We start from the raw sequence: 72,089 nt of genomic DNA, 5'->3' as shown, positions 1-72,089 counted from the left end.
TTGGGAGTAAACCACTAAGCCTTTTATATTGGATGGTTATTCTTACCGAATTCCTAACATATCATGAGGGTAACGATGGCAATGTTAATATCGAGGAAGGGGTGGCGCTCCTTTATTGTATGCGCAGAAACATAGCTTTCGGGGAGAACTTGCCTACCTTAGGAAAACGAATGGTAAAGGCAAAGGGGCTAAGCAAAAGGCCTCCGAATTCTGGGGGAGCACCAATACTTGATGGGATACTCTTCCTGGATTGCCAAGGTGTTGGTGTTGCACATAAGCACTCTTGAACGTGCTTCTCTATTAGCAGTGGTCCAGTGTTTGACCAACTACTATGATCGGTGCTCCAATACTGTGAAAGTGCTTCTTGAGACATGGAGTCATGTTAGTAATACCTGGTTTCTTGGCCATGGGAAGTAGGAATCTCTTTGCTAGATCTTCATTTTATTGGGGGCCTTCTAATGATCGGGACCATGTATGACGAGTTCGTGCCCCAGAACTCTGTCATCTTTAGTGGTGCTAGCTTGAGGGACGAAGAATTGTCTGCCAGTCTTTAAAAGATTTTCGAGGCTTACAAATTGATCCATGCCAAGGCTAGCAATGGTCGAGTCACCTTCATTGAATGGGTGAAATTCTTTTGTGGGGACTATCCTAAAGGCGGTCGGGGTACTCTGAGAGTAAAAGGGAGGGTACCTCCTGTGTATCAATCTGAGACCGGCGATGACTGTCTTTTTGGCCGCATATTTCGCCCTATTTTTATGCAAGTTCATGTTTCCCGGATGGGCAAACGACATTCGTCTAGGCGTGTTATATGTAGCCTGTGACATGGCCAAAGGGAGTGAGTATGCCCTTGCTCAGCCAGTCTTGTGTAATGTTTACCATTGCTTGGGGGCCATCTCCCGTGGAAAGGCTTACAAAGGTAAAGAGGGAAGGAATGGCATTGTAGGAGGAGAGGCATTTTCTAGGGATTTTAAGACTCCATTCCTTGTGCATTACGGGTAAGGGTGGCTAGGGGCCTATTTCCCTGACACCTATGTCAGGAACCAAAGCCCGGGGGGTAAACTGTGGCCCTTCTTGATGAGGATTGCTAACCAAAAGGCTATCTTCCATACCCCAAGGGGAGCACAAAGTTTATTTGGGAATGACTCCTTAAACATGCGGTGCATCCCATTCCCGATCGGGAGCTTCACCGATCGTGCTTTCATTGATGAATTGGGGAAGGAGCTAGACGACGCCCCAACAACCATTAGGGAGCTCATGTTCATCCTGAGCATTAGAGGAGGAGTTCTTCCTTATGGAACTTCGCACAATGCCAGACTAGAGGGGTATTTCCCCACCGCTTCGCCCGTCAGCATAGGCTTGATCAAAGCTGCCCCTTCTCCATGTTTTCCAAAAAGTGTTGAGGCAAGGTGAACAAGGGGAAAACGAAAGAGCTCGGGACTCTCTGTGAGTGCTAGTTGCCAGAGCACATACGGACTGCTTGGTCCACATGTCTAAAAATGACTGAGAACAGCAAGTATGCGTTACCTCACTTCGGCAGGAGGGTTCGAATGACTGCGGCTTATGCGAATTAGTGGAAGATCACTAGCAAGGGATATTGGGATGAGGATCATCCTTGGAAAGGAAAGAATGGCAACTGGCACTAAGAGACTAAGCAGAGGAGAGTGGCGGATCCTCCTGCTCTTGACGAAGTCTTTGTCTTGGAATATCCCTCAAACTGGCAAGCTCTAGGGATCCCTCAAGAGATAGCAACCGATGACGTCTCATCAAAATTTCTAGCGTTGAAACAAAGAACTGGGAGCGTCTTTGATAAATTCAGTTCCATATTTGAATAGTATGAGGGCCGACATGTCCCTGGTTATGAGAAACGTCTCACAAGGGACTTGAACGCGTTGATTGAGAGTGGTCCCCATAGTAGATTGGCTGAGGGCCCCTCTCAACGGGGGAATTCTAAAGCGGTCGCTCCTTCTCTGGCAGGGGGAAAGAAAAGAAAACACTCCACCGCTACTTACATTCGTGTGTTGTCTCTAGTTAGTGGGCATACTTGGAGGCTTAGGGGTGCCAATCTTCCTGTGATCTCAAAACCAGGAGGTGGCTCTTCCTGTGGTGATCATTTAGCAACTCCACCTGTGTCACCTTCTGCACTTTCTCCGCCATCTTCTGTCTCTCCTGAATTATCTTCTTCTTCTTCAGAGAGTGAAGCAAACGACACCGGCCCTTCTGAGCCCATTGTTATCCCTTTTGACCGGGAAGTAACTCCGGACCTTGAGGAGGCTCCTCTGAGTCCAAGGGTCGTTCCTGAGTCAGAGCTAGCTCCGATGGAGACTGATGAGGATGGAGGTCCCGAAGCAACTGCTCCAGGAAAGGAATCTGGTGCTGATGTGGCCTATGTGCCTCAGGGGTTTAATGCCCCGACTGAGGCAGAGGCGATGATTTGAGAGGAAGTGCATGTAGTTAATGATGCTCCTCAGTACCAAGAGGTCGCTGCCCTCGGGCACAGATCATGGAGATGAAGGGGTTGAAATTGAAATTTTTGTGGTTGAGGTTCTGGCTTCTGAGGGTGCAGGCCAAATGGAAGAAACCATGGCTGGGGCTAAATCGGCGATTGGCGAAGGCCCAAGGGAAGAGGCAACTTCTGAACATGCCAATGTTGACATGGCAATTCAGGAGGGTGAGAAGCATAGGGAACATGTTTCTTTGGAGGCTGCTGAGACAGAAGTGGAGGCCTCCATAAGCGAGGGTCAAGGCAGCGTGGCTGGTATTGAAGAACTTAAGCAGGTTGAGGCTGGGGCTGCCCTGAGTCTGAGGGGCAAGAAGCTCTGGACCTTGCCATTGTTCTAGAGGAGCCAGTGGCTCGGATGACTATCACTTCGATAAGCCCAATCCTTGAAGCTGAAGCCTCGTCAGTAGTCGTAATCCCAGCAGCACCATCCAAGCCCATTTTTAGTGGGGTTTCTAATATGATTGCAGGCATGCTTCGTGCAAGCCTTCATGGTCTACGGGAGCTACCTTTCAGTGAGTTGGGTGAGGCTTTGGCCAAGCTTAGAGAATTTATTGCCATGACTACTGTGGTTGGGAGTGCACCAGAAGCCCTTTCCCATTTTGATGCAACGCTAAATGAGCTGGAGAGCTGATGATTGGGAATACTGCATCACGAAGTGGAGACCAGTAGGTTAGCCTCCTTAGAGGAGTTCATCTTGCATCATCGTGAGGAAATAGATTCTCGCAGTGAGAAGAAGGCCACGATAACTGGCCGTCAGCAGGATCTCAAGAGGGACGCGAAAGGCAGCTATAAGAGAATGATCGAAATAAGAGAGGAGACGCGAATATTGAGGCAGGAATTCGCTGGGCTGGAGACAAAGATGATTAAGAGAAGAGGCCTAGAGGCTTCTTTGGTTGCAGATTTATTTGAACTCAATCGCACCATCGAGTCTGAAACTGTGGCAATGAAGGAGGAGACTCAAATGGTGGCCGAACTGAAGGAGCGTGTCTAGGGCACCAAGACTTCTCCTGCAGCGTGCAGCGCAGAGATCAATAAGATGATTGATCATTTTTGAGAATGTCTTTTCTTTTACTAGTACTTGTAAAAATTTTTAACTCATAAATAAAGTGCGTCTTTTCCCTTCTGGCTAACTTCACTACATGATTTCATTCTCTTCTTACTTTGCTACACCTCATGTGCCCCCTTTTTTTTGAATGCCTCTCAACATTTTTATTGTCTCAAGAGGCTAATACACTAGGGCTTGTTTAGTTCCATGACGGGCTGCCGCATCTTGGATAGCTTTGAAATGGGGAGTCGTTGCTTTTTCTCGTCTTAATGTTTGATTGGCCAAGGGCTCATAATTCATTTTCCTCGTCATTTGATGAGCCTGTTCACTGTAAATAGTCAAATCATGAGGGGCTTTGGCTTCCATCAGTGGTCCATTTACTTCAAACCCATTGTAGCTTTTGGTCTCCGGCACGAAATCCTCGAGATGTTTCAAAGCAACACACATAACCTCCAATTGGCTCTGGAGACTGCGAACTTCGCTTCTTAACTCTGTTCGGGGATTCTGCTCTTGAGGGGAAGAAGATTGTCCTTTGTCAAACCGTTCTCCTCCTGCCAGATTAGGGAAAGGTAGAACTTTTGGTTGGTCACTGGATTTTGAAAAACTTTTCTCCACGGTTGATGTGCCACTTCTGCTTTCAAGAGTGCAATGGGGATATTAAGGACTTTCTGATGGTCCGATGTATAGGTGATGTTTGGAGCAGGGAATTCTATCCTCATGACTTGTTCAATCTCAAGAATGACCTCTGGTTCATCTTCCGGTCGAGGTGGCTCAGAACTGGTGGTAGGGGGCAAAGACTCCTTTTCAAGTGAAGAAGGAGTTTCTCTAGGGATGATGGTCGGGACGTTAGAATGAATAGGGGTTAGAGGTAAAATTATGCCTTACCTTTCTTTCTCTTTGAACATGTTCATCAATGTTCTCCCAGCACCCTCAACATCTTCATGAGACGAAGATGCTGTCATGATTGTAGACTTGTGACCTCCATCATTCAGCTTCTAAGGCGACACCAGATCTATGAAGTAATATTTAGCATCAGCGTAGTGAGTTTCAGCTACAGGGAATGGTCTTTTGCCAGCGTAGACCGTATGCTGTCTGCCATCGTGGCTATACTTGCAGCATTGGTGGAACGTCGATGGAACCACCCCTGGCCATGGAGCCATGGTCGATCGAAGAGAATGTTGTAGGAAGTGTCAGTGTCGATTACATGGAACTGGGTGTAATTGTTCCTCTCACTAATCTTAAAACGAAGGCGAACTGTGCCAGTTGGCTTCTCTCCTGACTGGTTGAACCCTTGAACCGTGACGTGGGTCAGATCCTCGAAATAAGGTTGACCGCCAACCCTCCATCTAACATAATTCGGTTGATGGGGCATGCATGTATTTCTCCAGTGACAAAGAGAGGGCGATTATGAAACGTTTCTCTCAGCTGCAGATCATCCTCTGAAAAGGTGATATGCATACATCCTTAAAAAATCGTCGGGTCCACTTCAATAGGTTCTACTTCAGTCTCATACACTTCTGGGTTAGAGAGAGACTGAACCAAAGCCATCCGGTAATCCTTCGAGAGTATGAGGGCATTGTAGATACTGAGGAGAGCTGGAAGCTTTCGTAGATGCCCTATCACATCATATTCCACCTTTTCTTGATCAAGGCCTTGTGCTCCTAGTCCTGCGATTGGTTTGGGTGGTATGTTGGGTTGAGGAGCAGGTTTGGGTGGAGGAGGTTTATTTTGGCCTGCTGGCTGACTCGATTGCACAACAAGCTTAGTTCAGGTGATGGAGGTTTGAGGTTTTGGAAGTGATTGAATATATGGGATCAGAGGTGTCTCAGGGAATTGGAGAATAGGTTGATTTTTTGAGGTATTAGGATTGAGAAGGAGCCCATGGAGCTGTAAGATAGACATATTAGTCTTTGGATTAGGGGGCAGTGGTAGACTGGGGAGCTTCAAGGTACCCGACTTTTGCGGTGGAGGTTGCAGCTTCCTCCCCGATTTGAGATTTATCTGCCCTGTGATGGGGTGTTGCTCTTGAGATTTGTACCATGTGACAAGCTTCCTGAGAGTAGAAAATTTTCCCTCTAGACCCTCTCAGTCTCTACTCAAAGTCGGGCTCACGGGGCCACTAGGGTTTCTTTGGCCTCGACTTTTTGTACTTCTTTAAAGAAGGTGGCTCTGCCTTGGCTTTAGCTTCCTAGGCATTAGCAACTGTTAGGAATCCTACTTCCTGTGCCAGGGTCTTTCTCAATCGTTTTCGTTGCATCCTACTTATGTTGATCCCTTCGAATTCTCTGTCGAGAGCCTCGAAGTCCGGGCATATCGAGGTTGTACATGCAGGAGACATAGAAGAGGACGGATGAGAAGCAGAAGAATAAGATGGAGAAGGGTTAGAAGGTGCGGGACTTTTAAGGTCATTCCCCTCATCAAACTGATTTGGGCATCTTTTCGTGTCATCACCAAGGTCGGACGTATGCAAGGGGTCTTTTAGGTCTTTCCCATACTTAGACCATTGGGGAGCCCTCATTAGACGTGCTCTGAGTGGAAGATGACTATGGGATTTCCTCACGATGAGAAGGCAGGAGGATAGTGCCAAGGATGAAATCCAGTAAAGTTGGCAATGAGGGAAGGGGCCTGAGAAATTCTTGCTCAAGTGACGGTTGAACCATCTTGTTTTTCCAGCGAGTAGCCCTTGGTGCCCGTCTCCTTCTGGTTTTCTGAAGTGGTGTTTGATTCATCTTTCTAGGCTTGTGAACGGCCTTAGTTTGGCGAACTGCTTCTCGTCTTAAGGACTTGAGTCTGCTTCGCCCTTGGTGGACTATCCATGGATGGGAAGTCAAGGGTTCAAAATATTCTGAATCGTTATTAAAAAGGTCCTGTGTTGGTAGGTCCTCTTGCATTGGCTGAATAGTGGCTTGACTTATTGGGACGTTGTAAAACTCCTGACATTCCCGCATTTTCTTTGTGAATATATCATGGAAACTAGTGCATTCCCACAGGTAGTGACCCCATATCTAGTGATACGGGCACCAACGGTCCTCGGTCCCGTTGGCAAGGCGTCGGGGTTGCCTTGTCTGCTTCAATGTGATTATGCCTTCCAGAAGAATCATAACAAAGAAGGTGTGAAGGATGTCAGGGGCTTTGTCTTCTTCTTGGACGGTTATTGCATGAGAGGCTTGAGCTGTCCTGAAGGCCTTCTTTAAGTCTTCAAGATTTATCTGACCCTTCTGAATTAGGGCCTCGATAATATCTTTCATCGTGTAGCAGCCATCTGTGGGATGATTGATCCTTTGATGGCAAGCACAATAATTCGCCTGAGTTTTAAGGCCATCTTGCTCAGGGAACTTGGCTTCTGGAAGCTGAATCATATTCTGTTCCAATAATAACCGGAACAACACAGGGACCCATTCCTTCTCAAAGGGGTAGACCTTGTTCTTATGCCTGGTGAAATAATCACCCCGATCAAGGTTGGCCAGTGGGGTTACTCGGTTTTACGATTGTTGTTGCCTGCCTGCCTGGGGAGCTGTCTTCGCCATGCCCACCCCTTTGGAGAGGTCTAAAGTTTGGGAGGGATTCTTCTTTGGATCAGTGACCGTAACGGCTACACTGATTACTCTTTTCTATTAGCTACTCTGTGTGTTGGTCCTAGAGCTACCATTGCCCTGGTTGTTCGCTGAGCTTACAGACGGTTGTCGTGACCCGACGTGGTGGCGTGATAAACTTTCTATGAGGACTGATTTAGAGATCAATTTTGACATGGAGGTCGGATTAGAGGCCTCGACATGGAGGTCGAAATAGAGGCCTCGACATGTAGAGCGATCTCGGGTCACATGTTCCGCTCGCAACTGCTTCCTTCTCGGCATAGGATTAGGATTGCGAGCAGCCAAATTTCTCCATCTTGATATGAACTGGTCCACGGGCTCATCAGGGTCTTGAGTCAAGGTGAGAATTTCGATGGTTTGAACCTCCCTCTCGACCTCATAGAAGCATTGATAGAACAATTTTTCCATTTCCTCCCATGTATGTACCGAGTTCGGGGGAAGTCGAGCATACCATTGAAAAGTTGGGCCGTCAAGGGTTTCAACAAACTGACAGAGAAGGAGTCTCCCATCAGCCTCTGTTTCTCGACATGCTGCCTGAAAGTGGGTGATATGCTGATTCGGGGATGTGGTCCCGTTGAATAGGGGAAACTTCCCTTTCTTGTAATCTGAGGGAAATGGCACCTGGTCAATATATGAAGTGTACGGCCTTTGAAAAGGCGTTGTGCCCTGTATCCACGGAATTTGCTTGTTCTTTAAGTTACGGGTCACCATAGCATCGATGTCTACCTGTGAGACGGGGTGAGGGACAAAATTGTCCTGTGAGGCAGAGGGAAGGTGCTGCCTTGGAGGTGCACCATCAGAGTGATGGGAATTGACCTCATAGTCAGCTGATTGGCTTGCGGCGTCTATATGATCGATTTTTTCATCATCGAGCGCACCATATCCTCAAACTTCTTCATGTGATCTTCCTGAGAGGCAGATTCATTTATAACCATCACGCAAACTGTTTCTTCAAGGGGGTCAACCTTAGCTGTGGTTGAGGGCCTAGCTTGACAGGTCGCACACGGCAGATCAGTCAGTAGGGGGTCAGTGTGCCCTGACTAAACTCGACTTTTTTATGTCGATCGCGTGAGGACCAGTTCTCAATGGTCTTGGGACCGTGGTTGATGAGGGGCGGGGTCGCTTTCCACAACATTAACCACAGTGTAAGGCTCATGGAGCTTTTCTTCAGGCTTCATCATCTGAAGAGGGTAGAAGGGGTTCAGGCGAAGAGGGTCATCAGAGCTGGTTGTCCCTATCGCCTCGATGACTTGCTTTGTGAGAATTTGCAGACCCCTATCACGTTTAGCCTTGAGGTTTTAATGGACCTCACATCAAAGCTGCGATCGGGACTGTGGCTGGTCGGCTTATCTTGCACAAAAGAGAGCTGTGTCCATCTGGTGCGGCAAAGGATGAGAACCAAGGACTGGAGTCATCTTGGGCTGGGGAGGATGAATGACTCGATCTTCCATTAGTTCTTTGCCCCAAGCTCTCTTGTGGGCTCTAAAGACATGAGCCAAATGACAAGGCTAGTTCAAGATGGTACTCTTGGGGAAGGTCTTTGAGTACCAAGGCTAATGGTGCTTGCTCAAAGAAAAAGCAGCATGCAAAAGCATGGTTGACTCATGAGGACGCCTGAGTCGGGGCTAGGGGCTGTCAGAAATGGTGACGCATGTGCGCCCCTTGAAGAAGGATGACGGGTGACCTAAAGGTCAGTCCGGGCTCGAGCAAGTGGTCTGGCCTTAGGAGGCCGAGAACTGCGAGCGGGTGTTTGTAAGGGAATAGGTGGAGGCCTGCCCCTTACACGGTGCGCTGGTGTGTGTTGAGTTGGAGGACGAGGAGGTCGTCTCCTGTGTACTCGAGTTGGCGCAAGGACTGCATTGCCCTGAGCAGTGAGGTGACCTGGCCTTGAGAGGTCTGATCCTGGATGCAGACTCGAGGTAGCACAAGGGTTGCCCTGAGGTGTGACTCGAGTGGGTGACCCACGAGCCTTATGGTGTGTGTGAGGGGTGGAGGCCGCAGGGTCTCTGCCTCTATATGTTGAATCTCTAAAGATAGAGACTCGTTGTGGTGCAGGAATGTGGGGGGTAGCCTTGCGGCGACCCACAGACGCAATGACAACTTGCTTGCCTTTTACAGAGAGGGACTGGGCAGCCTTCCGATGTACCTTGGCAACACGATCGACAAAAGACTTGTTAGTGGCTGGGTGCATGCTGTGAGCGATGGTGTGTGTGCCACCTATGCAGGGTGCCTTGGTGGAGGTTCCACCAGAGCAAGGAGATGGGGAGTTAGGGATTTTAAGGTCCCTCCTCATGCCAATCCAGGTTAAGACTTGGTAGCTAGACCCGAGGTCTTTCCTCAAATGAAGGGTTGAGAATGAAGTTCAAAAAAATTATTCCCCGAGGACACTCGCGAATGCGGGGATGAGAAAATCCCAATCCGAATGAATGGGTTACAGAACCCAGCAGCCATAAGTGATGTGTGAAAACAGAAAATAAAAGGAGAAACTTAGCCAAACAAGTACGATCCGACTAAGGGGTAGTAAGTCCCCAGTGGAGTTGCCAAGCTGCTTAGGTGCCTCGATCTCGCCCTCTGGATCTGGATGATCGAGCGGCATGTGTCTTGGGTTTCGAGAGACCTGGGACTTTTGAGATCACTCTCTCAGGAACCTCATTCGAAAACAAGGGCAGTTTTACCAACCGATGAGAGAGGAATTTAAGGTGGGTTCAAGACTTACTCGGGCTGGCTTGCGTGGCCGCCCTCTTAGATCACGAAGAAAGTCCCCCCAATAATAAAACTGGTTCAGAATCGCCTCCCTTGGCTTGTATTCTCTTATTTTCTACATTCACACACCTATGGCAAATATTATAAGGCAGGTGGGTCAACAAACCTCACCTTCCCTCTTTGATGAACATACACAAGCATGCACATTCAAAAGAAGAAGAGAAGAATGACAGAAGAAAGATTGGGGTGAGAAGAATTTGACCAGGCGGGGAGATCAACACAGTGACTAAGCTTATGAGTAATTGGCCTGATGTGGTAGTAAAACGACTTCTGTAACTCAAACCAGCTCAACATGATTACTACTAGACTTCAATACCGATACTGACTAGCTAGACATGATGGTTAGTCTGTCATGGCAATAAAGCGAACACAATAATTCTAGCACAATGAAATTACGGCTAGACGACATGACTACCACAATAGGCTAATCTCGATCCCTCTTTAATCAAATGAAAGAATAATAGAAATAACAGATGTCACAAAGAAAAAACGTAAGAAGAGTAGGATAAGAGAAGAAGAGAAAAGAAAGAAGGAGTGGGAAGAGAAAGAAAGAAAAACACAGACGTCGCTAAGAAAAACACAGACGACGCTAAGCACCGCTGACAGTATTAGCCAAAGACAAGGAAGAGGACTCAGTCAGCACTGAGCATCGCCAGCTGGGTTAGAGAGAGAAGTAACACAATTGGCATTGAGCGTCGCCAACTGTGCTGACAGAGAAGATACAATCGACGCTAGGCTTCACCGACTGTGTTAGAAGAGAAGAGAGAGAGTATATAATCAACTATAGGCTTCACCGACTATGTTAGACGAGAAAAGAGAGAATATACAATCAACTATAGGCTTCACCGACTGTGTTAGACGAGAAGAGAGAGAGGATGCAGTGGGCGTTAGGCTTCGCCGACTGTGTTAGACGATAAGAGAGAGAGAGGATGCAATCGGGGCTTGGCTTCACCGATTGTGTTAAACGAGAAGAGAGAGAAGATGCAATTGACGTTAGGCTTCACCGACTGTATTAGGTAAAGAGAAGAAAGAGAAATATAGATTAGAAGAAGAGAGAGAGAGATAAAGATGAGAAGAATGGAGAGAAAGAGAGATAGAGAAGAGAGAGAAAGGGACGAGAAGAAGAGAGAGAAAGAGTGATAGGGATGAGAAGAAGAGAGAGACAGAGATATAAAGATGAGAAGAAGAGAGAGGGATAGGGATGAGAAGAAGAGAGAAGGAAGGATAAAGATGAGGAGAGAGAAAGAGAGGAGGAGAGATAGAGATGAGGAGAGATAAAGAGAGGAGGAGAGAGAAAGAGGCGAGGAGTGAGAGGAGGAGAGAAAGAGAGGAGGAAAGAGGGAAGGAGAGAGAAAGTTACCTTCTCCCCTCTCTCTCTCTCTCCAAGACGCACCCACGAGTTCAAGAGGAAATTGCAATTATATCGATTGTTGTGTGAAATGAACCGAATGTCCTTTACAATTGGCTTTGCATGCTTATATAGAATTGGGTTAAAACATGGGTGTACGCCCAAAACTACCTAAAATTGAAGATAATTACAATTTAATTGAATTAAAATAAATTCTAAAAATGGGTACAAAATGAATGTTTTCCCAATGTGTGGAATTTCAGAACCATCCCTGTTGCTGCCCGAGAACTTACGTGATCTTCCATGACTGATCCGGGGTTATTCTAATGCCCATTTAATCGAAAGATGATTATTTTCTTGGGGGGATCGGCATGGAGATCAATTTGATACCACCTTCGAGTCATGAATCATGTTTTTAAGCCTATATCATGAAACTTGAATTTGAATAAATTTTGAAAACTTTGGATCGATTGTGTGCTCGTTCCTTGATTTTTCTTCATAATTTCTTCACTGAATCAAATTGAGCATGACGTCACAATCACGTTGCAACAAACGCAGCTTGATTTTGTGTTAGGGTGAAGATTTGGTCGTCTTGAGTTTTTGGCCGAAATCTTAAAATCTGGTGGCTGGAATTTATACAGCTTTGACGCCTCTATGTATGAAATCCAACCGTTCATCGTATGTGAAGTTCAGACCAGAGATGGTCATGGACCTTACGCTCATAATGCAATTAGTTTCGTGCCAATCGGGGTGCGGGTGTCGTGATTTAGCCGTCGGAGTGGGGCGTGCTGCTGCTGAATTTTCTACAACCTTCTTCATGTATCAACAACTTCTGTCTAGTTTTCTCCCTACTCGAGCATTGTCTTGGAGTGTTCCACATATCGAATCGCTTGTTTTGATGAGATGAACACACTCACAAAATTTGAGCTCGATCCGACTTGGATCGCGTGAGATATGAGCTCCGAAAGTGACTATAAAAACAATCACTTTTAATGGTTTTTTTATACATGGTGGCCACACGAGAATAGTGTGCGGCCTACCCCTTTTTGGTATTTTACCTCTAACTTTGTCCTGAAGTGCTCGATTAAGTCGAAACTTGACCCATAGGGGTTTTTGACTGTGCTGAATCCAATTTTACCGCTTTTCTAAGGCATTGAGCACACTCCCACTTGAGCGGCATTCACTACGTTGGTTCACGATCCCATACTCTAGTGCCCTTTGGCTAGTACGGTAGGGGTCAAGGGGTGGGGCTGTGACCCGAAGTTGTTGGAAGACATTTTTCATCATCATGAGTCCCCTGGTCAATAAAGCCTAACAAACAGTGAAAATTTCAACAGTCTCAAAAAAGATTCCTAAGGTCTCTCAAAAGTCTCATGCCACCTTTTGTCGCATTCTGACATGTCTAAGGCAGCGCAGACTGGGAGACAGTTTCGATAGAATCAGCCTCTAGCACCCTAAAATAGACCCTATAACTAGAGCTATATTTTTGGTGTCTCAATTTTCTGTGGGACCACCGCCATTGGATCCGACACGGTTGAAAACCATCAAGGGTCAAATTTCGGCTTGAACAAACATCCCAGGAAGAAGTTATAGGTGAAAGAGAGAAACAGAAGGAGTCACACGCTATTCCCTTGCGGCCACCCTACAACTCAACTCCATTAAAGGGGCAGTCACGACCAGTGATTTTTTATGCTTCTATCTCGCTCGTCCGAGATAGGATCGCGCTCGAACTTGATGGAATGTGTTTGTCTCTTCGAGACGAGCCTTTCAATATGGGGCATGCCCCAAGACGACGCCCGAGCGCGAAGAAAAGCTAGAGAAGTTGTTGATCGGTGAAGAAAGTGCAGGAAAATCAACAGCATCATGCCTCGCTCGAGTAGCCAAATCACGTTGCTCGCTAGCCCGATCAATGTGAAACTAATTCCATCATGTGCGTAAGGTCTAGGGTCATCTCTAGTCCGAATCCCATACATGATGAACGGGCGGATTCCGCAGACAAAGCCGATGAAGTGACTGTAAATTTCGTCTCCAAAATTTCAGATTTCGACAAAAACTCCAAAGTTGCAAAATCTTTGTCCGGCCACGGAATCGAGTTGCGTTTATTACCCCACAATCGTGACGGTAAGCTCAGTGTGTTTCAGCAAAGAAATCACAGAAAAACATCAAGGAACGAGCATACAATCTATCCAAATTCTCAAGATTCATTCAAATTTTAAGTCACATGGTCGTGCTCTAAAAACATGATCCAAGGCTCGAAGTTGGTGTCAAATCGATCGCCATGCCTAGCCCTATAAGAAAACAATCATCTTTCAATCAAACGAGCATCAAAACGACCTCAGATCATTCATGAAAAATCATGCACATTCTAGGGCTACGCAGGGATTGTCTTGAAATTCCACAACTTGTTAGGAAGGGGCAAATCTATCATTTTGTACCCTATTTTATATTTTTCTAATTCAATTAAATGTTAATTTTTAGCAATTAGGTTTAATTTTGATCAATCCACCTATGTTTGGGCACAATTCTATTGAATGGAATTCCCTTTCCTTCTCGTTGTTGGGTTACGTTTGGAGAGAGAGAGTACGGAGAGATAAACTTTTGGATGGGTACCCCTAGGCTCAAGGTAAATCTTCTCTCTCTTCTTTTCTTTCTTTCTTTCTGTTTCTTCTTTGTCTAAGCCTCCCTCAGAGGCCATGCACGGCAGTGGCAGTTCCGAGCATACCACTTTTTTATCTTTTTTCCCCTTCCTGTGGTTTCACAGGTCGCGCATGGTGATGGCAGTGCCATGCACGAGCTCCTTTCCCCCTTCTGTTAATTCATCTTTATTTCTCAGCGAGGCTTGTAGACGGCACTACTTATCGCCATCCCCAGATGTATCCTTGACGCCTCAGTGAAGAACACAGACGGCGAAACTTATTGTCGGCTGCAAGGGTATCCCCCTGTTGCGCGCCAATCACAAACGACAATGCCCATTGCTGCCCGCGAGAGGTTGCGGCAACACCTATCGCCGTTTGCGAGCTTCTTTCGAGCGCTCGTTGCCTATCGTCATCTGCAAGCTTCCTTCGTGCGTTCGGTGAGCTTCCTTCACGCGCTTGGTGCTTATCGCTGTCCACAAGCGTTCTTCATGCGCTCAATGCCTATAGCAGTGCGCAGGCTCTTTTTGCATCCCACACCTACCGCGGTGTGCCTTGGCAAGAATTATCGTCACGCCCCTCTTGAATGGCTATTGTCAAGCGCTTCACAAGAGGCTATCACCTCCCCCACAGGGGTGTGCTGCTTTCTTGTGTTGCCCCAATGGTAATGCCTAGCGCCGACCGTAGTTCACTGCTTGCCCTTTAGCCGTGAGTAGTAGTGCCTAGTGTCGTCCGGGCCGTGACACTGCTACTCCACAAATATGGGTGGTGACGCTTAGCGCCGTCAGGACCCATCTCTTCACCGTCTCTTGTATTTTCTTCATTCTATTCTCACTTGACGAGGGTGGACTCAGTCTAGTGTTGCCATAGCGGTCTGACTGTCTAGTATTGCCATCGTGCTGGTCCCGAGTACCGTGCCTGTCTTACTGTCACACCAAATTAGGATAGTCATGTCGATCTTGGTTTCGAGTAATATTGTCATTGCGCCGGTCCAAAATAACCTCTTCCCCTCCTCGAGTACCCTCTTCTTTTCTCCTCTCGTCCAAACCTTCTACTTCATCACCCTAACTTCTCACATTCTTAGCCATGCGAATTTGTGTTGCCCTAAGACAAGGGTGGGCCCACTTGTCTTGTAAATTAACCATAGTAGTGTTGTGCAGAAAACAAGGAGATTGTAGGTCAAGGGAGGCGATTCCGATCTAGCTGAATCAGCTAGGGGGCTTTTTGTCGTGATTTAAGAGGGCGCTCATGCTAGTCGGCCCTAGTAAGTCACAGACCCAGGTGAGGTTGGTCCCCACCTCACATCCAAAATTTCTCTCTCACTAGTTGGATGCCTGCCCTTGTTCTTGAACAAGGTTCTCGAGTGAGCAATCTCAGGTCTCGGGTCTTCCAAACCCGAGACACGTGTCGCCCGATCACCGAGAACTGGGGAGGTGAGATCGAGGCACCTAACCAACTTGGCAACTCCATTGGGAACTTATTACCCCTTCATCGGTTTTGCTCTTGTTTGATCAGTTCTTTTTCTTTTACTTTCTACATTACTTTCTATGTAACTTGAGTTATTCTACCTATTCATCCGAGTCGGGGACTTTCTTTTCCCCACACTTGTGACTGTCCCAGGGAAGTGAGCTGCTCAAGCCTCCTTCCCTACACTTCTTTTGAGTGAGGACTCACAGTCCGGCTCTCAGGTGCTTTCCTGGGTTGGTGCGAGAGGGGACTTAAAGGTCCCTGACTCCTCGCTTCCTTGCCCTGGTGGACTTGCCACTAAGGCCCCTTACATTGGTAGCACATTTGCTACCGCACACAGCACGCACCCTGCTATTGGTAAGTCCCTTGCTAGTCATATTACTGGGGTACGCTGAAAGGATTCCCTGTCCACTCTCGCGAAAGGCAATCAAGTTGCCATCGCTTCTGAGGGTCTCCGCAAGGCTACCCCTCGAGCTCCTTCACTATCCCAAACCTCTACTCCTGGAGGCTCGGAACGCAAAGGCAAAAATCTTGGGGTATCCACCCCACACATACATCTAAGAGCTTGTGGTCCAACCACTCGAGCCACACTTCGGGGCAACTTTCATACTGCCTCAAACTCATGTTCAAGGCTGGAACTTATCGGGCCAATGCGTGCGCTATGCATCCCACAGCTCGGGGCAACGCTAGTTCGGCGTCAGCTCGAGTACATGAGGGTCGACCACTTTGTCCTCCCTATCACCACACACAACTTCACCCTGTGAGAGATGGCTTCTACCCAGTCCCTCACGGACACATGCTCGTGAGTCTCGACCTCCTAAGGTCGAACTAGTTGAGGACCCAAGTCACCTAGATGATTAACCTTAAAGGTGCACACGCATCGACTTTGCAAGTTCCTCCCCGATCTCGGCTCAGGCGGAGTCATGAACCAGCGTCTTCTTCTGTCACTCCTCTGTCACCAGGTAAGCACCTCGAGACTTGGAACTCAAAGGTCTTCCCTAAGAGTACCATCTTAAGCTAGCCTCAGGTTAGTCGTGCAGCTAGGCCCCACAAAGGAATTCGGGGCAATGACCTGATGTCAGACAGAGGCCTCCAGCCTCCAAGGTGGAAACCCAGGCTGCTTTCTGTCTTTGGACCCCACTCTCTCCTCCAGCTCATAGACACGGCCCTCGCATGCTCAAGAAAAGCAAGGCAGTCCAAGCCGCAGGCTCGGTTCTAGAGTGAGGTCCATAGTCGCCTCAAGATCAAGCAGAAGAAAGGTCTACAGATCCTGACCAAAGAAGCCCCTAAGGCAGTTGAGGTTACCACCTTCAGTGACCTCTTGCCTCATAATCCCTTCTTCCCTTTTCAGACTTCAGAACCTGACCAGGTCCAAGAATACTGCTCGGTGATCACTGCCAAGAAGCCACAGTCTCAAGATCATCAAGAACCGGTCCTCACAAGGTCGGCGTACAAGGCTCGAGTCTAGTCGGGGCATGCTGAGCCCCTGCAGGCCGACTTGCCATGCACAACTCGTCTACCCCGGCATCCATTACTCCATCTGGCTCTGACCTTCCAAAAGAAACATTGACTGTCATGGTGATTAACAAGCAGGATGATGCTTAAGAAGAGCGGATGAATAGGTTCGAGGTAATGATGCAGTCCATCCTCAAAAAGATGGAATGCCTAGAAGCCTCCAGGTCCCGTTCTTCTCACCATGAGACCGATTCTCTGTCTGGTGAGGACATCGTTCCCAGGCAAACTCCCCCACTAGTCTCTTAGGACAGCTCTGCTTCCCGCAGGGTTTCCCAAACCGACATAGATGCCATGGTGGCCCACAGTCTCAAGAACAAGGTCCCAGGCATGCAAGAGGCGCCGCTCTATCAGAAGTCGTACCCTTCATTCATTGACCAGGTGTCGTTTCCCCTGAACTATCAGAAAGGGAAGCTCCCCCTGTTCAACGGTACTACGCCCTCGCATCAGCATACTGCTTACTTTCAAACAGCATGTCGAGAGACGATGACTGAAGGGCGACTCCTCCTCCTTCAGTTCGTCGAGAGTCTTGATGGTTTAGCCTTTTAGTGGTATGCTTGACTGCCTCCAAACTCGGTGCACACTTGGCAGGAATGGAGCAGTTGTTTTACCAACGCTTCTATGAAGTCCAAAGGAATGTGGAAACCATCAAGCTCCTTCATCTGACTCAAGACCCTGATGAGCTAGTTGACAAGTTCATCGCCCGATGGAGAGAGCTGACAACCTTCATGCCACTCCCATGACTAAGAAAGAAGCTGTCCAGACTTACATACGAAACATGCTTCCTAAGATCGCCCTGCATGTCGAGGCCTCCAATCCACCCTCCATGTCAGAGCTCATCTCTAAAGTAGTTCGTATCGAGGGTCTGTCCAAACACCATGGCGGATCTCGTCAGCAAACCTCTAGCTCAAACTCCTGCTCCAACAATCGAGGCAACCAGCAGAAAGTAGTGATCAGTGCAGCTGTCACCGTGACTGACACTAACAAAGCCGCTCCTCAAACCCTGGACCTCTCCAACGCACAAACATCTCAGGCTGGGGGCAAGCAGCATTCTACAATAAGGCCCCGCCCCCTAAAAACGTAAAGCGAAGTGACTTATGGACCCAACACCAGAACATGGTGTATCCTTTTGACAAGGTGTGGGTCCCTGCATTGCTTCGACTACTACTAGAGCAAAACATGATCCAGCTATCGGAGATTAGCACTTTAGAACAAGCTGGACAAGAGACACATGAGAGGTACTGCGCCTATCACAAGAATGTAGGCCACCCCACTCAGGACTGCTATAAGCTCAACGACACTATCGAAGCCCTTATTAACAAGGGTTAGATAAAGCTCGAAGAGTGAAAGAAAGCGTTAGGGGCAACTGAGGCTTCTCACATAGTGACAATACAAGAAGATGATGGGGCACCCACCATCCTCTGTGCACTATTTTCCATAATGCTTGAAGAGGGACACATCACGCCAAAGCTGACAAGGCAGCCCAAATTCCTGCCTTCAGGAACTGAGAACCTCTGGTGCTCGTATCACCTGATACGAGGCCATGACATGAGCAAATGTACTGGCTTCCACAAACTCTTGAAAAAGAAGATACATCAATGCCATGAAGCTCATGGTAACCCAAAAGGATGCCCTCAAGTCCCTCTTCCACCAGTGCAAGAAGAACTCCTGACGCAAGCCCTAGGAAGCGCTGAGCTAGACCCTCGGCAGGCCCTCTTCGAGACAATTCTCCAACAAGGTCTCATCACTCCCAAGCCCGCCAGATAGCCTAAGCGCCTTGCCCAGGGTACGGAAAACCTTTGGTGCCCATATCACCAAGTATGTGGTAACGAGTTGAAAGAATGCTCTGGGTTCGAAGCTATAGTCACTCAGAAGGTGCAGGAAGGCCACATCATTTGCGTCGTTCTCCCAGAGCACTTCCAAGCCGTCACTCCTGTCCAAGAGGAAATCCCACTACAGGTCTCTTATAAGCATACACCGGACCCTTCAGAGACCTCAACCTCTCAGCCCTGGGAAGTCTACCATGGGCGAAGTAGGCTCAAATCCTTCAAGCGTGAGGCAGTCCACCAAGCTAGGACTACTCATCCCCCCGATAGGGTGAACCAAACCCCTCCTCAAGGATCCTAAAGGAGACGAGCACCCAGGTCAGCCCTCCGATGGAACCACAACCCTCAGCCACCAGTCGAGGAAGAGTTTCTTAGGTCCCTTCCTCCACTGTCAACCTTACAGGGCTTCATCCCAGGCAAAGCTTGCCTTATCTTGTCGTCCAATTAGACGGAAGTCTCTGAGTCATCAACAGCTCGGGAGTCGTCCAATATGGGTGACGACGCTAAAAGTAACCCACAACGGTCAAAGCCGGGGCAAGACCTAGAATACCCCCTGCACACATCCAATTCCAGAGACGACATAAAAAGCTGCCTAGAACATTCTAACTCTTCTTCTTCTCCCTCCTCTTCTATTTCTTCCACAAGTGCAGCTCGACAGTGCCGAGACTTCGACACTCTTAATAGAGATCTCGGAGGCACTAGCCTTAGCAGGTCGAAACGAAAGCTCCTAAACAAGATGCTGGGCTAGGCAGCTATATTCTTGACAGTGGCTGACGCCCTATCAACCTAAGCCAAGACCGAGCCACCCTCAAGCTCCTTTTTCAAAGGGGCCACCCACATGGTACAGATCTTGGAAGTACCATCAGAACGGGGCAAATGAACTTGAGATCGGGGAAGAAGCTACAACCCACACATCAAAAGCTCAAGGTCCTCAAGTTTCATGATCCTTCACTTTTCCCTAAGCCTCAACCTCAAACCTCTACATCCCTAATACAAATACCTATTGCCTCCCCATCAACCCAAACCGCACCGGCTGAACAATAAAGTCATCCAGTGTCACAAACCAAAACTCAACCAAAGCCTATTCCTAAGCCTACCCTACCATCTACACCAGTGATTGGATCAGGAACACAGAAGACTAATGAGGATAAAGTGAAATATGATGTAATCCGGCACTTGAGAAAGCTTTCATCCCTCCTAAGTATCTATGACGCCCTCATGTTGTCTAGAGACTATCGTATGGCCCTGGTGCAAGCTCTTTCTTACCCGGAGGTATACGAGACTACAGTGGAGCCCATCGAGGTTGACCCAGCCATCCAGAGTGGGTGCTTGGCAATCTCCTTTTCCGAAGATGACCTTCAGTTGGGAGGCAAATTTCATCATCGTCCCCTCTTCATGAATGGTGAATTACATGCCTACCCTATCAACCAGATCATGCTGGATGGAAGGTCAGCAGTCAACCTAATCCCAATAAGGATCCTCACACGATTGGGATTAGGATCTGATGACCTCAATCCTACCCACATCACCGTGCAAGGGTTTAACCAGTCAAGAGAGAAGCCAGCTGACACGATGCATCTTCTCCTCAAGATCAGTGACCTCAACAATTACACTCAGTTTCATGTGATCGAGGCCGATACATCATACAATGTATTGCTCGGCCGCCCTTAGCTTCATGATCAAGGGGTGGTTCCTTCCACATTCCACCAATGCTTAAAGTACAGTCGAGATGGGAGACAACACACGGTCTATGCTGACAAGAGACCGTTCCCTATAGTCGAGACTAACTATGCTAATGCTAAGTATTATTTTACAGACCTTCCAACACCAAAAAAGTCAAAGGATGATGATTGGAAGCTTGTGAGAGAGATAGGACCCTCGTCTCATGATGTTGAAGACCAGGGGAGAACGATCACGAACATGTTCAAAGAAGAGGAAAGACAAGGCAAGATCCTCCCTTTGACTCCTATTTACCCAAGTATACCATGCCACCTCTCCGAGATCATGGTGTCATCCCCCAAAGACGGAGCTTCCCCCTCTACTTCTAATTCGCCAGAACAAAATGGTGTGCCAAAAGCAAATCCTGAGACTAAGGAAGCCCTAGAGGTAGACCTTACAGCACCAAGGGTCACCTACATGCCAGACCAGCAAAAGATTTTGCATGTCCCCATCGCTCTTTTACAAGAAGAATTGACATACTAACCACCAAGGAAGTTACTTCAAATTCCATCCTCCTTGAACAAGGGGATCACTAGCAGCCAAGAGAAGGTCTTACATCTCTCAGAGGATCTCGAAGAGGTAAAGGTGGACAAGAGTCAACCCTCCGTCTCTCAAGAACAAAACCCCATGACCGAGCTAAGAAGCCAGGTTCGTAGCCTCTAGACTCAGTTGGAGGTTATGCGCGTCGCTTCAAAGCACTTGAAGGAGTTTGTCCCTGAGATTAAGACTTATGATGAGGTCAAAAGCAATGCACCTCGAATAGAAGCCAAGGCTCCCCCAGATTGGAGTATTTATAGTGAACAGGCTCACAAAAATGAGTCCCTATCCAATCAAACGCTAAGGGGTGAGGAAGCAACTGCTCCCCCATTCGTGGTCATTGAAACCATGGCAAGCTGTCAAAAGACGAAGCAAGGAGTGGGGTATCCTTTTTTGTCTCACACGGTGAAAGGATAGAAGCAAGAAAATGAGAAGGAAGAGCAAAAGACATATCTCACAAAGAAAGAGAAAAGAGTTGTTCTATTCATAAATTAAGTGGGCCTTACAAGCTCCTTTTCTTTACAAAAAGAAGGAATGAAAATAAAAAGAGAGAGAAGGCATCGTCAGAATCGATCAATTACTTCATTGATCTTCCCTTGTATGTCGCAGCTAATACCTTTGCTCGCTCAATTTTTCCCTTCAACCCTGCCACTAGCTCCTCCTCATGCTCCATCAAGATGGTCACTTCTCCCAGGGAATGCTCGAGGGCCAAAATGTTATCAATAAGCACCTTGTCCTTTGCCTCCCAAGCCGCAGTCTCCTTCTCTAGCTTGTTAAGTTTCTGTGTCAGCTCTAATATCTTCACTCACAGAGCCATCACTTTGCGATGGCGGGTGATGACTTCCTTGACGAGGTATGATCTCTGAGAGATTGCAGCATCCATCTGCTACGATTGAGTGGTTACCAGTTCGTGAAAACGCAAAAGTGAAGACTCCAAATGGGGTAATTGTGAGGTCTCTAGTTGCTTCTTTGTGCATGGCCTTCTCCCTCCATCCCTCAAGCTCATTGACAATGATGTCAAAGTAAGGAAGGGCTTCAGGCACATTCCCTAAGGCGATCCCCCTCAACTGAAGGATCATTGTTCCAAGCTCTTCGAGAGACAACTCCTTCAGCTTGTGGAGGCCCGTTCGAAGCATCTAAAAAAACCTGCCTGACAGCCCATTGAAAGTGGGCCTGGGCAGTACAGTAGGAGAGACAATAGCGGGAGGATCCTCAGTTGTAGCCAAGGCCTCAAACTCCTTAGAGTCAAGGGCAACATCAGGCTGCTCTGGTACCCCAGCAACAACTCTCTCGCAGAGATCCCCTACCATGATCACTTCGGGCTCGACCCTCTCGTGCTCAGGTGTTATAGCTTTACCCTTTGAAAACTCCGCAACCTCAGCCAGGGCAAGGCTGACCTCCTCGCCTGAAGCTACTATCTCAGTGTCAGGCTGCACTGCGGTAGCCTCCTCTCCCAGGGCAGCAACTTCTCCCTGTGTCCCCTCCTCTTGAACCGCCATCTCCACCTCAGCAGGTTCAACACCTTCTCCCTCTCCTTCTTCGCCCTTGTTCTCTGGGGGAGCCACGTCAACTACAAGCTCCTTCAAAGGGCCTGCCTCTTTGACAGCTAGGGGTACCTCCTTTGGGCCCTCCAAACCTGATCCTTGAGGGTGTCCTACCCCTGCCTCCGCCACAGCTCCATCACTTAAGGCAACAACCTTTTGCTGCTCGGGTGGCCCCTCTTCAGTCCCTGTAGCTCCAACCTTTTCTATGACCATAAGATCTACCGGGGTTTCCCTTTCCCCGGTAGTCACAATAACCTCTAGAGCTCCAAAGGCCCTCTCTGCCTTCGCCGCCTCATCAAGGCCAGCCTCATCAACCCCATTCACCTCCATCAGGACTGGCCCTCCCCTTCAGCCACTTCCTGGTCCGAAGCAATTTCAATCGGGGCAGTTGGATCTAAAGCACAAGCCTAAGCCTCTGAAGAGCCAGAAGAATGTTCAGGTGAATGAGAAGGCAAATGCTCAAGAGCATAGGGCGATGCAGAAATAGCAAGCGACACACAGCGCTTTGAAGAAGCTGAGGGTGAGGAGCCATCTTCTGACTCGTGGACTACTGAGATCTTACGCCCTCTATGTTTCGAAGCCTTGGGTGCCTTCTTAGCTGGAGAGTGAGGAGCCGCTGGGGTAGCCTGCTTTCTCTTCTTTCCTCTCACCTGTTTAGACGCAGCAGCCTTCGAGGTGCCTAATTTGGAGGAACCGGCAACTAGCTTGCTATGAGAGCTGCTCCCTATCAACTCATTCAGATCTTGGACCGAGTGCCCTTCATACCCCAGGACCTTGCAGCATTCTTTCCATTTGAAAATAATAAAGAGACTGTAAAAAATGCTCTTTGTCTTCTTCTGCATATTGAGAAACTGGTGCAGAGACCTGTCCATTACAATTTGGTGAGGCTTCTCAAGGGTGCGCTAGTCCCAAGGAAAGCCCAACGTGAACACCTCCCCTAGCGGAGAAGTCCTTGTCATCTTCCTCTGCCTCGTCTCCATGATCCAGCGAGAATTCTCCCCTTTCCAGGGGTGACTGACATCCCAATACCCCTTGTTGGTGATTCACCGCCAGATTTTATGGGCTTTAATCGCTCGCACTCTTCTTTCGAAATATGGCAGCATATACTTATTAACCTCTGTGAGCTCCAAGCACGTGGCCCAAGCTGTGCGAATGTGCCTCGGGAGCCAAGTCTCTCGGTGGGTTCCCAACTGGTCTTTCTTCTAGCGAGCTGCCTTGCTATGTTGCTTCTCAAAGAATACGAAGAATGGGCAGCCTTGATCCAGCCCGTGCTGTCGAGCAAATCTATGAGGGAAATACCTCTCGAGTTTCGCCCTATGAACAGTATGGTAGGGAAGAACCTCGCCCTTGACACTCAGCATATACATTAGCTCCTTATGTGTCATAAGAGCGTCGTCTAGGCTCTTTCCCAGGTCGTCAACAAAGTCATAGTATGTGAGATTCCCTACCGGGAAGGCGGGCCTCCTCATGTGGAGGTGGTCATTGTAGAACAAACTACGCGCGTGGTCGGGAGTATCGAAGATTGCTTTCTGCCCGGCAATCCTTAGCAGAAACGGGCACATCATTTCCTTCAATTCTTTCATTCGGAGGTAGGTGCCCAAAAAACAAGCCCCAAGCCAGCCATATACATAATGGATGGGGAAAGGTGTCTTGAAGTCCCCTGGGAAGGCTTCGCCATCCACTATGTCATTCCCTCCTTCATCGCCTTGATAGACATTTCCCCTAAACACGACTCCTATCCCGTAGTAGATACTACAAAGGACCAACTGTGCAAGTGCATATTTTCGCCCTCTCGCCATGTCACATGCCATAGAGAAAGTGCCTGGATGAATAATGTCTGCTCTGTCGGGAGAGAAAACTTGCACAAGAAAAATACCAAATAAGCAGCTAAGAAGATGTGCTCATTCTCATTCTGTAGCTCAAAACTTGGTGGGGCCCCCTTCTCCCCTTTCCTCGGTGATGGACCAGCTTCATCATCACAGTCCCCATAGAAAAAGGCCACCCACTTGGTGAAGGGGACGCGTCCCTTCTTGTTCTCAGACCAGAGCAGTTGGTAAATTCCGAACAGCACCTGAAGCTCAGCCGTGGAAGCTTCTTTCCCTACTTTCTCTCCTAAAAAAATGACTGAGTTCGAAGGCACAAACTCGTCATACATATTACCAATGAGCGGCAGCCCACCAATGAAATACAGATCTAACAAAGATATCTGTGCTTCCTCACAACAGAGCAGCCATGTATTGCTAACATAGCTCCAGGTCTCCAAAAGCACCTTGACCATGTTCGAGCAACAATCATAATAGCCCGCCAAGAACTGAATGGCGACCAACAGGGAAGCATGCTTCAGAATGTCCCTATACCGGTTGAGCACTCTTATGGTCCATGAGGAGTAACCCTTCAAATATTGGTCCTTCCCTTGCACCTGCAAGCCAGTAGAAGACCATTTAATACCTGGGGTTTTTGCCATCCTCTTACTTAGAGCCGGAAAGTCCCCATTTGAAGCTATATTTTGATGTAAGCAATGCAAGAGGCCTACTCCTTCCTCTACACTCACATTACCGTCATTACCTTCCCTCACCACCAACTGGACAGGGTCACTAACAAAGGTGACGCTTAAAGGCCACTTGCGTTCACATAAAGCCTCGGTGAACCAGACGGGCTCACCTCTCACCAAGCTTTCACTAGTGAATTCATTGGTGCCGAGCTCCCCTACTCGCGGGAGATTCTTCACGTCTGGAATAGCACCTGAAGGCTGGGCCATTAGATCAAAAGCTTTGCTGCCAAAGGACACAAGCGACCACGAAAAACTATGCTCGCAGGGGCGTATCGCCAACTGGTCACTCGAGGGGTAAGGCTGGCAAGCTATCATCGTCTTGCAACCAAGGGCAGTACTATTACCGTCTACCCGCTGAGATGGTATCACCGTGAGCAGAAGGCAGGGCTATCATTGACTCGCGACTAAGGGGCTATCGTCGTCAGCCGAAGTAAAGCACTTGATGTCGATTGTGCTTCAGAAGTTCACACACGTCGCAAGTGCAACGTACCACGTCCCTTGAAATCTTGGCACGCTGCCAACAATCGCGACCTGGCCCGACGCCGCGCGTATGGAAGGTGACCATTCGTCGTCTCACAACCCTTCATCTCCCGACCGTTGCAGGCATGTGACGCCTCTGGTTTTCGCTGGTGCTTAACTCACTCTTGACCACTGGGAATTCCCTCTGACCTTGTTCTTTCCCCCTTTCATCAGTCGGAAAAATTGAAAAAACCACCAGAATTCCGGTGGAAGTTTTCCTGTGACCCTACGGATTTCCCTTCTCCATGTTTCCACCCTTCAGTAGTTCGCCACAAACTGACCAGAATTCCACTGAGTTTTTCGGTGAACCCACTGCTACACCTCCTTCTTCTCTGATAACCAGATGACCGTCAGCTCCCCTGACTTCTCTGCAGCCTCCTCTTTAACCTCGGACTTTCGAGAAAGCACCGCAACTCCGGCAGAGCACCACTGTAAATCTCACTAAGGCTCTAAGAAGCCTCGTTCCTTGCTCAAGAAGCCTTGGCACTCTTCGAAAATGTTCACAATCACGTTGCAAGGACTCCCGACCTGCTGAAGCTCACCAGAAAGTTCCTGAAGGCCTGTTTGCTGCAAACTTCGGCTGGGAAATTCTCGATGGAAGTCTCCTTCTAGAAGCTTCGGCTCTCTCTCTCTCTAAAAAATCTCTTCAACTATTTTACCCTTCGGTAAAACAGTGAAATGGGGTTTTCCCCCTTTTATACTTAGCAGTGCCACAAACTGCCCCTCACAAGTTCGAAAAGATAGTGTAGTCCTCATCTTCAGATGGTAATTAGACAAGGCCGGGGCAGGTCAAGGTTGAGACCCGAAAGGGCCTTGACTGTGGGCTTCATCGAGGGCCATCGCCGTACGCTTCGTCGAGGGCTATCGTCATGTGCCTTCGTCGAGGGCTATCCCCGTGCGCCTTCATTAAGGGCTATCGCCACGCGCTTCGTCAAGGGCCATCGTCGTGCGCTTCATCAAGCATTTGGCGCCGTGTGCCTCACCAAGTGGCTAACATCGCGCGACCTTCATCAAGGGCATAACGTCATGAGCGCCATCTAGAACTTAGTGTAGTGCGCATGCCACAACACTCCCATCTAACCCAGGGAGTTAAGGACATTCTTATCCTTCCAACCCCCAGTGGATCTATACTCTGGCATGTCATTCTCATCAGAGTTACATCATACCATTACTCATCATCATCAGGGAGTCACACTTACCCTCTTAATCCCCCTGTGAAGTCCGCTTCCACTTGCCACTCCTTGTAGGGCCACCATCTTCATCTAAATCTTGTGTATAACCTCAACTATCTTTATCCATAGGGAGTAAGATTGCTATCCATAAGCCTATTCCCCATTAATCTTCACCTACATGGTGACCCACACAATGGTCCATGATACATGACCTTAAACTGCACAGCCATGTTCCATGTTGCATGACCTTAAACTGCGCCGCTATGGCCCATACTGCATGACCTTAAACTGCACAGCAGTGGTCCATGCTACATGACCTTAAACTGCACAGTTGTGGTCCATGCTACATGACCTTGAACTGCATAGTCGTGGTCCGTGCAGCATAACTTTAAACTGCATAGCCATGGTCCCAACTATATGACCTTAAATTGTAGAGGATGTCTAGCTGCACGACCTTAAACTACCTAGTCCTAGTTGTATGACTTTAAAATGCATAGCCACAGTCCGAACTATATGACCATAAACCATAGCCTACGTCATAGCTGCATAACATTAAAAGACTCATCATCTTGGTCCAAACTTTATGACCTTAAATTGTAGCGGAGGTCTAGTTGCACGACCTTAAACTGTCCAGTCCTAGTTGCATGACTTTAAACTACATAGCCACGGTCCGAACTATATGACCTTAAACTATAGTGCACATTCTGACCGCATGACATTAAACTACTTTGCCCAGGTCCAAGAGTCATGACCATAAAGACGCCCGCACACATACGTGCACACCCCCTTTACATGCATTTTCATGCACGCTTTCCCTAACCGACCCATTCGTGTGTACGCACCACCTTCATCGCTTCCTTGCTTCCCCAGTGAACCCATTCACTTCACTACCACTATTCATCATTCCCCAATGAGTCTCACCCATGCTCACAAAATGGCGAACCATCTCACCATGCATACTCGTCGTTAGCTAGTGGGTCACCACTTTTCACCCATTCATATATTTTCCATCTTTCATAGGTAGCCTGTTGCCATCCCCCAAAGTGGGTCAAGACCATCACCATGCTCACTCTATGGCCTCTACAAACTGCCATTCATCACCACTACGGTCAAGCTGTATGACCCTAAACTATAGTGCTCGTCATGGCTACATGACATTAAAAGGCTTCGCACATGTCTCGAAGGCATGACCCTAAACACACCTTCAAAAAAAATGGGCATGGTGTACACTTGGATAGGGGAACGCCATGAGTAAAAATGACGGATGGGCATGGTCATGAAACCATGAATAAAAGAGTTCTGTGAAAACAAAAACCTAGGCACAGTGAAAATCCCAAAGGGCACCGTGAGAAAAAATGGATGAAAAGGGTGGACATGGGCGCAAGGTCATGGGTAAAAGAGCCAAAAAACAAAGGAAGTTGGTGAAAACCGTCTTTATGGTGCCACTTCCCCTATTCAAGTGAAAACCCGCAAAGGGCGCTTGGACCAACAAAACAGGTTGACGCAGCACCACAGCCTCAGCCGACACACAATTATCAAATAGTCATATTTCTGGCTGGTGAGGTCTACACAAAATCCTCAACTGTCAGCATCCAATCCAATCACAAACACAAAATGACTCATCCGGGAGTGACAGCCTCTTAAGATCTCCTACACTTCACCTCGAAAAATAACAAAAGTCCTTGAGGGTGAAGATGACTAGCGAAAGATCCCTCCAAAATGCTAAAAGACCATCACGAAGGCAAGAAATTAACAAAGCCAGGGCCTAACTTTAGGGTAATGTCTCACCATGCGATCGCCTCACCTAAAACCTTCCTTAGCCGATAGGCCCAGATTTTTGGGACATGCTGCTAAAAAGCCCTCTACTAGACCCAGCAGAATAGGGCTCATGAGGCTGCCTCGCCAAAATTCCCTTCAGCATGGGGACTTCGACAGGATCCCTCAAAAGTCTCTTCTCCCCCTAAAGTCTCCAAGGGTGGACCCGTACATTGCGTTCAAATGTTTGAGCATCCTAGTTGCAGCATTGCATGAATCTCCTCAGCATTCACGTAGTTCTATGGCTGCCCAAGGGAAATTTCCCAAATGATTGTACTTCTCTCTTCTCTCGAAGTACAACATTCGATGGGGCATGCTATTGTAATATATTTTCATCATCATGGGTCCCCGGTCAAAAAGCCTAACAAATAGTGGAAATTTCGACAGTCTCAGAATGGCCCAAAACTTGGACAAGATCTTTATAAGGACTCTCAAAAGTCTTCTTCCAAGTTTCTTCGCATTCCAGCATGCCTGAGGTAGCACATACTGAGAGACAGTTTCTGTAGAATCAGCCTCTCGCACCCTGAAATGGACCTTATAACTAGAGCTATATTTTCAGTGCCTTAATTTGTTGTGCAACTACCGCCATTGGATCTGTCATAGTTGAAAACCCTCAGGGGTCAAATTTCAGCTTGATCGGACATCTCAAGAAGAAGTTATAGGTGAAAGAGTGAAACAGGAGGAGCCGCACGCTATTCCCGTGCGGCCACCCTACAACTCAACTCCATTAAAGAGGCAGTCATGACTAGTGAATTTTGATGCTTATATCTCCCTCGTTTGAGATCAGATCACGCTCGAACTTGATGGAGCGTATTTGTCTCGTCGTGACGAGCGTTTCAATATATGGCATACCCCGCGACGACACCCGAGCACGAAGAAAAGCTAGAGAGAAGTTGCTGATCCGTAAAGAAAGTATAGAAAAATCAGTAGCATCGTGCCTTGCTCGAACGGCCAAATCACACAGCTCATGAGCTCGATCGATGTGAAACCAATTCCATCGTGTGCGTAAGGTCTAGGGCTATCTCTAGTCCGAACCCCGTACATGTTGAATGGGAAGATTTTGTATACAAAGCCAACGAAGTGACTGCAATTCCGTCACCAGAATTCCAGATTCCGGCCAAAACTCAAAATTTGCAAAATTTTCATCTGGGCACAAAATCGAGTTGCGTTTATTGCCCCGCAATCGTGACGACATGCTCAGTGAGTTCCAGCAAAGAAATCATAGAAAAAGACATCAAGGAATGACCATACAATCCATCCAAAGTTTTAAGATTCATTCAAATTTTAAGTCACATGATCATGCCCTAAAAACACGATCCATGGCTCGAAGTTGGTATCAAATCGATCGTCATTCCAAGCCCTATAAGAAAACAACCATTTTTCAATCCAACAGGCATCAGGAAGACCTTGGATCATCCATGAAAAATCATGCACGTTCTAAGGCAACACAGGGACTGTCTTAGAATTCCACAACTTGTTAGGAAGGGGCAAATCTGGCATTTGGCACCCTATTTTCTAATTTCTTTTAATTTAGTTAAATCTTAATTTTCAGTAATTAGATTTAATTTTGATCAATCTACCCATGTTTGGGCATAATTCTATATATACCACATACCATCATTGTATGTAAATAAAGCTTGAAAACCCTTCACCAAAGAGATTTTTATTGAATAGAATTCCCTTTCCTTCTTATTGTTGGGTTACGTTTGGAGAGAGAGTAAGGAGAGAGAAACTTTTGGATAGGTACCCCTTGGCTCAAGGTAAATCCTCTCTCTCTTCTTTTCTTTCTTCTTCTTCTTCTTCGTCTAAGCCTCCCTCAAAGGCCATGCACAACAGTGGCAGTGTCGTTCATGCCTCTTTCTTTTCTTTTTTCCCCTTCTTGTGGTTTCACAGGTCGCGCATGGCATCATGCGTGAGCTCCTTTCTCTCTTATGTTAGTTCATCTCTATCGCTCTGCGAGGCAAGCAAACAGCGCTGCTCATCGCCATACGCGAATGTATCCTTGACGCCTCAGTGAAGAACACAGACGACGAAACTTATTGATGCCCACAGGGGTATCCCCCCGTTGCGCGTCAATTGTAGATGGCAATGCCCATCGCTGCCCTCTAGAGGTCGCGGCAACACCTATCGCAGTCTGCGAGCTTCATTCGGGCGCTCGGTGCCTATCGCTGCCCGTGAACTTCCTTCGTGTGTTCGGTGCCTATTGCCGTCCACGAGCTTCCTTCACACGCTTGGTGCTTATCACCGTCCCCAAGCTTTCTTCGTGCGCTCGGTGCCTATCGCCATGCATGGGCTCTTCTTGCATCCCACGCCTACCGCCATGTGCCTTGGTAAGAATTTTCTTCGCGTGCCTTGTGAATGGCTATTGTCACGTGCTTCACCAGAGGCTATCACAACCCACGTAGGGGTGTGATGCCTTCTAGTGTTGCCCCAACTGCGATGCCTGGCTGTCTGTGGTTCACCGCTTGCCCTCTAGTCGTGAACAGTAGTTGCCTAGTGCTGTCCAAAGGCCGTGACACTGCCACTCCACGGTTATGGGTTGTGACGCTTAGCGCCATCGGGACCCCATCTCTTTGTCGTCTCATGCATTTTCTTCATTCTATTCTCACTTGACCTAGGGTGGACTCAGTCTAGTGTTGTCATAGCGGTATGGCTGTTGAGAAGTATTGCCATCGTGCTTGTCCCAAGTACCATACCCGTCTTACTGCCACACCAGATTAGAACAGTCATGTTGATCTTGGTTTCGAATAGTATTGCAGCTGTGCCAATCCAAAATAGCCTCATCCCCTCATTGAGTACCCTCTTATTTTCTCCTCTCATTCAAACCTTCTACTTCATCACCCTAACTTCGCACATTCTTAGACTTAGGAATGTGCGTTGCCCTAAGATAAGGGTGGGCCTTTCAGCCCACTTGTATTGCAAATTAACCATAGCAGTGTTGTGTAGAAAACAAGGAGATTGCAGGTCAAGGGAGGCGATTCCAAACCAGCTGAAGTAGCTGGGGGGCTTTCTATCTTGATCTAAGAGGGCGCCCACGCGAGTCAACCCGAGTAATTCACGGACCCAGGTGAGGTTGGTCCCCACCTCACATCCAAAATTCCTCTCTCACTAGTTGGATACCTGCCCTTGTTCTTGAACAAGGTTCACGAGAGAGCAATCTCAGGTCCTTGGTCTTCCGAGCCTGAGACACTTGTCACCCGATCACCTAGATCCGGGAAGGCGAGATCGAGGCACCTAATCAAAAGTCACGAGTAAAAATGCCTCAAAAAGGAGTCGGCGAAAACCACGTTTTGTGGCATCACTCCTGCCCACTTCAAGTGAAAACCCGTAAGGGCGTTTGGACTAAAACCTGAAAGGGTTGACAGGCCTCCCTAAACAGGGATGACTTCTGCCATCTACAAATCCAGTCTCAGCGCCAATCAAAAAATTCCAGCCTCAGCGCCAATAAAAAAATTTCGGCTTAAGCGCCAATCAAAATTTTTGGCCCTAGCATCAATAAAAAATTCCAGCCCCAACGCCAATCAAAAATTTCAACCCCAGCACAATAAAAAATTTCAGCCCCAGAGTCAATAAAAAACCCTTGCCCCAATGCCAATAAAAAACAAATTCGGCCCTAGCGCCAATCCAAAAATCAAAATCCCCGGCTCCAGAGCCAAAAATCAAAATCTCGGGCCCCAGTGCCAAAAATCAAATCCCGAGCCGTGGAGCCAAAAATCAAAATCCCCGGCCCCAAAGCCAAAAATCAAAATTCCGGCCTTAGAGCCAAGAATCCCTCACTAGTTAAAATGGGGCAAAGCCCACCTAGAAAACTCACTAGCTAGTCCAATAAGGAGGCATCGTTGACATGGAATAGTAAGCCCTTCACAAGGCAGCCTATTGACACGCTCTCTAAAAAAAAAGAGATTCCAATAGCATTGAGAATGAAGCCCTTAAACAAGATCCCCAATGGTTAGAGTCCACTTCGGTCAACCCTCTTCAGAAGGAAGCTTAGCATGATATCCTCCTCAAGATCGTGCTGATGCCGGTGATAGAAAAGAAAAAAATGTTTGTTAAGAGGCAATAAAGACATGTCTTAGTGAGGATTCGAAAAGATGAACTTCGACAACAAAATCTCATTCTGAATGATTGCACTTCTCGCTTCTCTCGAATCGCAACATTCGTTGGGGCAAGTTCTTGTACATCATTTTTTATGTACTTTCATCCCTAGAGCAAATAAGGAGAGATCCAGTGACGATTTGGTCCTGCTGGTGCCTACGATAAGTCTAACACTAGGCAACCTTTGGACAAGTACTATCATACCAAAATGAGACCTTACAACTGCAGCCTTATGCTAGGCCTTTAAATACCAGACCATTGTCATTGCATCCAGAATGCTGAAAAACCCCTAGGGACCAAATTAGGGCTCAATCGGACCTACCGGGAACATTATGGGCCCAAATTACCCCAAATGGGTAGGGCGTACACTATTGTGGTGTGGCCTCACCAAACCAGTCGCTGTTCATGGAGGTTGTGTTCTCCACATCTGGAGATCATTTTACAAAAACACCCATAGATGTCTCGATTGAAATCGGAACAAGCTCAAATTCTGAAATATTCTAGGTCTCGATGACCCAGTCATTTTGACATATGGCATGTGTTGTGATGTGACCTAGAGCCAAAGTTTTTCTAGAAAGAGGACGAGCTCAAAACCATGGAAATTAGAGTTTTTAAAGAAAAGACATCTCGGACTTCATGAAGCATAACTCGAGATCTGTACATCGGATCAGCACAAAGATAGGTCCGCTGAGACCGTATTACGATGGTCTACAAGCCGGTATAACTTTTACACTCAATCTTTGGTCGGATAAAATGTAGATTCCAAGGTTGAAGAAAGCAAGATCGCTAGGTCGTCGAAATTCCTTTTTTCAGTGATCTCCTGAGATCGGAAAGTACTTCAAGCAAGGACCAAAACAAACAAAAATTTATGCTAAAAAAAGTATCCTCGTTAATTTGTAATCAAAATAAAGACTTGGAACACCACGGATCACACTACAATAATGACCAAAGTTCATGTTCAAGCCAGATTTCTACCTCTCGGGAAAAAGTCTGCCTCAAGACTATCGAAAGACATCGGAACTCTTCAGAATCAAGCAAGCATCAAGACTACAATGATGGATCATCTGAATCATCGCCACAACCATCCAGAAAAGCTTCCAAGAGCTGGCAATGGCGAGAGGCCCCTTAAAGATGGATGGTCTTGTCATTAGCACAAAAGGTTTAAGGGGTTTTTTGGTCATTGTTCTTTAATTTGGAAATTTATTATAATTTATTTTATTTGTAATTAGGCTTAGTTTTGAGCATCCACCCCTGTTTTGTAGATCCTCTATAAATACAAGCCTAGGTCATTTGTAAAAAGGCTGGATCATTCATCAACGTAATAGAGGCATTAAGCTTGTTTTCGCTTGTCTTTTGCTTCTAACCCTAAATCCCATGCCGAGGAGAGAGAAAAATTTTCAGAGAGAGAAACTACTCATGGCCCTTCCTAATCATGTGGCTTCAATCTCTCTCTTTTCTTTTATTCTCTCTCTCTTCACTCTTCCTCGCCCCACGTAGTGACTCATGCCCACGGCCAACACACAATCACATCTCTTTATCCTTTGCGTTTCGAGTGTAAACGCAGTAAAACCTGCAGTCCCGCGTAGTATCTCGCTATCCCACATACGTTCGAACTTAATATCTTTCAAGGCCAGCCTAAGAGTTCCAACCCTGATCATCGCTCTAACTTCCTCTCTGTACAGCTGAGTTGAGTTATGAGCAGTGTTCACAAAACTGGTCGACCTAACCTCTAACCACCCGGTTAGATAGGAACCAGTCAGTGGTCGGTTCTGATTTTGGGCGGTTTTGGTGATCAACCGATTTCTTATGATTTAAATAGAATACTACTTCACATTTATATCAAATATTTTAGAATGGTGTATTGGTTAGCGCTGACGACTATACTTTAAACGAACCACGGTTCGAATCCCGCCATCAGCGGTTTTCTTTTTAAACATTGGTGTTGTTCATTTTAACATCTCTAAGAATTCATTCTTTTTAAACATTGATGTGGTTCATTTTAACAATTCTAAGAATTCATTACATTGGTAAGAAGTTCAAAAAATTTACTTGCTCACATGAATCAAACTTGAAAGTTCTTGTAAAGAAATAATTTGTTATTAAACCCACTAACCAATGTACCATAGACTATTTAATTCCCTATTAGATCTATTGACCAATATGTCATTTACTACGTATTTACAAAAAGAATGGTCTATATTGTATATAACTATTTTTTTTTTCTCATTTTCATTTAAAAAAAGAGTTGGTCAAGTCAATTTTTTAACACTATTTTAATATTATTTACATTATGGTAAAGATACCCCTAGGCACAAATTGATTCACTAAAATCAAATTTTTTCAATAATTTTCAACTTCATTTGAGTGTGTTTTGTTTTAATCACATTCTTTATATGCTTTTCATATTTTTGTAGATTTTGTTTTGTATCTTTTTTGTTTTTTTCAATACTCTTTTGATCGTTCGGGACTTGCTTGGTTAGAGCGCTTGAATCAGCCGGTTTACCGGTTAGACCGGTTAAAAGCCTTCCGTGCCCCTGTCCGATTAACTGTTCCGGTTCAATTTTGCGAACACTAGTTGTGAGAGACGCATATGCTCTCTTCCTCAGTCATTCGAGAGGAGTCATCCTGAGCCGATAGTCAACAGGGTTCGAACCCTTTCGGTCGCCTTGATAACTCGAGCGCATAGTGCCTACGCGGATACGGAGATTCTCGTCGCCCTCTATCCCTTATCCTTTTGGCCAGCCAACCCGCATTCGGGTGAGTCATCATAGAGGAGTATCATCGAATCCGTATTGCAGGTTCAAGGCCATTTTTTTAGGAATAAATCAAGTAAAAATAGCAAAACAACTTATTTTTACCTGATTTTTGGTAAGTAATATCATAAAAATGCAACTACTAATTTTGGTACATTTTGGGTTCCTTTTGAACCCCAAAATGGAAATTAAGCTGGCAAATCTGCTTGAAATTGGTATATATCTATTCTAGTATGATTTGAGCCTTTATATAAACACATTTTGTGACCCATTTGGGTTACACTTTGTGAACCCATAGGCCAGGAAATTTGAGAGATAGAGAGAGCATAGGAAGAAAACCATGACAAAATCTAGATCTAGAGATGCAATATTAAGCCCTAGCCCTCCCCTGAAACCAACTTTTAGCTTAGATAAGCAAAACTCTAGTTCAACCATGCCAAGGCCTGGTCAAAACCTGATGAGAGAGAAAGAGGATGCAAGCCATAAACTCAGCCGGTTCTGATACGGTTGAGGCCTCAAAGCTACGGGTTTGCTGGGTATTTTTCTCATCATATTTTCTTTTATTTTTCAGTTCTATTGTTAGATATAGGTTTTTATTCTTATTCATTCAATATTTCGTTTTTTTTTTTATCTATGTTGGCTCTGTCACTGATCTGAGAGAGGATCTATTCGTTTTTTTAATAGATTTGACCTCATATTCAAATTTGATTTTCCCCACTCTCTGTCGCTCACTCTTAAAATGAGTTTATGGTATTCAGATTAGAGGGATCTTCCTTTGGAGATCTCTCTGATTTGCATCGTAAACAATTATGATATTTTTTTTTTGTCTTTTTTATATATCATATAGGCTGTATGATTTTCTTTTCTTTTTTGTACCACCTTTGTATACTTATGTGAGATTTTCTTCCATAAGTTTAATATATAGAAAAATATAGATTTCTCAAATGGTATCAGAGCCTAGAAAAAACCACTCATGGAGACCGCCATGCAAAACTCCTATGCAAATCACTATGCAAAACCACTCTACAAATCATTATGCAAAACCATTCTGTCAAAACCATTCACTAATACCGCCATGCCTAAAACACTACCGAAACCACCACCCCAAAAACCGCACATAGAAAACCACCGACTAAGATCGCAAGATTTGAAACTTACCTATAGAAATCCGCATTTGAAAAACAACCTCGGGAAAACTCTCTGAAACCGACATTTTTGAAAACTAATTGTCTCTAAAATCGACAGATCTAAAACATTCTTCCTTTGAAATCCGATTTTTCTCTTTCAATTTATTCGGTTTCTTGGTAATCCAATTTATCAGATTCCAGAGGGTATCTTTCGAGCTGCATTTTTTGACGAACCATTCATTGGGTCACTTTGTTTCTAGGAGTGGCTTGCTTGATTATCCTGGTGTGGAGGCATTTGTTGTATCCCCGGTTGTGGGGTTACGGACTTACAATGCTCAGGGTGATTGTTGGTTTATGTCGAGACAATCAGAGGGCCAGGCTTCAGATGCGAGTGAGGTCCTGCAAGAAAGGCTAAGGACACTAGCGGAAACATCATCTCTAATGGCCAGGGCATCTTTTAGCAACAATGATTTGACATCTATTAACATGCAATCTGATTCTTTCCTCCTCTCTCGCAAGAGACAAATGCATTTCCTCTCTCTCTCTCAATAAAAGGTAAAATGAGGCTTTGCATTGAAAAGGGCAAATATCTTGATAGTCCATATTGTTTCTTGGTAGTCCATTATGTACATTGGCCTTACAAATGTTGGTGATTTATATTGTTTTTTGCTCGACCTAATGGAAAAGTTTGAATCTTATCTTATCTTCACCTTATTTTTCTCCTAAAATTCGTTTCCAAAGTTGATTATTTTCATTTGCACACGTGCACCACCATTTTGCTAACAACAACCCATTCATAACTTTCAATCTTCTAATCCCCATCGCATCATCCACAATAGGCGTACATACCTTCTCCCATTTAATCAGGTTGCTTGTTATCATTCTCACCCCACAAAAACCTTCTCATCATACACTCAAATTACTTAGCAACATAACACACTCAAATTACTTAGCAACATAACACACTCAAATTACTTAGCAACAGAACTTGGCATCTTAAACAGAGACATATAATACAATGGCATATTTGCAAGTGCAACTTTGATGAGAGTCAATTGAACACCCAAATATAATAATTTATCCTTCCAACAATCTAGTTTATATTGCATCCTTTGAATCACAAAGTCCCATATGACAGACATTCTTGTTGAATCAATTAAAGGTAGGCCCAAATATTTCACAGGAAACTGTCCAACACCACAGTTAATAAGATTAGCAATTCCCACAACAACCTCTCTCTCACATGCCACCCCAATAATGCTTGTTTTTTTCATATTAGCTTTATGCCCAATTACCATTTCAGAACATCTTAAAAACCTTTTTAAAGTCTAAACTTCTGCATCATTTTCCCCACAAAAAGCTAGTGTGTCATCCGCATATTGCAAAATGAGACAACTATACCATTACTTTTAACTGAAAATCCACTCAACAACCCTATCTCAATTATAGAGTTTAACATGACACTAAAACTTTCACCCATTATAGTGAACAAGAATAGGGATAAAGGTTCACCTTGTCTAATTCCACGTGAGGCCTTAAAAAAACCTTTCGACTTACCATTGATTAGTATAGAAAAGTGGGTTGACTCAAGACATCCTTTAATCCATGAGAGCTACTTTTCCCTAAACCCCATAACTATTATTCCATTCTACGTTATCATAGGCTGTCTCAAGGTCAATTTTTTAAATGATACCTGCACTTTTCCTCAGCAACTCTAGCGCTTATGACCTCCTGTGCACACATAATGCTACATGTAATCTACCTTCCTTGAATAAAGGCTGATTGAGGACCTTTAATCACCATAGGCAGAACCTTTTTAAGTCTTCTAGCCAAACATTTAGTAATAATATTGTATAAGCTAGTCAATAGGCTAATAGGACGAATATTTCCAAGGCTTTCTATCATTCCTTTTTTTGTTATTAATGCAATAAAGGTGGAATTCAAAATAGTATTCACAACCCCTCTACCATGAAATTCATACATCGTGCTAACAACATCATCTTTAACAAAATCCCAGAAGTGTTGATAGAATCCCAAAGGGAAACCATCAGGCCCAGGGGCACGATCCCCAACCAAGCTAAAACTGCTTCCTTAATCTTGACTTCAGTGAAAGCCTTTCTAACTAGCTTCTCCACTCAGTAGAAAGATGTTGAAAATGCACAAGACTAAAATCAGACAAAGGGGTAGATACCGAAGTAAAGGCTTCCTGAAAATGCTTGATAATAACAGTTTCTAAACCTATCTGATCACCCTTTTCCACCCTTGGAATCTTAAGACCTTGAAGACTATTAACTCTTTTCCTTGCATTTGCAGTAGCATGAAAAAATCTAGTATTAAAATCCCCGTCTTTCACTTATTTGATTTTGAACCTTTGCTTCCAAAAGATTTGTTCTTCCCTCATCCAATTATGTAATTTTCCTAGGATTGACTTCAGTTTTGAGTGCTCCTCTTGGATCAAGGTCTCTCTCTCTATATGATATTATTTGGGTCTCTTCTTTTTCTGAATCCTTTTATCCTGATTGATTCTTCTTGTGGTTTCTCTCACTTTGTATGCCACTTCTTGATTTTCCCATGGGTTTGTGGCAATGTGCATGTTTCTTTCTTATTTAACTTCTCTCTCTCTCTTTCATTTCTCGTTCTTGAATTAGGAAAAAAAAACTTTGTCCGATGTTTTCATTACTGGACAGGGAAGCAATTTAGAAAAATAAATAAATAAAAAATTACGGAATAAAAGAGTGGTACTCATAATATTAGGCAAATGACCTCCATATGGTAATTGACCCCCCAAAAAGGGTTCATACGTAATTTGCTCATTTAAAAATCAAACAATCTTACTAATCAGTATGAAAAATAAAATACAATTATATTATATCCTAAATGAGTGTTATATTTAAGTAGGCAAGCGTATAATGTAAACCTGTAGGAACATGCAATGAAAAAGTTCAAATTGCAAAATTGATATATTGTGGAAATTAACAATAATTGCCGCAACATTTCTCATTTAATGTAGTATCTACTAACATATCATATAATTTTAGACAAAAATTAAAAATATCTAAATAGTATACTCAAAACACACGAGCACGTATTGACATGTAATATAATAGATAGATTTGCTCCGTACACATGAAGTTGTCCAGCCTTATAAGTCAATAAATAAATTTAAAGATTGTATATAATGTTATTATTTATTTAGTATAAAGAAATCATAATTACTTACAATAATTTATAATAGTTATAATAATATATAAATTACAATAATATATAACATAAGTGTAATATAATAGCTTGGGTGTGGCAGAAATTGGGTGTGGCAAGAATTATTATTTTGAAATTTGATCTTGACCATTGAAGTAAATATTGCCATCTACTTTCACATGGTCAAAATTAATAGTAACCACCTTGTACGAAAGACAAATTCTTTGCTAAATAAAAAAAGCTGTAAACGACGGCAGGAGGGGAGGGTGAGCATGGTGAAGCCACCAAGCAGAGCAGTTGTGAAAGGGGTGAGCAAGAAGCTCCTATCTGAGCTCTTGGTTTGTCCCCTCTCGAAGCAACCACTCAGGTAATAAACATCATGATTCATGGATTTGTGTGTTGCCATCAACTTACTTAACATTTTTTTTTTCTTGCATAACGGATGGACAGGGAATGCGGTGAATCCAACGCTCTCATAAGTGATGCTCTTGGCGTTTCTTATCCTGTGAGTTTCTTGTTTTTTTTTTGTTTTTTTGGCTGACATTCCATCCTTCAGAGTTCAGATTGGGAAGCAAAAAGAAGAAAAAGAATGAGAAATAAATGGTGATTAACTATTTTTACCATCTGCTTGCAAAGAATAGCAATTAGGTTAGGTTAAGTTGTATATAATTGCCGGAGAATAAGCGGTTTGGATGATATTATTGTTGAGAAACATTGACGAAATCTGTTTTCTTATGTAACCTCCAAAATTGGTTAAATGGCACCGCCTTGAAGCACACTTGCCAAAAAAAAAGAGGTATCGAATTGATGAAGTGTCTTAAGACGAACGTAATTCTTAGAATATACAGTACCCTTTAGGAATTACAACTGTGGCGAATAATTTTTATCCATAGAAACACCAAATTTGTGCTTAGCTGGTGTAGTTGCAACTGCAGATTTTTTTTTTTTTTAATTATTATAGAAAACAACTGCAGATCATTATATACATCTATCTACTTTGTATCATATTTATAGCCCTAATCCAATAGTGAGGTCTGGGACATCTTCATGATCTCTTACTCAAAGAAATACTGAATATATCCTTGCTGCTATCGTGAGGAAAGTCTTGAGAGAAACTTAGGAGTGGATCATGATCTCAGTGAACTGTCTCACTTATGATCCATCTTCACTATTACTGATAATTATCTTATAAATATTGAGAATCAATGCCTCTCTCATATGGTTATGATTGAGTATTACATGAACATTAACACGAGAATTTTTTATCTACTCTCTTAGGGTCTCAATCCCCAACATTGCTTATGAATATTCCATGTCATGATGCGTAGACAAAAAATCAATTCTGCCTTCAGTGAATGAAGTTATACACGTTTTCATAGTTTAAATGTGTCTAATCATAACAAAGAAGGTCCCTTTTTTTAATGCTAAGTTAGCCCATGTTTTGCTGGGACCTTCCCCTTTGTAATGCTATTATAAACATACAAGGACCAAGTCGATACACACTACAGAAAGATATATGCAGCTGGTATCCACCAAGTCTATACATAGTACAGAAAGATGTAACTAGGAGACTAGTTTCCTCTCTCTCTCTCGCCCCCCGTCCCCTTCTTCTCCCTTGGATTGTCAAGAAGGTATATTCACCTTTGGTGTAAGAAGGCCATTCTTAATCTTCGATGATGTGTCTCGGATGACTATAGGGACAGAGGAGGAGGTTTCTTCATATGCATGACCAACTTACTTGCCTAGTTACCCAAACTAGTGTTGGGAGTTTCAAAGCTTGAGCATGGATTTGTTATTGTACTTTCTCTTGAACTAATATGTGAGAAGCCTTTGGTGACTGGTGTGAGTCATGCGTCAGGTGCTTTTTCATATAAATGCTTTCAAAATCTCTCTTTTGAAGGTGCATTTTATTAATAGATGTTCATGGTCCTTCATATCCCATTTGCATAGGGAACATCTATTTCACAAGTTGCAATAATGGATAACCCTTCATTGGATTCTTGCGGTAGTGGAACCACCACTTTGGAAATCTACTCAGCAATCGAAGTAAAAAATGATGCTCTAGAATGTGTTGGCTTCTTCTAAACAATGTTGTTTGGGAATGTGTCAGTTTCTCCACTATTGGGTCAAGGGTGGGATTCTGTTGGTTTCCATTTTCATTAATGAGTTCATGTATGCTTCATGACATGATATCTGTTTAATTGTTTGGAACCCAAGTGGGACTGTTGTCTCTCTTCCACATCTATATGAGAATGAAGATCAAGTCTATGTTTGTGATGTACTCAGTCGTTATTTCAACAAAAAGTAGATTGCAAATATGTGTTGGTATGGTTGTTAATGTGTGACTGACACAATAATGACACCCAAACTAAAGACCTGCAGTGTTTCAAAAAGCGCTGGGCAGCACCCAGGTGGCCAAGGGGGTCCAGGCTGCCTAGTGCCTAGGGAGCCACCTGGCCGCCCAGAACTTGGGCGGCCTAGTTGATTAAAAAAAAAACTGATGAGTGATGACTGATAATGATTAATCCATAAGAATTTTGCTAATCCATAAGACCATAATCCCTAAGATTATAAATTTTGATAATCCATAAGACCATAATCCTAGTTAGAAAAAAGAAGATAGAAGTCAAGAAGAGAATTTTGACAATCCATAAGTCCATAATCCATATTTTCATACAACGCTAAAGCAGTAAAACCATACAAGCAGACACTGATAGTCTGATACACTATAGACGGTACACACAAAAGTTAGATAGTAGAACTAGAACCTAGAAAGTAGTACCAGAAACTAAAAATAAGAAAAAGAAAATATATAGAAATTCAGAAAATATGCAGTCTACGATACAATAGTCAACACAACATTCAACACTAAGAGTCTTCACTCTTCAGTCATCATCATCATCATCATCATCATCAGAAGGAATAGGGTAAGCTACATCATATGCATCAGAATCGAGGCCATCATCATCAGAGTCATCTCCCTCTTCAATATAACATGTGTCCTCCTCTGTTTCTTCTGAATCTGCCTCTTCCTCCTCTTCTTCTACCTCCCTCTTACTAATATGTGCAGAGGAGGCCTTAGGAGTCTTGGCTGCTCTACACTTTTCTATCTTTTTGTGCTTCATTGAACTCAAATATTGTATAATTTCCTCCCTAGTAGTCTCAAGAATATTTTTAAACGGGGCAACATCCCCCCTTAATATCGGCAAGGTATTTTTTAAACTGGTAAATGCCCCCATTAGTATCCTTTCTACAATAATTACATTTAATACGATTTTTGTCATTCGGATTCGGGTTATAACCATACTTCCAACCCGGATCGCCACTTTTAGAAGAACCTGGAGAAGATATTTCCAAATAACAAAGCTCATTTTCATCATTATCTGGTTCTTTTAAATTCAAAAGTTGTCTAATCTTATCCCGAATAGCTTTAGGAACTTTTTACAAAAAGCAATATTCCCTTTAGTAACGACAAGATGTTTCTTGAATCGGTTAATACCCCCATTGCTATATTTTTCACAAAAATTACACCTTATACAATTTTATCGTTTGGTTTTGAGTTATAACCATACTTCCAACTTGGATCAGTTCTTTTAGAAGTAGCAGAAATAGACCTATTCAAATGACAAGGATTTTGTTCCTGTTTTTGTTTTACAAAACTCATATATTGCTTAATCTCCTTTCCGATAGCTTCAGGAACATTTTTACAAGGACGACGTCCCCCTTAATACCGCCAAGATGTTTCTTAAACCAGTGTATGCCTCCTTTCGTATATTTTTCACAAAAATTGTATCAATTGCAATTTTGGTCATTTGGATTTGGGTTATATCCATATTTTCAACCCGGATCTCCACTTCGACTATATCCTGAAGAAGACATTTCAAAATAAAACAAGCAATCTAAAATATTAATTTTTGCACTTATTTTGATTGCTCGAACTCCAAACTCCCACCTTTGAGATGTTTTCTAGTGCTAAAACAATGTTTTAAAATGCGGGATGCGACCTTGATGTGGTGGGGGGCCGATGTGGCGATGCGGCCCGGATGTCAATAAATGTAAAAAAATTCTAAAAAATCTAAAAATATAAGTTAATTCATAGAAAAAAATATGAAGGTGATATATGTGATAGTAGATATTTTAGTTTAATGATTAACTTCAAAACTATTAGCTGTTGGAGATTCTGTATCCAGTTATCCACTATCCCCTGATAGAAACTAAAAACTTGAAACCAGCTTCATAAAGCATTCAACAATCAACAACCATAAGCACAAATTTGCACCATAAGCACAACCATCAACAACCATAAGTACAACCATAAGCACAAAAGAGTGATATTACAAAATACAAACCAAAAGTCAAGCTCAAGAAGAGTTAATAGTTAATAACTTAATCCAATCATCCATTTTGAGAGTCAATTTTGAAATTGAAACTTCATTTTTTCAAATATCAATCAGACAAGTCATCTTGAGAGTCGTCATGCGCATCATCAATATCATCCTCGACGACCTCCATGTATTCTTTTTCATCGGTCTCCTTTGAGTCAGCTTCCTCCTTGACCTCTAAAGCTAATGTGCGAGTGCGACTAGACCCAGCAGCTCCTCTACTCCTTTGTGCTCTAGTGTTAGGTCGATCTTCTTCATTAACCCCTGTTGCTAGCTCGACATTAAGCCATGTAAGATCCTCACCCTCAAACATATGCTCTTGTCTTGGATCCACGGTCCACTCACTTATGGAATCACCATCAGCTTCATATAATTGAATAGGGTTGAGCTTCGTGCGATTTTCATACCTCTCCCTAAGCCGCTCGTTATACCGCACATAAACCAAATCATTCAACTTTTTCTGCTCCAACCTATTTCTTTTTTTTGTATGGAGCTGTGGTGGAAACTTGAAATCAGATAAATTATTTAGATTTTAGATTAGAAAATTGAAATTCAAGAAATAAGGATTAAGGAATAAGGAGTAAAGGACATACATGCTCAAATGCACTCCAATTGCACTCACAATCAGATGAGCTACATGTGAGATTCAACACTCGAATAGCAAGATGTTGTAGATTTGGTGTTTCGCTTCCATATAATGCCCACCATGCAGCTGTATAATATTTTATAATTTAGAATATAGTTAAAAATTAAGGGTATAAAATAAACAATAGAACTATACATAAAGTAAAAGACAAGTAAGATTATTTTTGGGCTTTTGGCCTTTACCTGGACCTGTAGTGTCCCTATTTCGAGTGGCAATATCTCTCTCAAAGTTTCCCAAGGCTAACTTGAACTTAATCAATTCATGGCTCTGGATCTCATCCTGGATATCTTTGTCTGGCACCAACCTCTCCAGCACATCTAAGAACCTACCATTTATTACACGATCTGACTCAATGGATGGGTGCTTGTAGTGAAGAGATGGGTTTAAAAATAACCGGCTGAATGGAGGTGCCTGTGAAGCTGGGTATCACATCTCCTATCAATAATTTCAGGCATAGCCTTGCGCATATTTTCATCATCCTTTAAAACATCTTTTATTTCAGTTCTTGCCCTAATCATTGCCTCATGTATGTAGCCCATGGCGGGCTTCGCATGACCATCAACCAGTCGAAGCACTCTCATTAAAGGGCGAGCCACCTCCAATGCAATAATTATTTGACTCAAAAAAGATGTATTCAAAATAATTTTTTCAGCCTTTCTCCCATCCTTATGCTTTGACTCCATTGCTCTGAAGCAAACATGGTCCTCAAGGCACTATTTTGCTTGGCTTGGCTTCGAAGAGTGAGAAATGACGTGGCAAATCTAGTTATACTCGGTCTCACTAATTCTCTCTTCTTTGTAAAAGACCTCATCATGCTTAGGACTATGGTGTGATTGTAAACAAATCCAACAACAAACATAGCTCTTGAAATCACCCCACTCAATAAAGATGTTGTACCCATTTCCTTAAGCATAAGATTAACATTGTGAGCTGCACAAGGTGTCCAAAACATATGCTTCCCTTTCAAAGTCAAGAAATGCCCAGCGGCAACATAGTTGGCACCATTGTCAGTGATAATTTGTACCACATTTTGCTCCCCAACAAAATCGACAATCTCATCTATCAAGCCAGATAAGTATATACCATCATGTGACTTGTCTGATGCATCAATAGACTTAACAAAAAAAGTACTTGTTGGGCAGTTAACCAAAAAATTAATAAATGCCCTTGATTTCCCATCGGACTAACCATCACACATAATAGTGGCCCCATATTTCTCCCACCTTTCTCTTTGAGAAATCAAAATTTTATTCACATCAAATACAACATCCTTCAACAAGGGCTCCCTAACCTCATGTAGTGAAGGAGGAATAAGTCCTGAGCCATATTGTCCAATTGCCTGAACCATACATGCAAAACTATCCAGAGTTATAGTATTAAAGCGGCCATGTAAATCCACTTTGCAATCCACTTACATGCCGACTTCCTTTATTCTTTCTTATATTTATTGTCAATTGTGGTTTGTTTTGTTTTTTTCTTTCTCTCCTGAACTACAATTTCGGGGCTAGGGGTAAAAAAGAATCCATTGGCACCTTAGATAGAGGTGTTCTTCTCTCGGCACTACCACCAATATTTATAACCCTCTCTCTTGAGGTTGAAGTATGAGTACCCCTTTGCCTCATAGCAACTTCAGACATATCATCATCATCAACATCATCAAATAATTGCATATCATCAAGTAATTCCTTTCTTTTCTTTTTTTTTTTCTCTTTATCTTTTTCAATCTATCCAAATATTCTCTAATGTCCTTTTTTATATCATCTGTAGCTTGTGGGCATGCTCTTACATTCCCAGAAATTCCGGCTAAATGCTCTTTTTGTCGAAAAATACCACCCATATAAGTATTTCCATAGAGCAAGCATATCACACAATTTCTATCTTTCGGATTTTTTAGTTTAGCATATTTCCAAGTCGGATCCTTGTTACTAGAAGATTGGGAAGAAGACATTGCCCCAAAAATAAGTATAACAGTAGTATTGTACAAGAAGGAATAAAAAGTTACCGACTCTGTGAAGTAGTGCTCGATTTCTTCACGGCGTCTGAAATCCCCAATTTTTTATCACAAATTCACCTTAAAATCTCCAAATCAACAATAAAAAGGCATCAAATGAACATCCAAGTATCAAAAACCGCCAAATCAAAGATTTGGATGAAAAAAAAATTTTCGCCAAATTTTTTTTTTCCTTCGATTTGATGCAAAAAAAGCCACAAAAGTGGCTGGAAATCTTCGATTAAGGGGTATAGTACCCCCCCAAACAGTTTTCCTAAACATTGGAACAAAAAAAAGACCATTTTGCCCCTCCTTGAGGGGCAAAATCGAAAAACAATTTCGTGGAAACAGATGCGAGCGAGATGCGGTCTGATGCGGCGCATATGCGGCCACATCTGTCAAAAGCGCATATGCGTCTGAACGGGATGCGGATGCGAGCGCATACCGCATGATGCAGCCGCATTTTAAAATACTGTGCTAAAATAATAAAGAAGACCCTCTAATAGGATTATAAAACTCGAAAACTAAATCAAATCTACCTAGGTGATGTTTGGATCTGTTTTCCGTAATTTTGATAAACACTTTGATCCAATGAAAGTCACAAAATTTAGTTTTCTTGAGGTTTATTTCTCTCTAAAATGGGTTATTGTGGGTTTAGGTTTGAAATGAACCTAAAACCCATCCTTCGAACCACCCTTTATAGTTAAAAAAAAAAAAAGCAATACAACGAAAAAAAAAAAAGAAATTTCCGCCTCTAGGTGGGTCGCAGGCCTTGGGCGGCCGCCAGCTTAGGCGGGTTCCGTGCCTCCTAGGCGGCCGCCCAGGGACTGCCTAGGCTTGGGCGATGCGTCCAAGCCTTCTGGACTGCCTAGGCGGTCGCCTAGGCGCTGGGCGGTCCGCTTTTTTGAACACTGAGACCATATAACATGGAGTGTCAAGGCACATGGTTGGAAATCATTTTTTTCAGATGATAGATTTAGGCAGCTTTTTCCTAGTTCTTGCCTTTGTGGTTCCATGTACAATCTTTGTACTCTTTCCTTGAATTCAACTCTTAGTTCCACACTAAACAAAATTTAACCACTACCATAAATGATGTTGTGATCCTTGTCCTGTATCATTTTAGTATTTATACACAAGTCCAATCATTATCATTTTAAATAGTACACAATGTGTCCAATGTATCGTCATCATCATCATTGGAGCCTTTTGCCAACTATTTGTAAAGAGGGAGGTCTGCTGCTCCCTAGCCTTCACAAGTTCACCCTGTTAGTCGTACATGGCTGATTTCCTCCTTTACTGAAATCTTTCAGAGAACCCACCAAACCTTCCACTCCACTCTTTTCTTGTACTGCCAGACTGTATGATACTCACTCCTACTTCATTAGACCTAGTCCAGATTCAAGAGCAGCCCACCTTTATCCTAGTTACAAAACTACCAAACAGAACCAAAGCCTCAAAGACTGTTCTCCCCCCTCCTATGTAACCAATGCACACACCCTGAGTTGATATACTACCAAACGCCTTGCCCCAACCATTTCAACTATTTGCATTTTGCGTTGACCAATAGACCTCCCTGCACCCAGCCGAATAATCCTAATTATGAAGGTGTCTCCTATGTGGGGATCGAGGTCCCTAACAGCAGGGATTGAGATCCCGGAAGTTAAAAATTGAGATCATTTGAAGATCCCTTTACTGAAATGCAGGTTTGAGATTCCGGAGCGGGATTGCCACCTAGGTTGGGAGATTCCAGTAACTATGGTAGAACATGTATGATATAAACATGACATTGGATTCTACTCAAGGAAGACTTGTTTTGAAAACTACTGGCCATTGGTTTCTAGTAGACTCATTCTTGTTGGAGCTGTTTGGGTTCACATATATTTTTGGCTGGAATGATATTTCTAGTTCACTGGAAATGGGCATCTATAGACAAGATTGAGTTTCAATTGGAATAGAGTTTGGTGTCTGGTAGACTGGTACTGTTACAGAAGAATTTCTGGTTGACTAGACTCAAATTTTTGAAAAAGTTCGGGAGATACTTTCAAATTCTTTTGTATTGTTCTCATGTACTGGTGTTCATTAGGATTGGTATATTTTTGGTTGATTTGAAACTTTTTGGGCAAGAACATGACCTTGGGTAAAACAAATTAGGACTTCTCTTAAGTATACATTTATAGAACCAGTAAGGGCATCTAGCTAGGCCTGGGTACCATTTTGCACAAAGATGGTCTTTATTATGTGCAAGGCCTAGGTTAGCAAGCTGGGCATTTGGATGTTTGAGGAAATACTAATAGAGACCAAACAAAAGATTCTTTTAAGTTGGTAACATTCTGTATAATTTGCTTAATGTGTCCTGTGGAGAATTTTGCCAAATGAATGAATGTAAAAAATTATGATGTGGCACCTTTTCAAACAATCTCACTACCAACTGGGAGCATGACATGACACTTGGGTTTAGTAGTGAACCTTGGTGATGTGTCTTGGTTAATAATTTTTGAAGAAATGCCTTATATATCCAAGAAGACATAATATACTCAAAACCCTTTTTGGACAAATAGTTCTATTAAAAAGTAAAAATGTCAGGAAAGAGCTGTAAAGTTGGTGACTAAAGTGCACTGCACAACTGTAATGTGAAAGCTCATAGATCCATGCCTGGATATCCACAACTTGGTCGATGTTTCTACCACCATTTTGGCTTCTCATCATTCAGATATATTTATTGCATCATTTGGCTATAATGAATATATTATCTTTGCAAACGATGGGTGAGTATCTAGGGAGGAGAAATGAGAGGAGATTTCCAAGCAAATTTGGTTAGGAGGAAGGATGCCCCCCCCTCCCCCCCACAAAGAAAATGGTCTTTATCCTTCCTGTGGAAGTAAATTTTTTTTTTCCATTGAAGCTTAGATTTTTCTATGGGTGTGGGTATGGGTGGTCAAATGAGGGCTGCAATCTTCTGTTAGTGCTGCTTCAACATCATTATGAGTAGATTATGGAAAGGGAGAAATAATCAGATTTTTATTAAAGCCAGTTGAATGAGATTTGGTGACCATGATGGTCTAGAAGGGTGGGATGTTGTAAGCATTCCAATGACCGGTATTGGACGGCTGAAGATGATACATGTTTAGGAGAATAATTAAAGATGTTATTGGATGGCTGAAGGTGATACATGTTAGGAGTTATGGGTAAAAATAATTAAAGATGTTACATAGCTTGTATCAACCCACAAGTAACCTTTCAGATCATTAACATAAACAAGGTTTTAAAAACTCACAAAATCAATCAATTTTGGATGTTTCTAGGGCATAGGAAGAGTTTTTATAATATTTGTTGGGGGGAAGAGGGGGGGGGGTGGGATCTAACCCACTCTTTATGGGTCAAAATGGCCCCACAAAAAAAAAAAAAAAATTTCTGCCATTTTTATGTAAGGTATGGGGCACCCACCCAGAACTGGGCGTTGGATGCCCACCTAGTGCGCTTGGGTGAGCGCCTAGGAACTTCCACACCGGAGGGCCCAACCAGGCTTATGACACTTTTTTTGAAACAGTGAACATAAATATTGATGAAAATTCTGAAGGACTTAGAAGGTTTCATAGAAGTGATCTATAGGAAAATGATGGGGGAAGGGCCCTGAGTAACCTGACCATCAACGGGTGGCTTCATGTGGACCTGTAACTTGGGAGTGTGGCCCATAAAATGTCATTGAACAGACCAGACGGGATTCCTTAATCCCATGAAAGCTTGGAGGAACTTTGTGGAGATATTCGTGGACCATCTTTTTGTATTTCTAAGGCATGGTGTGTGCCCAGAGTAGCTAATTTCGTGTCTCATTATTTGTCAAACTTGATATAAACAGAGGACGAGGTGATGCTGTTGGACTTATACTATGTTAATCTGCTTGAGCCTTTCTTGTATTTACTATTTCCTAACAATGCCATACTGAGTATTCATCGACTCGGGTAAGTTGATATGGAACCTGACACTTAGACTTGGTTGCCTGCGAAGTCTGGAACACCCCTGACGCAGCGGAATATAAAGAACTTTTTTCTTCTTTTCCATTTTTTGGCAAAAGCACCCCAATTTTAGTCCAAATTTCATCCCCAAAGGCCCCCCACCACCATATACACACACACACGCACGCACGCTCACAGATCATAGATATATATATATATATATATATATATATATATATATATATATATATATATATATATATATATATATATATATATATATATGATCTATCCACTAGATAGATCAAATTTGAGCAAAAACCATTACTTTAAATTTATGTACTCCATCATGTATATGACTTTTTAATGTCTTTCCTGTTTTTTCTGTTTTTTTACCGATTTTTCACTAATGTTCCCCATTTTCTTTCGGTCTTTTGGGCTCTTTGGGTGGCTCAGCGCCGACTTGGATGAGTTGACTGAGACTTGTCTATGAAACTTGGACCAATTGGGGGGTCCAAGTTCCCTGATGAAGCCACATTTTCAAACACTGGCCATAATCGATAAGAAACCAAACTTATTGAAACAATCTTCTTCAAACAATGGCATTTCATGGAATTGCCAATTATCCTAGCAAGACATGGACAAAGCTTCTTGTCAGATTATTTGCCACAATTTCCTTCTTTGAAACCAATCAGAAAGAACAAAAAAAAGAGGGGAAAAAAACCTCCATGACTGTAGCTTTCTGATTGGCCTAATAAGGGTGAGGACCTTAACCTGTCCCAAGCCCGGGTAAAGGAGGTGGGTTGTGTTAGGTAGGGAGCCCACGTAAACTTTGCCACATCTTATTATGAGTAGCCCACCCCAAATAATTGGGATAAGGCTTGGATGATGATGACTGTAGCTTTCTGGTGGTGGCCTTCTAGCTACATCATACCTAACCTTTTAATATTCTAGCTACATCATACCTAACCTTTTAATATTCTGTCTGTGTTCCTCGCACCTCTGGAAGATGAATCACAAATTCTATTATCAAGCACTTTCAACAATGGTTAAAACATGCTTCCTCACTAGCGTTACATCGTTCATCCCACTTGTTCAATTTAGGAGCATCGTCCAATTTAAAGGGCATTGGACCTTTGGAGACATCAAGCATTTTCAGAGTTTCCCAAGTGGCATTTGCAAATCTATTGGTCGCAGCCAATCATTGGAGTCTCTTCCTCTTCTCCACACTTCTAACACCTCCTGGAAGCTCAATAGTCTGTAGAAGTTCACAAGTCAAAGCTTTGTATTTTAGGGCCAACATTATAAGCAATCAAAATCTTTGCAGAAATAATTGAAACTATATTTATTTGCCAGACAACAGCTGTTCCTTCACCTTTAGCAAACTTTTAAAGCATGCTTTTGTAAGAACCTTCTTGCGGAGCTAGTGAGATTGTGACGTAAACGTCACCTTGATTGCAAGTCTTGTTGAGCTCTGCCATAAACTTCACCATGTGTTGCAGTTGCTGAGGTTATCATGATATGGTAACTGCCATCTGGCAGTCGATAACTCTAAAATAGATGACCAGGAGTCACTTTGTCTGCTAGAAATCAGGATCCTTCCAGGGATTTCTGAAGGAGTTGTAATTGTATAAACTATTAAATTTGCTGTCCTATTTCTACTACAGTTGTCATATTTATGCTCTTTTGATCTTTTTCTTCTTGGATCTTTATAGGTAGTTAATGGCATTCCTCACTTGGTTCCAAAGGATGGGAAGCTTCTCGATACACATAATGATGTGGAATCAGATGATCTCTCGACATCGGCTGTTCTGAACCACAAAGTGCAAGATGACCATTGATAGAATTGGGGACTAAGGAGTAACAATCGCATGCTGAGGCCATTACTAAAATCTTTCTGTTTTTCTGCAAAGTAGTGCTTCTTCTTGTCATTGTAGCCTTTAATTGTATACTGTTTTTTTGTCCCTTGAATTGTAAACATTTGCATCTTTAATTTAGAGCTTGATTGGAACTGCATTTGTTTTTCACTAATTCAGTGACTGTACTGCACATATCTGGTCCCGTTGGAAGCAACTACCAAACATGTCTCCATGGGGTTTACCAAAGGCAAAAAAGTATAGAAGGATGCATAATTCTTTGGGCTTTTGCTCGTGTAAGTGTGCGAAAGTAAATTACCAGAAATGGTAATAATGGAAAATGATACATTCAACTTTACCGAAAAGTAGAATGCATAATTATTTGGGCTTTTGCTGCTGTAAGGTGGATGGAATAATTGAAAAAGAAGTCACAGACATTAATTGGTTATTGTATGTCGCAATCCACAAAAATTACTGAAATCACTTGATTGGCACTTGAGGATGATTAATCAGATGTTCCCTACTGGAATAGTCAATTTATCTTTAGACTTCTACAAACACCAAATGATTAGTTTCTTTGTCTATATTGATTTTGTAGGCTTCTGCGAAGTTTGAAGTTTGTATATTTCATGTTTCTGTAACTTTTGGATTTTCAGCAGCCTTCCTGCTACTAGCATTTTCTTTATTCCTTATGAGATATTGGTATTATAATGTATTATAATATTCTTGTAAATGAATTTCTTGGGTTTTTATCAACCCAAGAAATTCATTTACTAGAATATTATAATACATTCCCAATTGTCCAAGTGAAATTTCTTCATCCCCTCCTAGACGGATCAGTGAAATCCCTCATCAGCTGCTCTAACATCTCAAGGATAGAGATAGGCATCCAGAAAAAGAGACGTGGCAGAAATTAAGCAATGCTACATCTCAAGTTGAATTCCTAGTTTCCTACCACTGAACTACCCAAAAAAAAAAGAAAAGAAAAGAAAAAGAAAAGACAAAAAAAAGATACATTTGGCAGACATAACTGTAATATGATATTGAGATTGTATATCATGCATAATGTCCATGCTTTCTGTCAGCTAAATATTCATTCATATCTCAGATTTGATGTCTTCCACCCTCATCGACAACATAGCTTATCTGAGTATTCAGATTATAGATACATATAGGATTTTGCGCATATATTGACAAGTCACCTTTAGTCAACAAAATTCCACTGGTCAACATTACTCTCAGTGATTCATGGCTTTATCCTTGCGGTTGGCGGGAACGTTTTACGTGATATGGTACACCTGGTCATTCAGTTTGAGGGTTTTCCTCTACTAACAATCATATACTTTATTCACCCAAAAAACATTCATATGCTCTAAATTGAATTACTTTGTTCGTGTGATTAGAAGGCTTTCACTGTCCCAATGGCTCAAACATGTGGAAATCCCAATGGCTCAAACATGTGGAAATCCCAATGGCTCAAAGCCTCAAACATGTGGAGGTTCCTTAGGATTATGGGGCTCTATTGTGAGGAATTCTATGACAGAAATTATTATCGTTAAAAAGAAAAAAAGAATGACTCTCAACTTATAGTATTCCTCAGGAAGCCTGTGGATCATATCTTGGGAAAATTACAAATAACTTCCTAAATTAAACTTTCTATGCAAGTTATCTCCAACCAAACTTTTTTTTTCACTTTATTTATTTATTTATTTTATTTTATTTTCCAAAAATGCACTTTTTTAGCAAATACCCCCAAGTAAAAAAAGTATATTTTTTGGACGAAAATACTTTTTTTACATAAAAAATTAATTTTGATCGGACATGCACTTGTGCTTACAGGTGCTGTTAGACCGCTCTTTGACATTGCCAGACCTTGTTAAACTAAAAAAAGTGCGGACTGCTCTTTGACATTGTCGGACTGTACTTTGGGCCTGTTACCGTACCGCATGGGCTTATTGTCAGACCGATCTTTAGCAATGCAGGACCACATGGGTCTATTGCCGAACCGGTCTTTGTCAATGCCAGACCGTCGCTTGTACTGTCGGACCGCCACTATTATTTACCGGACCGACATTACATTGCTCCTTTTCGTGGGAAAGAGGAGAGAGGCGTGGTAGTTTAGACTTTTTTTTTAGTTTGGGGGTTGGGGGTTATTTGCTAAAGAGTATATTTTGGGGTAAAAAGTGAGAAAAATTTGGTTGGGGGTAACTTGTATAGAAAGTCTAATATTGGGGGTTATTTGTAATTTTATGTTGTTCTCACAAAGCATTTTAATATAGAAAAATTTTATATAGAGTTGAGGCTCTAAACAATCAAATTAGAGCCAACCTCAAAATTTTCTCGAGAAGAGGTTGTTTTGATGCCCAAATATCCTCAAATTGATCATCTCAACATCAAGATGTATGGACATGAGAAAAAAATGAATTTCCAATTTTGGAAACGCGCACCTTGTAATACATTTTTGGACTGTCAATTTTCAAGATTTTCAAGTTTTCATAGATCTACTCGATCTACACTATTTTTTAAGTTTTAAAATTTATAATTAAAGATGAAAATATATTTTAAAGCTATCACAAAGATTTTCATTGTTAAAAGCACATTTCTCGACACTATTTAAACATGGGCTCTAATTTGATTGTTTAGAGCCTTGGCTCTATACAAACCGCACCCTTCTTAATATTCCTCTAGATCCAAAATGTAGAGTCCTTTGAAATCTCTCTATGGTCTTTAAGAAAATATTCGTGACCATCTCAAAGTTCAAAACCACAATTTTACAGGATTGGCATTTCCTTTACAGAGGAACAGTTGGACAGTTGGGATGCGCAGGCAATCCGTGCTTGTGGCTGGCTAAGCAGTATCGACTGGGTTTAAGTTCTAGTTATGTGCATGCGTATGGCCAACGCTACAAAACTCCCACCAAAGTGACATTATCAGGACGGAGGGTGATGGGGTGGAAGCTGTTGCCTACAGCAAAAGAAGTGGAGAGTGGAGCTGATTGATTTACCACACTTCTTAAGGCCCCATTTTGGCAGTCATATAGATAAGGCAAAATTGCTTACGGACTAGGTTTCCACACAATATTACGGTCTGCGCCATATTTTTCTTTTATTTACACGGGGAACATCTCCCTCGCCAAATTCCATTTTTGTTTTAGTTTCACCCTTTGTCCGAAATTACTAATGTCCTACTTAATACTGCCCAAGCCCTTTGTTCCGTGATGGCATTGAACTCTCCCAAGAGAGAAAGCCAAACCGACTAGGAGGGCATCTATACAATTCTCTTCATGGGTTTCAAGAAGATTCTTCACTATTGCTTGGACCTATCTTTCCATTCTTTCTCTTTTAAGTACTCAGGAGATTCTGTTACATGTGTGAAAATAAATCACACATATGAGAGTTTTATTTAATTTTTCTCTCTTTTATTTTGGGCCATTGGATTGCATCTAATTCGATGATTGTGGTGTTGTAAGAATTTTACTCTTTTAAAGGGATTAAAACTCATTTCTTTAGGGAGAGAAAAAGTGAAAAAAAAAATAGAGAGATTGAGCTGCAATTGGGTTTTCTCTTGAGAGCTTGGTATGCTCTGTTTTAAAGAGAAAAAGTGAGCAAAAGGCTTGAACTCCATTGTGGGTTTGCTGTGTGCTCTCTTTTAGAGAGAGAAAGTGTTAAAGAGAATCCATTTTTGGGTGTTCTTGGTACCTTGTTTTTGGGCTTTATTTAGAGTGGAAAAAGGCTGCTGGAAATTGATATTTTGAGCTCGATTTCCCTTTGTAATCTTCCCAAATCATTAAGTAAAGTCTCGCACAATTCTCTCGTGGATGTAGGTCACGGTTTGTGACCAAACCCCGTTAAATCTTTGTGCTATGTGGATTGAATGTTGCTGAATTTTTCATTCTATGTTATTGCTTTGATATTGTGTAGTTTCCATTGCTTGTTTATATTAACATGAATGCACAATAGCTGTGAATGTTATAAACCCTTTTTAATTTTTCACCAATCGATCCCAACAATTGGTATCAGATTCTAGGGTTTATTCTTCATTGTGTCTGTGAAGGAAGGGTTTTTTTTTGCTATTATGGTTATTTACTGTATCTTTTTATTGAAAATGGAAAAGGTAATGGAATTTGAAAAATTAAATCAAAGTAATTGGCCAATATGGAAAATGATGATAGAAGATTATCTTGTTGGAAAAGAATTGGATCGGCCACTTCTAGATAAGGAGGCCATGCCTGTTGGAATGGAAGATTGGGAATGAGATATTCTTGATCGAAAATATTTGGCAGCTATTAGACTATGTATTTCACCATCAATTTTATTTGATGTTTGTCATTATAAAACATCTACAGATCTTTGGGAATCTTAGAGCAATCATTTGAGCAACAAATGTATGCGATGAAAAAATTATTTCTTTTGAAAATGAAGGAAGGTGCTACAATTAGGTCGCATGTGAGTGAATTTAATTCAATTTCTGCACAATTGAGGTATTTGAAAGTGAATTTGGATGAAGAAGTGTTATGTTTGCTTTTGTTGAGTTCTTTGCCTGTTAGTTGGGATACCTTAGTTACCACTGTGACTAATACAATAGGTAACACAAGGAAATATTGTTATACTTTGAAGAATAAGCCAAAGGCCAAGGGCAAAGATAGCCATGCAGAAGCAATTACAGTTTCAGATGATAAAGATTGGTTACTTTTAGTGCTGCATGCACAACATTGTCTATTGCAGATATTTGGGTTTTAGACTCTGGTGCTTCATTTGATGTTTGCCCAAAAAGGTCATATTTTTCATCCTACACAGATGTGGATGGTGGCTTGGTTTATCTTGGTGATGATCAAGCTTATAAAATATTGGGCATTCGAAATGTTATTATCAAACAATTAGATGAAAAGAAGAACACATTGAAAAGTGTGAAGCATGTTCCTGAGTTGAAGAAAAATCTCATTTCAACCAGACAGTTAGATGACTATGGGTTCATAGTGACTTTTGGAAATGGGTCATAGAAGATTTCAAGAGGTTGTATGACATTGTTGAAAGGAAAAAAAGATGAGAGTCTCTACACTCTTCATGGCATAGCTCATAGGAATGATGCTACAAAGAAGATCGTTGTTGCAGCTAGTAAGCATGATGATATGCAGATTTGGCATAGTCGTTTGGGTCATCTCAGTGAGCATGGTATGAAGGTATTGGAAACTCAAAATTTTATTCCTATTTCTAAGCATTCAATTTTTGATTTTTGTGATCATTGTGCTATGGGTAAACAACGTAGAGTTAGTTTTAAAAGAAATGAATCTCATAAAAATTAAAGCATTAGAATTGATTATGATGTTTGTGACCCTGTTAATGTTAAATCTCTTGGTGAAGCTTCTTATTTTGTCACTTTTTTTAGATGATTATTCTAGAAAGTGTTTGTTGTATCCATTGGCATCTAAGGATCAAGTTTTTGATGTTTTCAAAATTTTCAAAGCCAAGGTTGAAAAAGAAACAGAGAGATTTATAAAATGCTTACAAACTGATAATGGTAGTGAATATTGCTCAAATGTTTTTGATACTTTTTGTAAAGAGAATGACATTCGCAAAGTACGAACTATTCTTGAGACACCACAACAAAATGGTATCATTGAGATGATAAATAGGACCATTATTAAAAGAGTAAGAAGTATACTATCACAATCTGGTCTTGGTACGCTCTCTGGGCTTAATCTCAAAGCCATCTGAATGAACCAGAGGACTCTTGCTTGGTGAATTCCACTTGGAACCCATCTCTGATTTCAGTCACTTAGTAACACATAATAAAAGAGCATGAGATCAGAACATCGGATTTTGTTCTTCACTAGAGAGAGAAAATACAAACCAAGAGACTGAGTTGTCTTATATATAGAGAGGAAAAGCCATGGAGAAAGAAAAATGCAAATCAAAAGACTTGATTTCATTCTTTTCATTCTCCTTAGGAGAGAAAATGGGGGAACTATCACTGGCTTTTCGCCTTGCCTTTGCACTGTGCTGAAGTCGGAAGCAGAGAGTTAGAGCGGGAGACATGGAGAAAGCAAGAAAAAAAAGAAAGATAGGGTGGCCACCCATGTTTTTAGTACTCCACACACATTTGGAAAATAGTGCGTGAAATAAAAAGCTGCAGTTAGTAAGACCGACCCATGTTTTGTGCAGTATAAAATAGAAAAAACGTTTTGAAGTTGGACAAACCTAAATAAAAAAGCAGGCGGAGAAAAGAGAGAGGGGGAAGGGGGTGGTTAGGGGTGGCAATGGACTTGTACCCGACCGAGGACCTGGTGGGTATACCCGATAGGGTCCAGGTATGGGCCTAACATTTGGACCCGTGGGTTGGGTTCAGGGGTTCAATGTTGTTCGTTGTGTAAATACGAGAAAATATAGTTCAAACTGTAATATTGGGCTGGAAATCGAGTTCATATGTAATTTTACTTATAAAAAAATAATTGTATTTACCTCTTTGAGCAATCCCGAAACCTTTTGTTTTAAGTAGTCATTGACATACTGGGAAGTCCTTTTTCCAGGATTAGAAGAAGGAAAAAGTTTATATAAGGTCGAGGCCCTAAACAATCAAATTAAGGTGCACCTCAAAAGGTCACTAAAATAAGTTGTTTCGATGTTAAAAAATCCTCAAATTGTTCATCTTGACTTCAACCTGTTTAGACATGAGAAAAAATGGATTTCACGTCTTGGAAATAGTGCACCTTGTAATGCATTTTCGCATCGTCGATTTTCAAGTATTCATAGATCTTCTCGATCTACCCTATTTTTGAAGCTTTTAAATTTTATAAAATTAGAGATAAAAATAAAATTTCAAGCCATCACAAAGATTTACATTATGAAAACATCTTTCAACAATATTTGAAGGTGTGGCTTACTTTGATTGTTTAGGGCCTTGGCCTTATACAAACTACACCCTTAGAAGAATAACAATTTTTTTTTCGGAAGTCTTACTAGAGTTTTTGGTCCAACCTTCATTGTTCTCATTTGTGATTTGTGATAAGGATGTGATGATTTGTTTGTTTTTGATGAGGTGAATATAGTTTGGTGGAAGTGAGGATTGTTTGGTGGGAGGAGGTTTTACAAGTTAGTTAATAGGGCCCCTCAAGCAGACAATCCGTCTGAGTAGAGAGATGGACGGTCAGCTTGTCACAAGCATGTAAAACTTGGTAGAGTGCAATCCTTTTGTGTATAAGTTTGCCAATTGTCATGGGTGGAGACACATCAAACACCTTTTCATGAACAAAGTAAGTGTCAACCTCCACGTGGATTAGCAGCTTAAAGATAGTGCACCAATGTTGTCGCACCAAATGATTGGTGGAGAAGGTAAAAAAAATGTGCAAGTCCTTGAGAAGAATTCGAATCTAGTACAACTTGGTAGTGGTGTGAACCACAGATCTATATTCAAACTCTCTACTTGACATAACAATAGTGGGCTGTTTCCTGGTACTTCATGAAACGAGGTTTCTACCAAAGTATACGCAATAGCCACTTGTCTACCGTTGAACATCTAGATTGTTAGCCCAGTTCGCATCAAAATATGCAACAAGTTTTAGTTGGCCTGGCTGAAAGTGAAGACCATAATCAATCGTGCCTTTAAGATACCGTAGGATTCTTTTGACAGTAACGTGGTGTGTCATAGTGGGGCTATGCATAAATTACGCATTTGATTGATGGGAAAAGCAATGTTGGGCCATATCATTGTTAAATGTTGGAGAGCACCAACAATACTCCGATACTCAATACCATCAAAGAGTGGATTGCCTGTGTCTTGAGATAAATTGCTAGCAATGATAGCAAGAGTCATGTAAGGTTTGATCCCACTCATTTTGCATCGTGCAAGCAAGTCCACAATATATTTAGATTGACACAAAGAGAGTCCTTTAGATGTGCAATGTACCTCGATGCCCAAAAAATAATATGAGAACCCAAGGTCCTTCATTAGCAATGAGGCACCCAAGATCATGGATAAATATATTTAAGTGGATGCTACTATTGCTAGTGATAAGAATATCGTCAACATAGATTAAAGCAATAGTGATAGTTCCATAGGTCATGCAGATAAATAGAAAGGAATTGACATTGGATCCCATAAACCTGAGACTAATAAGATACTGTGTGAGCCTCTCAAACTAGCCTCAAAGAACCTATTTGAGACTATACAATGCCTTTTGAAGGCGGCAAATATGCGTAGGAAATCTAGGATCAATGAACCCTTGTAGTTGTAGCATATATACTTCCTCAAAGAGAACCCTATGCAAAAATGTACTTTGTATAACAAGTTGTCGAATTGACCAATTATGATTGATGGTAAGCTAGAATGCTCGTGGGATTGACAACAGGGCTGAATGTATCTGAGTAATCTATGCCAGGTTGCTGATGAAAACCCTTGGTTACTAGGTGAGCTTTATACCTTATAACAATCACTTCTGTTGTGTGTTTGATTTGTATATCTATCGACATCCAACAACATATGATTAAGGTGAGGCGGCACAAGTACCCACCTTCCATTCTTAATGAGTGCATCAAATTCACTAACCATAGTCGCTCTCCATTCTGGTAACTTCGATGCAAGTGTAGCATGTGGGCTAGCTAGTAGTAGTGGATGTAGCATGTGTACTAGACATAGGGTACAATGTGGATAAGAGCACATACTTGGGGTGTGTCCCATCTTTACTTCGGGTTATCTTTGGGTGTGTGGATGGTTGCCAGGTCTGGGTCGATGATGCTTTAGCGGTGTTTGGAGTTACAAGTGGTTGGGTGGATAAGGGAAGGGATTTGTTAGCGTTATTGGTGTTAGAGGGGTCATGTAGGGTGGAGGCAATGAGTTGTAAAGAGGGGGCAAGAAGTGTCGTAGGAAGGTTACTAGGAGTAGCGGCGGTGGGAGGAGAATCTAAGGTATTAAGGAGGCTAGGTGTGGATTGAGGGGCTATTAGGACAGGTGACGAATCATAGACAATTGATGGGGAAGATTGGCGAGGCACATAAATGGGCCAATGACTACATAAGACGAGTGACTAGTTTATGTGTGAGGACTAGCATAATGCAATGGTACAGTTGTTGCCCAAGGGAACTACGACTCATCAAATACTATGTGCATGAGAGAGGAAAATACGCCCTATGGCCAGATCATGACAACGATAACCTTGATAGTTTAATCTATACCCGACAAAAATACATGGAATCAACCGAAATACCAATTTGTGGATGTTATATGGTTAGGTATAGGAAACCAAGACAACCAAATGAGCGCAAAATACTATAATCAGGTAGTTACCATTACAATTTTTGATATGGAGAAAGATTGTGAATGAATTTTGTAAGGAGTCAATTAATTAGAAAAATGGCAGTGTAGAATGCCTCCACCCAATAGTGTTGTGACATATGAGCATGGGCTAACAAAGAGAGTCTTGTTTCTACCACATGATGGTATCTACGTTCTACAGTGTCATTTTCTTTACGCATGTAGAGGCATAATAAGCAATGAGAAATTCCATTAGTAGATAAAAATTGTTTGAAGCGAGAGTTTGTAAATTCTTCCCCCTCCATCGAATTGTAGGCTCTTAATTCTAGTTGCAAACATATTTTCCACAATTTTTAAATGCAACAAACACATCAAAGGCATATAATTTGAGGACCAAAAGATAAAGTCAATAATATCTACTATAATCATCAATAAAAACAATATAATAGTGATATTCACTTATTGACATAACTAGGGAGGGACCCCATATATCTGTGTGAATAAGTTGTAATGGTTGAGTAGCAATTGATGGAGATAGAGTGAATGAAAATCATTTTCTTTTCCCCATTCGACAAAAAGTGCAAATGAATAAAGGTTGACAAGTCCATGAGAGAGAAGGTGTTGTAAGGTACCGTGTGCAGGATGACCTAAACAATGATGCCAATTTTTAGGAGAAACTTGTTCACTGATGAGAGTGAAAGGAGGCACAATTTTATTCATCTGACTATGCTTTATTTCAAGAGGACAGAGATGATCTTTACTACATCGTCGAAAAAGGATCTTCCCCATTTGCTTGTCCTTAATAAAGAAATTAGAAGCATGGAATTCAAAAAAATAGTCTTATCGCGATTAAATTGTTGAATGAAAATAAAGGTTTTTGAAATATCAGAAACATGTAAAATATTAATTAGGTGAAGTTTAGAGGTGGGAGAGTGCATAGTGGTGGACCCAATGTAACAGAATTTCAAACATGTACCATTACTGACTACTACATGATCTATCCCTGGATACTTCGAGTAAAGAAAAAGATTGGCTAGATCGGAGGTGATATGGTTTGTTGCCCCTATATTAGTATGCCATGCAGTGTCTATTGAAGGAGTAATAGCCATGACAACAAGTTTTGAGGAGGGTGTCGACCTTGGAAAGACATATCCAAGTGATGAAGGCAATCAAGACCTGAGTGGTTCACTCGGTTACAGATCTGACATATTTATTTTTTGTATTGAAAAATGATAATTGGAAGATGAATCTGAGAATGGGCATAGCCACCATGACCACAGCCTCTACCGTGATGGTTTGATGCATATCCTCGAAATGATTGGGATTGAGCATAATTGGTCAGAAGGGTCGTTGCTGGCTGGTCTAGAACACCTTGTTGTTATTGGGTTTCAAGGTGAATTTCTTTACTAAGAAGAAGACCGTGAAGCTCATTTGAACTTACCAAATCAACATGAGTTGTGATGAATGTCACAAATGAATCATATTCTGGACTAAGGCTTCCCAAAATGTATAGGACAATATCATTGTCATCAACAGGAAGAGCAATAGTGGCAAGACTGTCTGTGATAGGTTTTTCCTCGCTGAGGTAGTCCAATATGGACATTTGTCCCTTCTTAAAGGTTTGAAGTTAAGCTTAAGTTGAATAATACGAGCTCTTGGCTATGATGCATAGAGCATCTCCAATGTTTACCACACATCCCTAGAAGTAGAGAGACCAGCGGCTTGTGACAACACTCTTTCTGTCGTTATAGCAATTAACTAACTCAATAAGAGGCGATCTTGTTTTCCCCACACAGTGAATGCGGGATTGATTTTCTTATTTGGATCACCCTCAGTACTTGGGTGGGGAGGGAGTCGATCCATACATAACTATATAAGTCTTTGTTGTGCAGAATAAATAAGAATTGCAACTGCCACAATAGATGGTTGGTTCGATCAAGATTGATGTATACCAAATGTGTGATGTTAGAGAATTGGGTAGAAACTGAAGCCATGGAAGAGGAATAAAAAGACCGAAAAACTGGTAAATTTGACTGATTAAGGATGCTTGTGGGAGAAGCTACCAGGCCTTGTAGATAGAGAAGGAGCAAAGAGGATCAATAGCAATTTATTGGCTTTTTTTTTTTAAAAAAAAAAAAAAAATTGAGGTGAGCCTTGGCTCAATTGATGTTGTGTACAAATGCAACAGTCAAACAGGTGCTTGAACTAGCTTGCTGGTCATTTCTTTTGATGCAAATAGTTACTTTCCTTCTATTAACATTGTGCATTTGCCAATAAGACAAGAATTGCTTTCTACAAGCTAAGCAATGCAAGAATACAAATCGGCAATGGTGTTAAATAGTGCCCGTTCTGATACCATGAAAGTATATAAGAAAGAGATATATATAGTAAGATACTTTGAAACTCTCTCTCATGTATAGAAGCTTTACAAGCAAAGTGTTGAAAGAAATGCCTACATGGTAAAATCAACGAGCAATATATTGAATCACCCTGCCTCTTTCGTCTTTCTTAAATCTATTTTCAATTGTAATTTGTTTTTTCCCCTTTCTCTTCCATTTTTCAATTATTGTCTCAGGGCTAAGTGTAAGAACACTATCAATAAGCCCTCTCATACAAGGCTTCATAGACCCAAAAGCCCTCTTACTCTTAGAGCTCTGAGTACCATCCTCTTCTCCCTCTTCATTATCTTCTTCAATGTCAATATTATCATAAAAAACATGAAACCCTGACTTTAAGTCTAATATATTCTTTTGTTTTGAAATTTTTTTATTCTTTTCACCTTCAATGTAATCCAAAATTTCTTTTTTTACAAGCTATGGGATTTTCTTACACATGACAACATCATCTCTAATACCTGCAAGATATTTCTTAAATCTATTTTTGCCGGCATCAAAAACACATTCACAGAAATTGCACATAATTTTATTCCTATCATTCTTATCCGGGTTAACACAATATTTCCATCCCGGGTTTCCACCCCTAGTAGATCTTGCAAAAGACATATCAAATTGAAAAATAAAACTCAAATAAAGATTAAAAATTGACATTTTTTGCCCAAACTCTAATCTTCGATATTGGTTACTTCAATTGAGCTGCTAATCAACTCACAAGTCTTGTAATACCACTAATAGCACCCTAAAAATAATTTCAATGAGAAATTTTTTTTTTTTCAATCCACAAAATATATTTTTGATTTTTATAAATTACTTTAGATTCTCAAAAATACGTTTAGCATAAAGATTGATGTTTTTTTTTTTTCACTTTGGGGGTTAAAAATAGGAAAATATCTCCATAACTATATTTTTAAGTTTTATATCTCAATAGACATAAGGTTTCAAAACATATCTTGGGTCAAAAAAATTCTAAGTTTTATATCTTTTAACCCCCTAAGCTAACTTTATCTCCTTTAAACCTATTTTTTTGTCCCAAATAAATATAAGAAAGGCATATCCTTTCTAAAGACCATCATTTCTCTCTTCACGTGATTTTTCCCTAAATCTCTCTCTCTACCTATTTTTCCACTCTATCCTCTCGTGTCTCTCACTCTCTCTCTCCCTCGTTAGAGAGAAAAAGATGGTGAATGTTAGAGAGAGAAAAATTTGGGAGAATATATCACGTAAAGAGTGGAAGGGTTTAGAATGAGCATATCTTTTTTATATTTGTTAGGGCTAAAAAAATAGTTAAAAGTAGGTAAAGTTAATCAGGGGGTTAAGAGATATATTTTGAATCTTTGGGTATGTTAAAATATGAAAACAAAAAATATTTTAAATTTTGGGTCTATTGAGATATGAAAATAAAAAATAGGGGGTACGGAGATATTTCCCCTCAAAATACCCTTCATAATATATTTATAGAAGCTTGGGGATCAAAATGATCCATTGCCTTTTTGGGGACTTTAAAAACCAAAAAACAGCTTACGGGCCAGGGCGTGAGGCCAAAACTGGGTGCCCGCCTAGGTATATCCACCCGTGTTGGGTTGCTTAGGTCTGGGCGTGCAGTGTTTTGATCCATGGCGCCTAGACGTCAGGTGGACCGTTTTCTGAAACATTGCATTTCTTTATTAAGACATATTTGATTATAGAGAGAGAAAGAAAGAGATTTTGATGGATCCATCTTCACATAATTATAGAGAGAAGATTGATAGGTATTTTTGATAGAAATAGTATAATAAATGTGAAATTATGGATATGCCTGTCTTTATTCTAATTAAATGTGTTTTGCAATAAAACTAATAATAATATTTACTTTTCTTTCTTTCATGGTGGTGAAGATTTTTTAAATATTTTTTTGTCCAATTTATGTTTGGATTTGTAAATTACATAAAAAGTAGTAAAAAAAAGCAAAAAAGTAGAAAAAGAAAAAGAAATGAACAACGAAAAAGGTAGAAAATATAATTTTAATTATCTTAGAAAATATAACTTTAATTATCTCTATTTGTTAATTTAACTTGCACTAAAGAAAAACATAGAAGGAATTATCTTTTCCTTTCTTGCATTTACCAATAGATACTAACTTTCCTTTTCCTTTTTATAGAAAGAAAGAAGAAAGAAACTTACCTCTAGCTGCCAATGTAAATTAAAGCACTGCAAATGACATCACCGCTTTACCTCTAGCTGCCAATGTAAATTAAAGCACTGCAAATGACATCACCGCTTTGTTGACCTAAAGAAAACTTGTATGATTTGCTAATGTATAAAAAGCATGAAAGGTAAATCATGTGAAAAAATACTGTTAGACAATAAAAATTAATTGTGGTGAACATGAAATTTGCAGTCCATTATTGCAACTAAAACTGAAAAATAATTTGTCACTACTAAATAAATCAAAATTAAAAAAACAATGCATGATTATTTATAGTTATCATCATCATTATCAATATAATTGATTGTTCTAGAGCGAAGTTAGCGCCGTTAGATTGAGCGAGAGAGAATTGCATACCTATGAGGCCACATTGAGAGAGAGAATTATAATAATACTATGCTTTTAATTACTCCATATTTGCTAATGTAACTTCTATTATCTATTTCCCTATATGATTTTTATTTAAAGTTATTTTTATTCATATTTAGTAATATTTGATTCACTGTAAGTATTATTCTAGAAAACATAATTAACCATAAATACGAAAAAAAAGAAGAGCATATTTTTCTTTTACATTTTTCAATTAAAATTTACGTTTTCGATCAATAAATATGTTACTTACTACAAAATTGCATCCCAAAAATAACTTTTTGATGTTATATATAATTCTTATAATATAAGAATTAATAGAATAAAGTTTTTTTAACGATTCAATTTTTTATATTACTTTGCCTATTAAACAAATCCTATTAATAAATTATATAAAAGGAAAATGTATAAATTTAAAGGGAATTAGGAAAATAAATTTGGATATGTCAGAATTAAAAAACCATAAGAATTTGACATCCATTACAAATAAAACTACTAATGAATTATTTATGGCAATAATATAATTACTATTAAATATTTTCAATTGTTATTAAATTTTCGTATTCCCTCGTTAAACATATATTATTATAAAAATCAAATAAACATAATTATAAAAACATTATCTACAAGCTAGTAAACTATAATTTAAATATTAAAACTATAACATTTACATTTTTGCATAATTCTTATTTTTGCTTATATTTTCTTATAAACAAATAATACATTTAGTAAATGGAAAATGTGGGAGGGAGATAGAGTAGACGTGTAAATTGAGAGAGAGAGAGATATTAAAGAGAAACTTAATAACTTTATTGGAAAAAAAGATAATAAATTTAAATGAAGAAAAAGAGACAGTAAATGAAATAAATAGAGATAAAGATGTTCTTTCTTATAATATTTACATTTTTTTTTTATTTATAACCTATAGAGTTAGTACCTTTAATATTTATACTTTTCAATAATTGTTTTTATCTTACTTACATTAATAAATATATATACTTTGCTTATAAATAAATGATATATTTATTAAGAGAAAATATGGAAGGGAGAGGAGTATATTGAGAGAGAGAGAGAGAGAGAGAGAGAGAAAGAGAAATAAATTATATATTAATTAAGAGAAAATGTGGGAGGGAGAGGAGTATATTGAGAGAGATAGAGAGAGAGAAATAAATGATATATTTATTAAGAGAAAATGTGGGAGGGAGAGGAGTACATTGAGAGAGAGAGAAAAATAAATGATATATTTATTAAGAGAAAATGTGGGAGAGAGAGAAAGAGAGAGAGAGAGAGTTTACATCTATTAAAGATAAACTTAATAGCTTTATTGGAAAAAGAAAGAGAATAATTTTAAATGAAGAGAAAAAAAGAGTAAAAAAATTAAATGGAGAGAAAGAGAGAGAGACAGAAAAGATGTAGACAGTTTATTGAAGAGAGATAATATGTAGAGAATATGGAAGAGAGAGGAACTTGCATACAATGAAGGGAAAGAATCAAAAGATTTCTATTTTAATAAGACATAGAGGATGAGGATTAAAAAACAAACAACTAGTGTAAAAATAGGTACAACTTTAATATTAAGATGACATATTAGGAAATAAAAAGCGCATTTGGCGTGAGAATAAAAAAGATCATCCTCTCCTTTTATATGTAACAGAGAGATTCTCGCACCATCTTAAGAATTTTTTACACCAAAATTGCATCTCTCGACAAAGTTTGGATTTGCAACTTGGTTTGATTGTTTAAGGTTGCACCCACATACAAACCACACCTTTATTCCTGCTGGATGTTAGAATGTACTGTTGATGTTTTATGTCTGCTGAGTTGCTTCTACCAAGAGCTAAATACGAATTTAAAATCCAAAGTGTTTATATTTATGAAAAGAACATGGATGAGCTATAACCAAAATTCCTATTTCAAAGAGCTATATTTATTAATGAATCATACAATGGAAGACTAAAACAGGCAGTTTCCTCCTGAATCATACAATGGAAGACTAAAACAGGCAGTTTCCTCCTACCAAGCTATTAACTGGGGAAACTGATTGTTCTAATTTTTCATATAAGTTATCGAAAAAGGGAAACTGCTTGCACCAATTTTCCATAGATTTCCAGAATCCTAGAGATTCTCAACTCTTCCTGATCAAAATGCAACAAAATTATCAAACAAGGTAAAAATGAGTTTTGACCTCGATCAATGGATAAAAAAAAAAAAAATGGAATCTGGCGAGTACAACCGAGAGAATGAAAGAGGGAAAGGAGAGAGACAATGCGAGAGACTAATAGGTCAGGGTTCAGTACATTCATGGAGTTTGGAGTATTTTAGAAGAACAAAATAAGGAAAGGCATACGGTTGCATAGAAAGGAATCCATGAAATTTTAAGGGAAATTAACATGCCACCGGAAATGAAAAAAATACCCTGTTTTGCTGTTGAAGTACCAAATTTTCGAGAGGCCAACTTAATATCGATAGGCATTCCACATTAGTCCCCACTCACCATTCACGGGGAGATACATTTTTGGAAAACTATCTTATTCTTGCCAAAACTCTAGGAAAGCATAAAAAACGAAAATCTGCTATCTATTCTCTGGCTTTGGACCCAGTCGATACAACTGCGAATTTTGGAGGCCATTTCCAGACAGTTCAAGGGAGATCAGCTCTTTGTGGACGCCATACCTGCCAGTGGGTTTAAGGTGGTGGACTAAGGGCTGTCAAATATGGTGTGCTTTCTTTTTAGGAGAAACAAGTCGTATTCTTTTGCTTCTCTTTTGGTTTGTTTTGATGGGACCTATGGCCTTTTTATGAATGAGAAAAAAACAAAACCTTGTAGTATTCCTTTTTGTTCTTGTAGGGATGGTGTTCTTAATGAGTTTGTAAGTAGGACGTCAAGTGGGGGTTAGGTTGGTTGCCTTAGCAACCGAAATTGTTTTGCACTCAAGACTTGCACTCCTACCCAAACTCTCTTGCTAACAAAGCAACAAAGCCCAGCTTTCTTTTTTGTCTATGAAACTTGAAACCAAAACAAACGAAACTTGAAAACAAAACATAAAGGAGCAGATGAATGCAAATCCACAGAACAGAGAGAAAGAGAGAGAGAGAGAGAGAGGATGTTAAAGGGAGGGCGTGTTGACGGGGGCATTGTGGCCTTAGTCTTGGAGATGGTGTTGGGTTTGCGAAGAAGACCAGTAATTGAGGGTAGTAGTAGCAGTGGTGATGGGGTGGACAAGTGTTGTGTGTGTTTGTCGAGATTGAAAGAAGGGGAGAAGATGCGCAGGCTGCCATGCTACCATGTATTCCACAGGGTGTGTGTGGATAGGTGGCTCAACCTCTGCCGCAAGACGTGCCCCCTTTGCAGGTTTGCGATCGATGGCAAGGGATGCGGAGAAGGACCGCTAACAGAGGAGATGGTCATATGGTTTTCTTCTTTCCATGCTGCAGGCTTCTGAAAATTCAATGGACAAATATGAAATCTGAAACCTGATAATGGAAGATTGCAGCCAACATATTCTATGCGGTTTCTTGAACATCTCTGCTACTCACTTCCCCCCCCCCCCCCCCCCCCCCCCCCCCTCTCTCTCTCTCTTCGTTCCTCTCTAGCATTTATGCACCATGGGGATTCTCCCTCTCTTTTTAATACTATTAGGAAAAAATTGTCCTTCCGCTGGACCGTGTATACTACATATACTTAGCACAGCAGGGCATCCACCATCCATTCTGAAGTTCATCTCCACCACGATGATGCCTTGGAGAATGAATGGTGGATGTGCTGCTTATATATGAATGGAAGCTGGTGAAGAGATAAGAAACTTATATTTTATTTACATGCAATTGCTATAAGAAGAGTTACCCCAACTCATGGCAAACGATAGTTATCTGTTAGGCAAATCTTTCAACAGCACCTCCAAAAGGGTTTTTTGAAAAAAAATAAAAATAAAAATAAAAATATGAGATATAAGAAGTGATTTAAAAAACGGATCGGTGTTCCGGATCGGGCACTTCAAAAACCCATCTGGATCGGTGAATCGGCTATCCGGATCAGGAATCGGCCGACTCGGTCGGATTAAGCTCTAAAAAAATCCAAAAAAATTATTAAAATTAATTATAAATGTCGTCTTTTAGGAATTCAATAAGAAATGAGGCAACTCCATTGTTAACTTTCACTTTTTTCATCAATTTGTAAATATTGATATGTTTTTTCTGTGTATAAACTTATGTTAACTATTTTTACATCACACATAAGAAAAATCATATAATTATCATGGATATAATATATAATCGTACATGGACTACTATAAAGAGTAGATTTAATCGAAATAGCCATCAAAATCTCAAATTGACTGAAAGCCCTAATCCCTAAAAAAATCCTAATTATTACAAACTAACTAACTGTAATCCAAATTTATTACAACCTAACTAACTATAATGTTATATGCTGAAATTAAAATTATTGGTTTAAATTTTAAAATTATTTTATTATGTAAATAATAACAAATCTAAAATATTTTGTAATACGATCTAATTTAAAATGTATTATTGAGAACTGTAAGAAAGATAATAAATTACATGATTTATAATGTAAAAATTAATAAATAAAATAAAAATTTGGTTAGAAATTATTAGAATGCATACCAATTTTCGAAAGGACACTTTAATTTTTCAAAATTTTAATTTTTTTGATTTCTAGAATAAATTTAGTAAAAGAGATTGTTAATAGGAAGATAATGATTTCAAATGGAATAAATTTCTTTAGTTTTTTTCTTTTTACATTTATAGAATAAATTTAGTAAAAAATATTGTTAATAGAAAGAGAGAGATTTCAAAAAAATAAATTTTTTTATACGATCTAATTTAAAATATATTATCGAGAACTGTAAGAAAGATAATAAATTACATGATTTATAATGTAAAAATTAATAAATAAAATAAAATTTTGGTTAGAAATTATTAGAATGCATACCAATTTTCGAAAGAACACTTTAATTTTTCAAATTTTAAATTTTTTAAATTTCTAGAATAAATTTAGTAAAAGAGATTGTTAATAGAAAGAGAGAGATTTCAAATGGAATAAATTTCTTTTTAAAAAAATATAAAATAAATTTAGTAAAAAAGATTGTTAATAGAAAGAGAGAGATTTCAAAAAAAAATATATCTTTTTTTTTAAAAAAATATTTTCTACTTATTTTTGTTGTCAACAAAAATAAAATAAAATATGTCCAAGAATCAAACTTAAGATATGAAGGCTCTATCGTGGAAGTGATAACCACTCTACCACATCAACGCAAGTGTAATTATTCTCTACATTAATAGTACTTATCCAAATTTCGTCGTAATTCAACACACTGTGGGAATTAT

At 41.3% G+C, this 72,089-nt stretch overlaps 1 protein-coding gene and 1 long non-coding RNA gene across 2 annotated transcripts; both read left to right on the top strand.

Moving 5' to 3' along the window:
* The first annotated feature begins 35,612 nt into the window (after positions 1-35,612).
* LOC148780501 (uncharacterized) lies at positions 35,613-37,231 on the top strand. The gene is made up of 2 exons (XR_016041690.1): positions 35,613-35,928; positions 36,780-37,231. It is a non-coding gene; the product is annotated as an uncharacterized LOC148780501 (long non-coding RNA).
* A 2,737-nt stretch (positions 37,232-39,968) lies between these two features.
* On the top strand, positions 39,969-52,704 carry LOC18436620 (Trm112p-like protein). Its single transcript, XM_006846848.4, has 3 exons — positions 39,969-40,084; positions 40,168-40,222; positions 52,404-52,704. Exons 1-3 carry the CDS (start codon positions 39,990-39,992, stop codon positions 52,527-52,529), a joined length of 276 nt encoding a protein of 91 aa, XP_006846911.1. The 5' UTR covers positions 39,969-39,989; the 3' UTR covers positions 52,530-52,704.
* Positions 52,705-72,089: the final 19,385 nt, after the last annotated feature.

This window comes from Amborella trichopoda, chromosome 9 (assembly GCF_054954075.1).
Source record: "Amborella trichopoda isolate Santa Cruz 75 chromosome 9, AtrichopodaSantaCruz75HAP2 v2.0, whole genome shotgun sequence".
NCBI lineage: Eukaryota > Viridiplantae > Streptophyta > Magnoliopsida > Amborellales > Amborellaceae > Amborella > Amborella trichopoda.
The sequence above is the reverse complement of the archived record's forward strand: the minus strand, read 5'-3'. Positions and strand labels throughout refer to the sequence as shown.

Coding starts and splice junctions, on each gene's coding strand:
- LOC18436620 (XM_006846848.4), top strand. CDS start 39,990: ATGGTGAAGCCACCAAGCAGAGCAGTTGTGAAAGGGGTGAGCAAGAAG. Junction 40,085..40,167: donor CTCTCGAAGCAACCACTCAG/GTAATAAACATC, acceptor ACGGATGGACAG/GGAATGCGGTGAATCCAACG. Junction 40,223..52,403: donor CTCTTGGCGTTTCTTATCCT/GTGAGTTTCTTG, acceptor GGATCTTTATAG/GTAGTTAATGGCATTCCTCA.